At 44.1% G+C, this 69,832-nt stretch overlaps 1 protein-coding gene, 1 long non-coding RNA gene and 5 gene segments (V, D, J or C); 6 read left to right on the top strand and 1 right to left on the bottom strand.

The window, feature by feature from the left end:
* Window positions 1-73: 73 nt before the first annotated feature.
* LOC125917888 (uncharacterized) lies at window positions 74-4,011 on the bottom strand. The gene is made up of 3 exons (XR_007456327.1): window positions 3,943-4,011; window positions 3,394-3,755; window positions 74-1,364 (listed from the first exon to the last, which is right to left on the bottom strand). It is a non-coding gene; the product is annotated as an uncharacterized LOC125917888 (long non-coding RNA).
* Window positions 3,536-4,072, top strand: LOC125917886 (probable non-functional T cell receptor beta variable 23-1). The segment is given in 2 exon segments: window positions 3,536-3,618; window positions 3,718-4,072. Coding segments are annotated over 2 exon segments (372 nt in total).
* Window positions 4,073-9,919: 5,847 nt separating this feature from the next.
* LOC125917892 (T cell receptor beta variable 19-like) lies at window positions 9,920-10,477 on the top strand. The segment is given in 2 exon segments: window positions 9,920-9,968; window positions 10,110-10,477. Coding segments are annotated over 2 exon segments (417 nt in total).
* A 16,037-nt stretch (window positions 10,478-26,514) lies between these two features.
* On the top strand, window positions 26,515-27,064 carry LOC125917891 (T cell receptor beta variable 25-1-like). The segment is given in 2 exon segments: window positions 26,515-26,608; window positions 26,736-27,064. Coding segments are annotated over 2 exon segments (378 nt in total).
* A 5,335-nt stretch (window positions 27,065-32,399) lies between these two features.
* LOC125917885 (T cell receptor beta variable 28-like) lies at window positions 32,400-33,254 on the top strand. The segment is given in 2 exon segments: window positions 32,400-32,614; window positions 32,743-33,254. Coding segments are annotated over 2 exon segments (459 nt in total).
* An 8,314-nt stretch (window positions 33,255-41,568) lies between these two features.
* Window positions 41,569-43,257, top strand: LOC125917890 (uncharacterized). Its single transcript, XM_049623980.1, is given in 4 exon segments — window positions 41,569-41,688; window positions 42,160-42,406; window positions 42,409-42,435; window positions 42,554-43,257. Coding segments are annotated over 4 exon segments (813 nt in total). The 3' UTR covers window positions 42,973-43,257.
* An 8,865-nt stretch (window positions 43,258-52,122) lies between these two features.
* On the top strand, window positions 52,123-52,872 carry LOC125917889 (T cell receptor beta variable 28-like). The segment is given in 2 exon segments: window positions 52,123-52,171; window positions 52,292-52,872. Coding segments are annotated over 2 exon segments (573 nt in total).
* The last annotated feature ends 16,960 nt before the right edge of the window (window positions 52,873-69,832 follow it).

Genomic DNA, 69,832 nt, shown 5'->3' with positions numbered 1-69,832 from the left:
TGCCACCAAAACACACACACACACACACACACACACACACACACACACACAAAACAAAGGGATAAAGGGAAACTTTTGGAGCTAACACATACATCTGTTACTTTCATTGTGGTGCTGGATTCGTGGGTGTATGCCTATCTCCAAACTCATTAAACTCTATACATTTTATATGTGCAGCTCTCTGTGCATCAATGATGTCTCAATAAAGCTGTTCAAAAATAAAAGGAAAGTAAATCCGAGACAGGAGGAAAGGGCCCCTTTTCTAACCCACTAACTTAACTTATTAAAGGGAATTGGTTGCTTGCCTGGATGCCCTGATGAGCTCAGAGGATGAGAAAAGAGACAACTGACTGCAGTTTAATGAGAACAGAAACCCTAGCCCCGTGTTCCTAAGCAACAGGAGCTCATACATCTTCTTTCTGAAAGAGGCATAAAAAGCCTCAGCAACCACTACCTCCTGTCTAGGTTAAAGTTTCAAAGTCATGGGAAAAAAATATGTGTTGCGATCCGGTGTCTCTGCCCTTGTATCAGTCAGGCACGGGCAGGGTATTGTGTGGACCCAGGTGTCTCTGCCTATGACACAGGGAGACCTAACAGAGCCACAGAGCAGATTCTAGAGGACGTCGTGTTTAAGATGACATCCTAAAGATGAGCCGGAGTTAATTAAGTGGAACTGGGGATAATGAACCGACAGGCATGCCTGGAAGAGTCGGTGCAACATTTTTCAGCTAGGAAAGCAATTGGTGTAATTAATGAAAGGTGCAGTTAGTAGGGAGGCATGAGCAAAGAGGGAGGAAGAGGGTGAGTACAAGATGAGACGGGAGAGAGCTAAAACTTTGGGACATTTAGCAGAACTGGAAGAATGAAAGCATACGATCCTTGATGATGGAATGTACAAAGAGAAGAGAATCTAGGACAGAAACTGAAGGAGCACTCGCACTTAAATGGCGGCTAGAAAAGGTTGAGAAGGCAAATTATACCAATAAAGCATCAAACAATATTAGATTAATAACTGAGTAAATGTGTAGCAATTACTAGTAACAATTCTGTGCGGTATGGAGGCAGGCTACCACACCAAGGGCTGCTTGGGTCCTAGTCCCCCTCTAATACTGGAGGTGCTTGGCTGCTCCTTCACAAAGTGGAACCGGCAACCCCCCACTCACCTCCTGGCAGGTGAAGGCAGGGAGGGATCAGAGGTAGGCTGACGAATTTGCCCCTTTGACCACTAGGGGGTGATGTGGGTCTTCTTGTAAAATAACCTCCAATGCCTAAGGAGCAAGCATAGATCTTCCTCCATCTAAGAAGCTGTCGGATACTTTTGGTACCTCAGGTGAGGTACTTTCGGTGCTGGTTGGAAGAATATCCTGGTGATTTGCAGGATATTAGAAGCAGAAAATTTAAAAATCTGAAGTAAGTGGAGGTACGTACCATGAAAATAAATAAGTAAACCCAAAAGGAATAGTGTTCCAGTTTCCGCAGTATCATCATCAATGCAGCACTAATTAAAATCACAAGATTGCCCTGCCAATACTCTGGTTTCTCTTCAGATCATATAACTCTCTTGCTTTTTACAAAAGATTGCCCCACCAATCACCCAACTATTTTATAACTTAATATAATGGGAAAGGCATAAATAAATAGACAAATTGAAAATAATAGGAAGACTTGGGGTGCCTGGGTGGCTCAGTTAAGCGTTGGACTTCAGCTGAGGTTATGATCTCATGGCTTGTGGGTTCGAGCCCCATGTCAGGCTCTGTGCCAACAGTTCAGAGCCTGGAGCCTGCTTTGGATTCTGTGTCTCTGTCTCTCTCTGCCCCTCCCCCACTCATGCTCTCTCTCTCAAAAATAAACATTTAAAAAAAGAAAATAATATGAAGATTAAATGCCTATAAGGCACTTAATATATGACAGCCATCATTGTGGGAATATAAGGGAATGATGGAATAGACAGTAAGTTATTCTAGAATAAGTGGTTATCCATGGAAGGGAAGATGAATTGAAACCCTTCTTTACAACATAAGCAAAAATAAGTTCTAGATGAATTAAACACTTAAATTAAAAATTCTAAATGCTCATTGTTTTGGTACATAAAATGGGAGTGTATCTTTATGAACTTAGGTTATGGGAGCAATTTTAATAAAAAATTTAAAAATGTATGCCCCCCCAAAAAAAAAAGAATGATAGACTCTACCAAATTAAGAAATTCAACCAAAAAAAATCATAAAGAGAATGAAAACACAAGCCACAGATTGAGATATTAATGACATATATAACTGACAAAGGTTTGGTTCCCAGAATATACAAAGAACTGTTACAAATAAATAATAGCTAGTCAACCACAAAGAAATATGAGCAAAGAGCCATTTACAGAAAACACTCATGGTCTAGAAATATGAAAAATATACTCAACTTCCTTAGCAATCAGAAAGATGCCAAATGGAAGTGTAGCGGGATCCATTTTAACCTGACAACATTAAAAGGATATTAACTACTCTTTAAGTCTTGGATGTGGAGAATTTGAAAACACTCATGAACTGTTGATGGGACCATTTATGTGGCTTGACTAATGTGGAAAGCATCTTGCCACATTATGTAAGTGACATGGACACTTTAAGGCTCAGTCTTCAATTCCCAAGTGTAGAGGAAATCCTGCACCGAGATATGCAGAAAAATGTACAAAAATGGAGCACTGTTTGTAGTAGCATTAAAACATAGAACAAACGCTTATTCAAGAATGGATAATGAATTTTAGCAAATGAGTGGAATAGAGTAGAATGTTACATATTAGTAAAAACGAATTATCTAAAATCATATGCATCAACATAGATTAATATCACAGACTTAATGTTGAAGGAAAAAAGAACATGTCACAGAGAAAATATGAACAAAATGATCCCCCTGAGATAAATTTCAAAGACATACAACATTAAATAATCTGTAACGTATAGATGTTTACTTAAGTACTACAAATATGACGAAAGGCCAGAGAATAAAAATATAAACTAAAGGGCAATGGAGACCTGGACATGGTGAGAAAAACAATGACAACTGGAAGAATATAAATTCTTAATCGTAACCCATTTCCTAAGCTGATTGCCTCAGGCGAGAGTAGTCATTCTATTGTTTCCCTAGATGCATCACGCGTTTGTCATAAATATTGTTTTGTATAGTTCAACATTTTTTCATATAAAGTAACTGCTCAGCGATTGTGTAAGTGTGGCAAAACTATGATTGATATACACGACGCTATGTGATTCATTGCCTGAGATGAAAGGGAGAAGGCAAATTGACAAGTTAAAAAGCAAAGAAGTGAATAATGTGTAAGTGACTTTATAAAAAGTAGCAAAAGAACAGAGTCTGGGAAAAAGAAAATGAAAGCAGGTTGAAACTCACCCTAGTGGTTTTCAGCAGCTCTCCCTGCCCTCCCACGTCCTATGAAATATTTTGGACTCGTACACACAGTGGCTGTGAAGGCAACGGCAAGCAATCGCGTCACAAGGAGGTTCTGATGGGGACGGGGAAGCCTTAAAGCAAAGGCCGTGTGCCATTGCTTTTCCCCTGAGCCCACCATGTGCTTCAAACTTCTCTGCTGTGTGGCCCTTTTTTTCTGGGGAGCAGGTAAGCTTCTTGGATTCCGTTTCTGGACTTTCTCCCGTGGCTGTAATATCAGTCTGCCTCCTGGGCTTTTTCTCCAGTTTCTGTCTCTTTCCTCCACAGGCTCCATGGACACCCAGGTCACCCAGAGTCCTAGATACCTGGTCAGAGGGAAGAAACAGACAGCAAAGATGAATTGTATCCCTGTAAAAGGACACAGTTATGTTTATTGGTATCGACAAAAGCTGGAAGAGTTCAAGTTTTTGGTTTACTTACAGAATGAAAATATTCTTGATAAGATAGAGAAGTTTGAAGATCAGTTTTTGGCTCAATGCCCCAAAAACTCACCCTGCAGCCTGGAAATCAAGTCCACTGAGCCAGGGGATTCAGCCCTGTATTTCTGTGCGAGCAGCGAATCCACAGTGCTGAATGTCAGCTTTTCTTAGAACACAAACACATCATGGACCCAGCCCAGGAAATATGTGGTATATTAGGTAGGTAGGAACTAACAGAAACCCAGTGTGGAGGAGCATAAACCAGAAGGAAAAAACGGTAGACAGCAACTCTAGGTGAGCAGAAAGGGATGTTTAAAACAGCTGATGGGGACAGAAACCCAAGGAGAGAGAAGGAAAGTATAAAAAAAGGGCTCAGGTTCCCCACTTTGCAGGATATCTGGCAAAGAAAAGAAGGAAAGACCCAAGATACCTTTTTTCCCCATGAATCTGGTGGAGTTTTAACAATCTCTATGAAAATATGTAATTCTGTGCTTTTACCTGGCAAAGGATAATGGGTAGGTCACCCGTCTTTCATGTGAACACTGACCATTTGGGCCAACACATTTCTTTGAACCAGACCCAGAGACTTATTAGGGTTCATAACTCCTCACAGCTGTCCCTTCCCTAGAAACTTGGTAGGAAACTCAGTAACCCCCTCCTTCCAGAATACTACAATTATGCAACTTTTAAAAGCAACTTTCTTGGGGCATAACATACACACCATAAAATGTATCCATTTTAAGTATGGATTTCAAAACTTTCTGACCAATTTTGACACCCATGTGACCAGCACGACATTCAAGATATAGAACATTTCCTACTCCCCAAAACATTCCCCCAAACTCTTTCACTGAGGCCTTTGCTAATTTCTGTCAGCACCACTATGAATTTTTTTTATCAGACGCACCTTGCACATATTTTGTTGAATTTTTCCTATTCATTTTAAAGAAATGTACTGTGAATGTGCTTTTTAATATTCATAAGAACTTTATTCAAATATTTTCCACCAAGATTTCACATTAGCCCAATTCAGTTTAGTCTTTGCATTCTCAACTGATGCCTCGCCGTAAGTACATTACGTAAAATACAGACCTTCTCGAGAAGACGGTCGATCACCAGCAGGTGTATGTGAGCTCACAATGTCAACCTCACCTCCTCTGTGAACCACTTAAGTATCAGTCCGCTCTGCTGTCAGGTAAAACATACTAGTTCAAACATATTGGTAAAAGTTGCAAAACTTCTGCAGAGTGCCCTCTAAGATGAGGTTTGGTGGTGGAAATACGCCGGGAGTTAAGAATAATAGAAGGGTGTGTTGTACCTGCAGCACGTGACTTGGAGTGGAGCTGGGGCACCGCAGCCCTGCTGGTCCCGCCGGGAACCCTCTTCTTGTTCCCCTCATGGGCCATTTTGTCAGGTCCTTGGTCCTGCAGCACAGGATCACCTTTCTCCTCACCTTCCTACCCAATCAGTTCAGTGTTCCTGGCTTTCAGTATCCAGATCAGCAGTCTCTTCCTTTTGATTGGATTGTTTAGGCCACTTACTTTTAATAGAATTAATATATTTGAGTGAAAATGCCACATCTTGCTCTTGTTTCCTATGTGTTCCATTTACCCTATTTCTTCTTTCCCCTTCTAGGTAACCATTTTTATTTTTCTCCTGGCTTATTCTTTCACTGTTTTGAAAATATATAAACATCCCAATGCAAATGGGTGCAGCCACTCTGGAAAACAGTAGGGAGGTTCCTCAAAAAACTGAAAATAGAACTACCCTAGGACCCAGCAATTGCACTACTTGGTATTTATCCACGGGATACAGGTGTGCTGTTTCAAAGGGACACATTCACTCCCATGTTTATAGCAGCACTATCAACAATAGCCAAAGTACGGAAAGAGCCCAAATGTCCATCGATGGATGAATGGATAAAGAAGATGTGGTAGATAGATAGATAGATAGATGATAGATACAACACACAATGGAATATTACTCAGTGATCAAAAAAGAAGGAAATCTTGTAACAATGCGGATGGAACTAGAATGTATTATAGTTAATAATAAGTGAAATAACTCAGTTGGAGAAAGACAAATACATGATTTCACTCATATGTGGAATTTAAGAAATAAAACAGATGAATGTAGGGGAAGGGAAGGAAAAATAAGATAAAAACAGAGAGAGAGACAAACTCTAAGAGACTCTTAAATACAGAGAACAAACTGAGGGTTGCTGGAGGGGAAGTGGGTGGACAGATGGGCTAAATGGGCATGGGCATTAAGGAGGGCACTTGTCGGGATGAGCACTGGGTGTTCTATGTAAGTGATGAATTACTCAGTTCTACTCCTGAAACCATTATTACACTATATGTTAACTAACTTGTATTTAAATAAAAAATAAATCTAAAAATTTTTTTAAATTAAAAAAAATTATAAGAATAAAGAAAAAAATTTTTAAATAAGAAAATATATAAACATCCCAGATGGTGAAGTACCTCACCAAAGGCATGGAATGGGAACGGGTCATGGAATCTTTTGCAATATGGGAAAAGACGTTTAATAATACGACTTTTCATTATTTACTCCTTTGAGCTGCCTCTGAAACCTGACACAGCTTAGCAATGAATGTGACAAGGATCTTGAATGCACCAGAATGGTCTAAATTTGGTCAACAAGAAGACTATATATGTGTGTATATACACACACACACACTCACACACACACGCACATATATTACCATTCATTGGGATCTGACGTGTCTCAGAATTAGTTACGTTTGCTATTGTAAGAGGTTATTTTACAGTTTATACTGTGTAGATTTTTTGCTATTCCATTTTGGAGATATTATTTCCAGTTGCAGAGTTCCTTTGCATAAAGCCTCACTCTTCCATGCAAGAAACTATATCTCTATCACACTGTGTCACTGTCACTCTCTATTCCAGTAAGTTCCATCAAGAATTGCATAGACGTCGTGATAAAGAAGATGAGGAAGAGGAGGAGGAGGAAGGGGAGGTGGAAGGTAGCTGATATTGAAGACGGTACATAGAAAGCTAGATTATAGAAACTGTATCACATTCTCAGGACTAGAATACAACTACACTAAGTACCCATGATGGTCAAATTTAGGTCTGCAAATCAGTCTAAAGTAGTGGTTTACATTTTTTCTTCTTTTTTAAAAAAAAATCAGGACACTTTTGACAAATCTGAGACTTGTGGGCCAACTATTTCTGGGAATATATGAGCTTCCTAATGCTTCCTTCCACATATTGCAATGCGAATCATATCCTCTTTTAAAGCAATCATCCTGGGGCACCTGGATGGCTCAGTGGGTTAAGCATCTGACTTCAGCTCAGGTTATGATCTTGCTGTTCACAAGTTTGAGCCCCACATCGGGCTCTGTGCTAACAGCTCAGAGCCTGGAGCCTGCTTCGGATTCTGTGTCTCCCTCTCTCTGTGGCCCTCTCCTGCTCATGCTCGCTCTCTCTCTCAAAAATAAATGAAAAAATAAAAAAAAGCAGCAACCCTAATCTGTGACCTATGGACCTCCAAAGTGTGCATAGATGGGATTCAGGGAATCCATGAATTTGAATGGGATAAATGTTATCTTTATCTTCACTAACCTCTAACTAAACTATAGACCTTAGTTCATGATAGATACAGCTAATAAACATAGCACTGTTCACAGTACCTGGACAAAGGCAATAATAGAAATCATAGATATTTTGCATATATTACAGTTGGTATGAAAGTCATAGATATTTTTATACCTCATTACATAAAATAAATATCATTTACTCTTATTACTACTTTGAATAAGGGTAGTTTTCAATTCACCAGAATATATTTTTAATAACTTTTAAAGACGTCATATTAACATATCATAAATTTATTTTAAAATATTTTGATAACTGCATTTCAGAATAACTGGCTTCCTTCATAATACAATATATTCTATTTCGTGGGTTTAATACATTATTCTGAGAAGGGGTCCTTAGGATTCACTGGATGTCCAAAGGGGTCCATGTATGAATAAGGTTAAGAGTCTCTGCATGAGGAATGAGATCCTCAGCTTTGCAGATGTGATTGAGAACTTGAAGCCTAGACCTGGTCATTGGAGGCAATTCTTTCTCCGAGTTCTACACTCACTGCTGCACTTTCTGATGCTCCTAATTCTGTATCATTATACCACTGCCTTTCCCCTTCTCTCTCTCTCTCTCTCTCTCTCTCACACACACACACACACACGGACAAACACACAGGCCCCTTTCTTCTAGGAGCAGGCAGCAACCATTTCTAAGCTTCATCATACAAGTGTCTTTTTAAAAATTTTTTAAAGTTTATTTATTTATTTTGAGAAAGAGAGAGGGCACACATAAGGGGAGAAGGGGCAGAGAGAATGAGCAACAGAATCCAAAGCAGGCACCGAGGCATCAATGTAGAGCCACATGTGGGACTCAGACTCACAAACTGTGATATCATGAACCTTACCTGAGATCAAGAGTTGGGCGCTTAGTTGACTGAGCCACCCTGGCACCCCAAAGTGTCTTTTTTTAAGTGTATTTATTTCTATGGAGAGAGAGTGAGAGAGAGCGCGAGTGCATGAGTAGGGGAGGGGCAGAGAGAGAGAGAGAGAGAGAGAGAGAGAATCCCAAGCAAGCCCTACACTGTCAGCGCAGAGTCTGGTGAGGGCCTCGAACCCAGAACAGCGAGATCATGAGGCAAAACCAAGAGTTGGACACTTAACTGACTGAGCCACCCAGGTGCCCCATGAAATTGTCTTTTATTACAGATGACCTCAGACATAAAAATAAAGAAACCATTAATCTACCAAAATAATAGCATTTAAGAAATAATTAACCTGTTGGGGCGCCTGGGTGGCTCAGTCGGTTGGGTGGCCGACTTCAGCTCAGGTCATGATCTCGCTGTTCGTGAGTTCGAGCCCCGCGTCGGGCTCTGTGCTGACTGTGCAGAGCCTGGAGCCTGTTTCGGATTCTGTGTCTCCCTCTCTCTCTGACCCTCCCCCGTTCATGCTCTCTCTCTCTCTCAAAAATAAATAAACGTTAAAAAAAAATTAAAAAAAAAAGAAATAATTAACCTGCAATTATTTATTTTCATTTATCTAAAACTCTCAAAAAGAAACTATGTTATGCAATGAATTTACATTAATTGCATGCATTTCAACTCAATACTGGAAACTGATATTTTAGTTAGCTAGCACAATTCTGTGTCAGTAAATGTCCGATTTTCTCTGACATAGTACTAATTCCACAAATCCCATGGATTACAACACCAGGTCCAGAGAATAATAATAGCAAACGCAAATATGGTGCTTATTCTGTATGAAGAACTATCCTAAATTCCTTATTTATATAAAGTTCACAACAACTTTTGAAGTAGGTACTCATGATACCCATCTTACCAATAAGAAAATAAAATTACAGGGAAGCACGAGACTTGTCCACCTTTAGGTAACTACTAAATGTCCGGACCAGGACGCAAGCCCAGGCCCTAGTCCGGGCCCCAGGGGAGGGTGGGCTTAGGACCCTTTGCTATCACCAAAATCACTCAAGGAGTCTGTGCTCCATCTACCGTATCAATTATAATAAATACAGAGGATGGGCAGAATTGGCTTTATCTTATAACCACGAACAATTCGAACATGTTCTTGTATCTGCAACAGTATTGACAGGAACAGGGCAGTTGATAGACAAGCAATAGACTCTGAAAATTGCAGGCGTTTCTTTTCCAAGCTCTCGTCACAGCGAGCACAGAGGCACGGGGTGTATCGGGTGTGACTGACCGGGAAACGGGGAACCTGGTCCTCTCACCACTCGGGATCTTGTCCCTTTAGAAGGGATATAAAGAGCTGCGTAGGCAGAAGACGCAAGTGACTTGATCTCTGAGCCTTACTGTACCCATCTGCAAAATGAGCTTTGACAGTCATTCATCTTCTAGCGGTGATAACTTCTGCATACTAAGTCAGGGGGAGCCCTATGTTCTAGTCCCCTCCCTTGGGCTCTCTCAGTCCGTGTCTAGACCTTCACAAAGACTCTACCCCTGTCATGGGCAGCTGCGCCCTCTGCTACGTGGCCCTGTTTCTCCTGGGAAGAGGTGAGCCCAACACCCAGTCAGCAAATTCCTATCCTGGGTGTGCAGCCCCCCACTTGGCTACCTTGCTTACCTTGCTCTTACCATAGCATTGGGCCCCCCTTCTGGACATTATCCTCAGCCTTTGTAGCCTTTCCCCCACAGGACCCACGCATGCTGAAATCTACCAGACTCCAGCAGTCCTGCTCAGCAGGGCTGGACGCCATGTGACCCTGGAGCGTAAACAGAACTTGCGATACAATGCAATGGACTGGTACTGGCAGGACCCAGGCCGAGGTCTGAGGCTGATTTACCACTCAACGGTTGAAAAAGATGTTCAGAGGGGAGACGTAACTGAAGGCCACAGTGTCTCTCGAGAGGAGAAGGCGCTACTTCCTCTCACTTCCTCTCACTGTGAAGCTGGCGCACACCAAACAGGCTTGTACCTCTGTTCTGGAACCGCACCACAGTGGAGCACGGCCACTGGCCACCTGCACGCACACCTGCTGCAGCCCGTGGCCCCACTGTTGTAATCTTTCTAAACTCCCCCTCTGCCGAGTAGCCTTCCTGCACTCTCTGGATTCTTTTTTTTTTTTTTTTTTTTTTTGCAATTTTTAAAAAAATTTTTCTTAATCCTTATTTATCGTTGAGAGACAGGGAGACAGAGCACAAGTGGGGAGGGACAGAGAGAGAGGGAGACACAGAACCCGAAGCAGGATCCAGGCTCTGAGCTGTCAGCCTAGACTCAGGGCTTGAACTCACAAACCCTGAGGTCATGACCTGAGCCAAAGTCAGACACTTAACTGACTGAACCACCCAGGCACCCTCTCTCTGGATTCTTAATCAAGCACTCAAGAGAACAGACCCAGGGGATACACTTAATTCTGTGCGCCTCCCGGGTTTTAATCACTCCTTTTACATTTATCTATGTCTTTTCTTGAGATGTTACTGTGCCCGGTTCCCTTTCTGAATGCAAAGGATACAAAATTGAATAGAAACACATCCTTTCTGCCAGGAGCTAATAGTCTAGGAAGAGAGTAATTAGAATAGAATAGAATAGAATAGAATAGAGGGGTGGTATTGGGAGGTCATGAGGTCTGGGAGGGAAAACCAAGAGATTTCAAAGACGCTGGCAATATTTTATTTCCGGAGTGGGGTTATTTGTTCAAGTGCTTATTGTATTGGTATGTTATCAAATTATTGGATATATATTCAATATCAGTGTTTTAATGTGGAGAAATCAACCTCATTGAACAATTGAAGGAGAAAGGAGAAGCCTATGGAAAGGTATACATTAAGCTGTTAACATTACTTCCCTAGAATGGGGATGGGGAGGAAGGAAGGAAGAAAGTAAGCAAAAATAGATCACAAGAAAAGAAGTGTACTACTTAAATTAAAGGTTGATAGAAAAATCAGAGAAGAAAATGAGAGGTTATCTCATAATAAATGAACAAGCCAAAACATACCAAAAATATCAAGAAGGTGAAATATTCTGCAAAGCAGTGTTTAGCCTCAGAATCACAAAAACAACAGTAACGAAAGGGGCCTGTATTAAATGGAAAGATAATTAGATAATTAATCATCAAAAGCAATGCCCAGTCCTGGGTTAGAAACTGTGTTTAAATCCATGTAAAAGGGTTTTTTCAAACAGTTGCTAAACTCTGAATAAAAAGTGGGTAGTAGATAAAATTAAAATGCATCGATAGTGAAAGATGATGATTATGAAAATTATATTAAGTTAATACAATTTTTTAAAAGGTTATAAAACAGTGTTCACAGAATGACATACTTTTTATCAAAGAGAATGTACACATGCACGCAGAGTGGGGGAGGAAAGGAGAGATCTGGAAAGACCATCACTAAGGTGTTAACAGGCATCATCTTTGGCAGTCATGTGGTTTTATCTTTATTTTCTAACTTTCTAAAAAATAGTGAGAGGCTAAGAGAAAAATTACCAGGTGTACTCACAACTGCAAAGAAAAGATCTTTCTCTTCCCCCGCCTTTCCCGAAACCACCCAGGGGTGCCCGGTCGTAGTCTGACATAAAGGCGGGAACCAATCAAGTTCTGCTGAATGGTTTGAAATAAAGGCGGGAACCAATCAAGTTCTGCTGAGCATTCAAATTTAAATGTCAACCTATAAGAACTCTGCAACCTCAAAAAAATCCCTAACTTGTTTGTGCCTGTCTATAAAAGAAGCTGTAAGATCCTTGCTCGGGGCCTCTTGCGTCACCGGCAACGAGCGCGCGGAGGACCGGGTTCGAATCTGCCATAAACGACCCTTGCCGCTTGGCTTTGGCTCTGGACTCTGGTGGTTTGTTTTCGGGGGGGTCTCTCGAATCGGGGCATATCAATAGATGTTGTTTCTGTTGGCAAAACTAGATATAAAATTTTTTTTAAGTGAATATTTCTAGGGGCTCCTGGGTGGCTCAGTCAGTGGAGCGTCCAACTCTTGATTTCAGCTCAGATCATAATCCCACAGTAGTGGGATCGAGCCCCTCGTTGGGCTCTGTACTGAGCCAGAAACTGCTTGGGATTCTCTCTCTCTCTCTCTCTCTCTCTCCCCCTGTGCCCCTCTTCTCCTGCTTGCACTCTCTCTCTCTCTAAAAAAAGAAAAAAAGACAAAGAGTAAATAAAATGAATATTTCTAAATGAATAAAACACAAACTGGGTGTATTTAATGAGCTGGGATAAAAGCTTTCCTTCCAATGTCATGATGTGTTTTAGCTCATTGACACGAAGCAGTTTCATGATCATTATGAGTCTGCAAAGCAATCACGTCACAGGAAGGTTGTTGATGGAGCCTGAAAAAGCCTCATCCTTTTGCTACTCTGATGCCACCATGGGCTCAGGGCTCCTCTGCTGTGCAGCCCTTTGTCACCTGGGAGCCAGTGAGTCCTGAGCACAAAAGAAAAATCCAGTTCCCGCTTGTCGACTCCCAGCCCCAAGCTCTTCCCTCACAGGATCCCTCCTGGGCTTTGTCTACAGGTTCTGTGTCTTCTTCTTAAAGGCTGTCTTGATGCCAAAGTCACCCAGACTCCAGGACATCTGGTCAAAGGCAAAGGACAGAAAACAAGGGTGGATTGTATCCCCGAAAAAGGACATACTTTTGTTTACCGATATCAACAGACCCAGGAAAAAAAAGTTTAAGTTTTTTAATTTACTTTCAGAACAATCAAGTGCTTACTCAAATCGACTTGCTCAAGGAGCGATTCTCAGCTAAATGTCCCCCAAACTCACCCTGCAGCCTGGAAACCCGGTCCTCTGAACCAGGAGGCTCAGCGCTGTACTTCTGCGGCTATCGCAGAGCGCGGAAGTGTTAGCTCCTCTTAGTGCACAAACTCGTCGTGGACCCCACTCAGGAAGCGGCTGGCAAATTTGGTTGAAAGGAAGCAACAAGTCAACTGGAGCTAGCCTAAGCCACAGAGGCTTTAATACGAGGCTAAAAGATGTTCAGCAACCATCAAGGAGTGATGGACAATTGTGGAAAAAAATACCACTTGGGCCAGGGGCTGGAATGACTGCCTCTCGGGGCTCACTTTTCTTCTTGTTTCGTCCACTTCATGTTCTTCTCTCCCTGTGTTCTGTCTTTCTCTTTTCTTCCAGTCCTCCCGGTGGAAGGTGATGATGAGATGGTAACTGAAGGTCACGAGTTCAGTTGTCATCATTCCACTGCAATGCTACTGACCAGCTCACCTCATTCTAAACCTGGGGTCAGATCCAGGGGAAACAATAACCTGGTCATGATCCAACCATGAGCCTTCTCCTAGAGCATTCAACCTTTACCACGTGTGCATGCACGCATGTATTTAAAATCATGTAAATCTTTATTATGCATGCAATTCTGCCTTTTAGATTTTCCCCACTCAGCTTAGGTGAGTGAAACGCTTCATTCTTCTGTATGTACGTGTAGTCTGTTGCTTCTAAGTGAGTTACAGCGCTCCATGCCTGTTTCTCCGGGAAGACCCAGTTTTCCTCTGATGTCATGCCAGCTTTGAGTATGCTTGTATACAATGCTTCCTGGACCTGTAGGATCATTTTATAGGATTGTACACCCAGAATCATGACTGCTGAGACATCGAGTACCATTTGTGTACATTATTTTCTGTATCTAGGTACCATCAGAGGGCCCTGCAGGTTGGTGTATGAGTCTCAAATCTCACTTAAAAGTACATAAAGCTTCCCATATCCCCCACCCTCTTATGGTGTTATCCAGTTGTCTAGATTATTGCAGTCTAAGAAGGTAAAGAGATTCCAATCTCTCATCCACCCCCTTTCTCCTAGAACACCATCAGTGCTTACCTTAAAAATGCAGATGACAATTTAAGAAAAATAAATAAAACCAATAATTTAATAGGAAGAGAGAGAGAAGTTACTTTACACTCCTATACTATCAACTGGCAACAATCTAGAAAGCTGGATGATGGTCTCTCCCTCCCCACTTCTCCCATTTCCATTTTTTCTGACTGCTAATGAATTTGAGCCCTTCCTCATTAGATGGTGGTCCTGGATTTCTGTTCTCGAAATGGTCTATTTGTATTCTTAGGCCATTTCTCTACTGAGAGTTCTGTATTTTTCTCAAAGGTTTGTAGATATCAGTCCCTTTTTTATTTTAGAATAAAGCTGAAATATCGCCTCCCTATATGGTGCACCCCTGTCTCAAACTTCAAAGAGCCAGTAGGTATGGAGAGAAACAGGTGGGTATCCTCTGAGCAGGTGCACGTTACCTCCATTACATGAAAGACACCGCTATTTCTCCCCCATTGTTACTCCCATCATTGGGTATCACACAAACATTTCCAACCACTGCTGCCCCCCACACCGCTTACCACCCATCAACAACCTCATTTCATCCAGAAATGAAAAGAAAATGCTTCAATCCGTTCGGCTATGCTTTTTGCCCCCTGGAGTAAACCAAATGAATTTTTCTCCCTCTTTTTCTAACCGGATTCTGCTGGCTGGTTACAGCAAGGAGCAGTAAAAATTCACACATTTTTCTTAAAGACTTAACATTTGTCCTCAGATTGTCTATTTCAGGACCAAATGCCATCCAGGGCAATCACCAATTTCATTGAGCTCTTGATATGATAGCTGATTCACATTAATTTCACCATTTTAAGTCACTGAGACATAAAAAGATTGGGAATTTTTTAGTTACATTGCATGGAATTTTAGTCTCTGGGGAAGAGAGAAGAGTAAAAAGAGAGACACGATACATGTATTTCAAATAACATGTATAGTTATGGCAAATAGATTTTTTTTTTTTTTTACCAAAAACGTGAGAATGTTATATGCTCTGTGGGGAGAACTTTTTCTTTGGACAAATTAAAACAAATTCCTGAGGAATAAACTTAGGGAAACAAATTTTAAGTGATACCCGGAAAACTATCAGCATTTACTATAAAGATGGATATAATCATTTAAGAAAAGGGGACACCTGGGTGGCTCAATCGATTAAGCATCTGACTTCAGCTCATGTCATGATCTCACAGTTTGTGGCTTCAAGCCCCACACTGGGCTCTGTGCTGACAGCTCAGGGCCTGGAGCCTGCTTTGGATTCTGTGTCTCCCTCTCTCTTTCTGCCCCTACCCCACTTGTGCCCCGCCCCTCAAAAAAAAAACATTAAAAAAAATCACACAAAGGAAAATATTAAAAATAATAATAATTTAAGAAAAAGATCAAACCAACAATTTAACAAGGAATGAGAAAATATGAATATAAAAAGTCTCATGTAAATTTGGAAATAAATAATACTTATGAAAATTGTTTAAGAACCCTTAAATGATGAATTTTGTTATCCAGTTTGATCAAGAACCCTATCAGAGGGTTACTCTTACAAACTTCTTATAATAGTGTCAGCTTGACAAGAGGATCAGAACCTTAAAAGTGCAATAAACACTGTCATAATTATATGACCTTAATGAGAATAACAGGAATTTGGCTTCAAGTCAGAACAGACAGTTGTTACCATACTTGCCTACATCTAGAAGCTACTGTAAAGCTTGATGGAATTTTTTAAGGCAGCTCTCAGGCATCAGACAGCAGGCAGTGGAGGGCCATCATCACAGAGAGGAGGGAAGATGAAAGGGGGTGTCATGATTGCCCCAGGTCTGTGCATTGGAACAGCTTCTAAACTGCAGCACGAGAGCATGGAACCCAAGCAGAGCAACATCAGGGAGACAGAGAGCAGAGTTCAGGGCTGAGCTGCTGTAGGGAAGGAAAATGGCAGACAAAGGGCTCCAATATTGCCCAGGGGTCAAACACCAAATAGCAAACACTTAGAGAGCCTCAGTGAAGCCTGACAGAGAGCAGGGCTGGAGATTCTGGCTGCCACACAGTCCAGGGGTCCATGTGAATCCTGACCAGCCAGAGAGGAGCGAGCCCACTGAATCCCCTGGGAATACACTTGGCACCTCAAGTCTGGAGGTCACACTTCAAGAAGGGGGCCACCCAGGTCCAAGAGCAAGAGCCATTCTACAACTGCCCTAACAAACTTCAACAAGCCTCCCTGGGAGCTAGCTGATCTGTCAATAAATTAAATGGCTTCTAGAGAAAAATCGCATAGCACTCGCTAAGTAAAGGCAGGAAGAAAGGAAGAAAGAAAGGAGAAAGAAAAATCTAGACTCTCAACCATGCAGCATGCACAATTTCAGTCATGCAATGAAAAAGTACTAGACATGGAAAGAAATGGGAAAATATCCCCCATACATAGGGGGAAATGGGCAATGGAAACCAACCCTGAAATAACACAGAAATTTCAGACAAGAAATTTTAAATAATTATTATTATAGAAATATGTTCCAGGATTTACAGGAAACTGTGTTCATAATTTGATCAATTGATAAAAGTGATTAACCCATAGCAGTCAAGACAAAAGGGGGAAAGACACAAATTCCCATATCAATGATGAAAAAGAGAATATCTCCATAAACACAACAGACCTTAAAATAATGGGATATCATATATAAGTATTACAACTAGACGAAATTACTTGAAAAACACAATCTTACCAAACTGATTCAGGGTGGAATTAGAAATGTAAAGAAATTGAATTACTTATCAAAAACATCCCCTCAAAGGAAACTACAGACCCAGATTCATTTCTTGGTGAACTCTGGTAAACATTTAAGGGGGAAAAAAATCATGCCAACTTTACAGAAACTTTTTTTAGAAAATAAACTAAACTAGAACTACGAGTTTAGAACTACTTCACAACTCATTATGTGAAGCTAGCAAAAACCTGATGCCAAAATCTGGCAAAGATATCGCAGAACAATATTTTTATGAACGTAGATGAAAAAAATCCTTTTCAACATATTAACAAATCAAATCCAAATGCATGTACATATGGATGTGTGTGCATATGTGTATATCCATATATAGTGGTAATACATCATGACCAAGTAGGTTTATTGTAGGAGAATTATTAGCAGAATAATGAAGAATAATTATTTGATCATCTTTTTTTTATTATTTTTAATGTTTATTTTTGAGAGAGACAGAGCATGAATGAGGGAGAGGCAGAAAGAGAGGGAGACACTGAAGCTGAAACAGGATCCAGGCTCTGAGCTGTCAGCACGGAGCCTGTTGCGGGGCTCAAACTCACGAACTGTGAGATCATGACCTGAGTCAAAGTCAACGCTTAACCCACCGAGTCACCCAGGCGCCCTTCATTTGATCATCTTAATAGATGCTGAGAAAAATTTGACAAAATCCAGTACTCGTTCAAAGTAAGCACTCTTATCAAACTGGTAAACAGAATTTTCCCAGTCTGTTGGAGGTGATCAACAAAGAACACACAGCGAACGTCCTGTTTAATGGTTAATATTGAACACTTTCCTCTTGTGGTTGGATTAAGCTATGATGTTTACTCTCACCACTTTTCTTCAACATTAGATTGGAGGTCTTAACCAGACCTTGTGACAAGTGAAAAAAAAAATAAGAGAAAAAAATAAAAAGTCGTAACTATTGTAAAGGAATAAATAAAATTATGATTATTTTCTGTTCACATGGTTGTGTATATTAAAAACATTAGGAACTCAATAAACAACAGCTAGAAATAATTAGTGAATGTAGCAAGACAAGACACATGGTCAATATAAAAAAAATCAAGTGTTTTTGTGCTAATCGCAAACAATTGAAAAAGAAATGTTAGGAGACAATACCATATACGATAGTAAGGATAACAGGAATAAATTTAACAAAAGATGTTCAGTGAACAACTACAAAACATCACAAAGTGAAATTAAAGAAAATATTAAAAATGGAAAGATGTATCATGTCTATGGATTGGAAATTTCAGTGCATTAAGATAGCAGTTTTTGCAACAAATAACATTGGAACAATTGGATGATCATGTAAAATGAAATATACTTGACTGATACCTCATCCTGTAAACAAAAGTCAATTTGAGATGGGTCATAGACCTAGTATAAAAGCTGTAATTACAAACCTTCTGGAAGAAAACAGGAAAACATCTTTGTGAGTTTTCTTACAACACAGAAAGCACTAACCAGTAGTAAAAATTCTTTGTGCCCAAGGATATGTCTACAGATCAATAATTCACAAATGAGAAGAGAGCTTCCAGTGTCCCTAGGATCACACCCAGGAACACACAGCACGTTGTGAAAAGCAGGGTGTGGGCGGAGACTGAGAGATGTGTGCTCTGCCTGTGGTGAGGGATGGGTCAGAGGAGAAGTGGGTTGTAAATAAGATTTAAGAATCATAAGAGCCATCCCAGAGGAGGGGGGATACTGGTCCGTGCCATCAAGGACCATCTGGGTTGTGCAGAAATTGGAGTGTCTTTTTTAATTCTGTTCCCACCCAATTAATGATGGGTGATGGTCGTTCACTGATGATGGTCGTTCACTCCTCCTCTGGCACAGATTCTGGTCCCAGTACGATGTATGTTTCTCTTCTCCTTGTCACGCGTCTGCACACTTCGCCCGTCAGACTCCACTAGCCCTCAACAGACAGGACCCCCGAAAACAGTTTATATTCACCTCCCAAATCTCTCCCACTCCAGTCACTGCCCACAGCAGGTGGCGGGGGCAGCAAAGCAGCATGTTTATGTTAAGAATTGCAGATTCGGGTGATGATTTTCCCACTAAGGACAAACCCAAATGACAATTGTTCTTACAATTGTCCTGTTTCTTTTAATCAAGCCCCTGGATAAGCAACTTATTGGGGAGGGGGAACCCCAAGTTTCTATGGATATGATTAATGAAGAACTCTATCCAGAAAGAGAGAGAAGGGAGAGAACACTGGAATATGTCATAGAGAACGTGTACTCTGGCTGCAAAATGTGCCTGCATACTCCTGAATAAAGCAATGAGTATTCAAAATAACAGGAGAGAGAGAGAAATGGTGGCAAATGAACAAGAGAGGCCATGAGTTGGTAATTATTGAAGCCAGGTCACGTGGGGGTATGGGGAGGCTCATTGTATCATGACAGCATCTGTTTTATACATGTTATAAATTTTCGTAATCAAAAGAGAAGCTATTAAAAAGGAGACGTTCCTGTTGTGATATACAGCCGAACCGATTAGTGTAGGAGGCTCTGGTATATCCCTGGATAAGGAACAAGTTGAGGCACAGACCTGGAGGGGCAAAGAAGATTAACCGATCACATCAATATTTCACATGATCTTTGTGGTTGTGCTGTCTTTGTTTTGTTTTTATTTTTAGTATGAAATTTATTGTCAAACTGGTTTCTGTACAACACCCAGTGCTCATCCCAACAGGCGCCAACCTCAATGCCCGTGGTTGTGCTGTCTTTGTACTTTGTCGTAATGAAATACTGAAGACTTTCCTCCTAAAGTCAGGAACAATTTATGTTGAGCTAAAATTACCTCTTCACGGAACTCTTTTCAGTTCATTCAAATGTGAGGGAAGGTGCTAAGCATTCTCTAAAGCGTATACCCACATTAAGAGAATACCTTCCTACAATTAGCCTGTATTTTCCATAAAGATCTGTGCCCAGGAAACATTGACCAGAACAAGAGCATCATTGAAGAGCAATGTAAATTTGGACCCAAGTTAATAGTGCTGGTCCCCTAGGAAAAGACAAAACTCTCAAACTTTATGGTGAATATGTTCAAATTGCATAGCCTACCTAGACCTGAGTGAGAAAAAAAATGAATAAATGCAGAAAAGAAAGAAAGAAAGAAAGAAAGAAAGAAAGAAAGAAAGGTAGGTTACAGTGTCACAACCTCCACAGGAACTAGTTTCTCTTTATGTGAAAGGAATCTGGATTTACTCCATAGCCTATTCAACAGGGATGAGGGCACACCCTTGAGCTACTGAAATAGCTAAGGCGTGGGAAGAGGAAGAGACTAGTCTCTGGTCGGTGGCAGAGAAGAAGGAGGAAGAGAAGAGGGGGGAGTTGAAGAGTTTCAACATCCTCTGGGAGGACCCCCAGTAAGTAAACCAAGGCACCACCTGCCTGAGTAATAAGGGAGCGAAGGTAAGGCCTGGTGGGGAAAGGGGTGTGGCTGCATCTTTTTCCAAGGCCAGATAAGCTGTGAGGGGCAAGGACATCACTGACCGAATTTTTCCCATTTCCTATCTCAGTGCCCTGTTTCCCCAACACTCCAAGTTGGAAACGCCTCCATCTTGCCTCTCCCCACCATGGACCTCTTCTTGCTCCTGTGCTGTGTGGCCTTTTGTCTCTTGGGAACAGGTGAGTTTGGGAAACATAGGGAAGTCCTTACATCTCCCAGGTCCTGGCTGAAGCTTTTCCCTTGAGCCTGTGGCAAGAGGACCCTTCCTGAGCTCTGGCTCCATTTTCTGTCTTGTTTTCTCATAGGCTCCGTGGATGCTGGCATTACCCAGACCCCAAGGAATGGGATTATAGAGACAGGAAAGAGCATTGTACTGGAGTGTTCTCAGACTATGGATCATGCCTATATGTACTGGTATCGACAAGACCCAGAACTGAGGTTACAGCTGGTCTACTTATCCTATGGTACCGACAATATTAACAAAGGAGAGGTCTCCAATGGGTACAGTGCCTCTCGAAAGGAGCGAGAGAAATTCTCCCTGTTCCTAGAGACTGCCATTCCCAAACAGACAGCTCTTTACTTCTGTGCCACCAGAGACTTTCACAGTGCTGCTTGGCCACCTGCTTTCTATACAGAAAGACAGGCACATTTGCTCAGAGGGGCACAGAAGGCTTCCCCCATGTGAGATGTGGGGATCTTTAGAGGTCTCAGTAGTTCTATGCTCCATGTGCCTCAATCTGAGCTTGAGGCCACATTAGATCAATGTCCCTAGGCCATGGGGTGACTGAAACCACAGGCTGGACTGAACCTATCTCCCTGCCCACTGACCCTCTTTATGTATTCTAGTGGGGCTAGCCCAATAGTGTCATTCTAGAATAAACCTGACATTTGTCAATACCACCATGATTTTCTGTTTTTCTTTTTCTTTTACTTTGGGGTGTGGTGGGGAGAGGAAGAGGGAGAGGGAGAAGAAGAGGGAGAGGGGGAGGGAGGAAGGGAGAGAGAGAGAGACAGAGAGAGAGAGAGAGAGAGAGAGAGAACCCTAGGCAAGCTCCATGCTTAGCAAGGAGCCTGATGCAGGGTTCAATCCCACGACGCTGGGATCATAACCTGAGCTGAAATCAAGAGTTGTACGCTCAACCAACTGAGCCACCCAGGTGCCCCCACCATGATTTTCAATAAGAACATCTCTTATTAGCTCAAACACAATGTGGTTTTTCATGGTTCTTTTGCCTTTGTCTCTGCCCACTTTGCACCGTGCCCCTCTCCACTCTGCTTCTACCGACTGCCCCTTCATCCTGCTGTCCCCTTCTCTGTCCTGGTTCCTCCAAGAGCCAGCCATTCTTCAGCTCTGTATTTGAGTGCCTTTAGACCAGGAACAAACCGACTACCTTGTTTTCTAAAACTTCATCCTAAATAAATTCCATTACTATTTAAATCTGACTCAGAAGGTGAAGTTTGTCAAGTACCAGGACTGGGATCTAGAAAAGTTATCTTTCATCCACTGCCCCGCATGTGGCTCTCTGCTGAGAATAATCTTAACCTGCAGGAGCAGGTAGACTGTGTCATTATCTGGATGTAGTGGATCTCCCAAAAAGGTGCCTTCTCCCCAGCATGGAGCCAAAGCTCGGAGCTTGGAGATTCCTCTTTCTCTCAAAGGCCCTGGAATAAGCCCCCAGCCCCCTGCATAGGGGACCCTCCTGGGAGCCAGCGAACTCCCGGCACAAAAACACTCAATCAAGGGCTCCATAGCATAAAGCCTGCTTAAGAATCAAATTGAGGACTTTCTTGTGTGCTTTGTCTCTGTACTCCATGAGCCTCAATTATTTTGGCAAAAGAATCCATGACTCAGTGACAGTTCACTCAAAGAACCCAAATTATTTCATTTTCTACACGTTCTGATCTGAGAAGAATGTCATACCTTTTTAAAAAAAAAAATCTCCTGGGGGCGCCTGGGTGGCTTGATCGGTTAAACGTCTGACTTCAGCTCAGGTCATGATCTCACGGTCCGTGAGTTCGAGCCCCGCGTCGGGCTCTGTGCTGACAGCTCAGAGCCTGGAGCCTGTTTCAGATTCTGTGTCTCCCTCTCTCTCTGCCCCTAACCACTTGCATTCTGTCTCTGTCTCTCTCAAAAATAAATAAACGTTAAAAAAAAAAATTAAAAAAAAAATCTCCTGTGTGAGTTCTAGCTCATCTGCTTTCCCTTTAAAAGGTCGGTTTGCTAGAATTTTGTTCTCTGCTTTCTATGCACACTTCATCAAAGCCTCATTCTGTAATAATAATTCTTCTCTCATAAACTATTAACTGTACCCTTTAATTATTTACTAGATATGTCTAGTAGATTTTCCCAGGACTTTTTCTTCTGCCTTCTTTTCCTCTTAGTATAGATATCCATCCTCAACCTTCCCACTCATGATCATGACAATTTCTTCACAAGTTCCAAACTGGTGGATTCAACTGTCTCCCGGACCTGCTCTACAGTTCAAACTCAAGTGATTTACTGCTGAATTTATCATGCCCTCTCCCCTACATGCACCCATTCTGGCCCAAACCCTGTGTTTCTTCTCAGTCTTAAACCACCATTCTAGATTCCTCCTTCCATAAGCCCTCATTAAATCCATTTGCAAATCTATTATTTCTGTATTTCATATTGTCATAGGTTTGGTTTTCTAGAAAGCAGACTTCGTTAGGGGAGATCAGTGTTCGGTGGGTTATTAGAAAATGCCGTTGATTGATGGGGGGGTGGGAGGGAGGGGAGGGTGGGTGATGGGTATTGAGGAGGGCACCTTTTGGGATGAGCACTGGGTGTTGTATGGAAACCAATTTGACAATAAATTTCATATATTGAAAAAAAATGCCGCTGTGATCAACATAAGTAGAAGGGAAAGAAGGAAGGATGGACTGAGGAAGAAGCCGGGCTGTTCTGCAACTTAGCAAAAGCCTTAGCTGAGCCATAGGGTGGCCCTGAGAACCACCCGAGGTGAAGGTGAGGGGGCCAGGTCTTATACCCCACTCTCCTTGCAACGATGTCAGTGTGAATGTGTTGCCCTGAGAAAGGGTGTGCCCGCAGGTGGTGGGGACAGCTGAGACAATTCATAAAGAGGGCCGTCAGCCCACAGCACTCCTAATGGATGGGGAAACTGTCCTTCACGCCCGAAGGGAGATACAGGGGACACATCAGTCTTCAATACACATGTTTATCTGATTCAGCTGCTCCTTTCCTTCCTTGGCGCTTCCAGTGCAGACTTTCATCATCCACTCCCCAGAAAAAAACCTCGGTGCCCTTCTTGACGGTCTATCAGCCTCTTACTTCCTCTGCTTTACTCAGTCTTAGATGCTGCCACCAGCCTGATTGCATGTGGCATTCTTCACACGGTACACAAAGCCTTTCATGAAAAGATCTGTGTCCGAAAATGCAGCCAAATCATCCACATTCCCTTCAGCCCTTTAGACTCTAGCTCAGCTGAAACGCCTTACATTTCCCTGACGAGGCCAAGGCCAGTTGGACAACTGTACCTTTGCAAAGGTTCCCTCTCATCCGAGATGGACTTACTTCTTCACTGCTGGCTCACTCCTGCACAGCCTTTAATTCTTAGCTCAGAGATGAGCTTATCTGTAACGGCTATTGTGACTCCCGTGGACAGAGAAGATTCAGCTCTTATCCCTTCCAGATACTATACTTATTGTATCTAGACTGACTCTCACCGAGTCTATACATTCTCTAGTTTAAGAGTGATGTCCCTCCAGGAGTGCCTGCGTACTCAGTTGGTTTCAGAGTCTCTCATTTTTGGCTCAGGTCATCATCTCACGGTTTGTGAGTTCGAGCCCCTCATTGGCCTCTGTGCTGACAGCACAGGACCTGCTTGGGATTCTCTCTCTCTCCCCTCTCTCTGCCCCTCCCCTATTCACACTCTTATCTCCCTCAAAAATACATAAATCAACTAAATTTTTTTTTGAAAGAAGACTGATGTCCCTCCAATTTTATATCCCTAGAACTGTGTATAATGTCTGACTTAGCAAAGGAAAGATGGAAGAAAAGAAGGGAGGGAGGGAGGAAAGAAAAATAGACTCAAATACGTCTTTTTTCAAATACTCCTTCATCCGAGTGGGACCCGAGCCTCTCATATCTGCCCCAGCCCAAGACCTGCCCCAAGTTCTTCTTTCTTTAATTCCTTCCACTGTGAGAATCAGATTTTACACCCAGTTACTGCTGGCGTCTTCATCCGTTCATCACTCATTCTTAAATGTTCACACTTAGAACAACTTGGGGCCTCCCCTCTTCCTATTTCTTTAAAATTCATCAGAAAACCCTTCCCAAATCTTTAAGTGTTTATTCATCCTTTTCACATTTTTTTTCAGCAGGGGGCAGTAAAATTTCATTATTATTTTGTTCTTCCTAGATGCTACCTATTAAGGCAAGACCAGCTTTCAAAGTAAAAGCAAAGACAGAATGTTGTTCAATTTTTTTTATTTTTTTTAACGTTTATTTATTTTTGAGACAGAGAGAGACAGAGCATGAATGGGGGAGGGGCAGAGAGAGAGGGAGACACAGAATCGGAAGCAGGCTCCAGGCTCTGAGCCATCAGCCCAGAGCCCGACGTGGGGCTCGAACTCACGGACCGTGAGATCGTGACCTGAGCCAAAGTCGGACGCTTAACCGACTGAGCCACCCAGGCGCCCCAGAATGTTATTCAATTTTAATGATCACCCTTGTCTAAAGGAAGGCTTTCGCGGACAAGAAGATGTCAGGGTTTGGTAAGTCAAAATTGGTATATTCTTTTGGGATGTATGAGAGACCAAGAATGAACACGAGTGTGCAGTTGTCATACGTAAAATGCATAAAGACCAGGGGCACCTGGGGGGGCTCAGTTGGTTAAGCATCTGACTCTTGATTTCAGCTCAGGTCATGATCTCACGATATCACAGTTCGTGAGTTCAAGCCCCACATCAGGCTCTCGCTGACAGTGTGGAGCCTGCTTGGGATTTGCCTTCTCTTCCTTTCTCCCTGCCCCTCCCCTGTTCATGCTCAAGCTCTCTCTCTCTCTCTCTCTCTCTCTCTCTCTGTCTCTGTCTCTCAAAATAAATATATAAACTCAAAAAAATGCATAAAGTCTGAAGAGGTCATCCGTCAGCTCCAAATCCCGGGTCAGCAGCAGCTAAGCAAGATTTTGAGTGACTGTCACCTGTGAATCCCAGTGAACCAGGGCAAAAAGAGGCAGAGGAAGGGGGAAGGGGTCCTGGGATTAATCTTTGTGACTCATGACTGAAGCTACAGACTTTTCTGTTGAAAACAAATGGGGGAAAGAGGACAGTACTTGGTGTGGATGCTGTTTACTGCGACAGCACCCAAAATATTTTAGCCAGTGTTACCAAAGCATGTATTAGAAAGAACTGCAGGTCTGAATTTTCTATTCTATCATGATTGACGGTGCAGTGAAGAGAAAGATGAACTTGATAAAATGGAGCCTAAGTTGATAAAGTCGGCAAAATCTGAACCCCAAGTCCATGAGAAACAAGACCAAGAAAGCAATGTAATTAGCACCTGACAATGACCATACGTTTTTCGGAAAACTCAGCACATGTCGCTTGCCGCCCTAAGCCCTTCCCACGTGTGACCTAAATGTGTTCCCTCATGTAATCCTCCCAACACGGTCTCTTGTGCCCTGTCTGATCCAGCCGCCCTGTTCTCTGGGCCCTGGTTTTGAGCTCTTCTCTCAGCTTTGCAAAATCCATTCCAGCTCATCCTTCAGCTCACCCCAAACAGCCCTTCCTTTCCCGACCTTCCCAACTAGATCACATCTTCCTGTTGTGGCCTTTCAAAGCTCTGCAGTCCTCCCTTTCATAGCTTGTGATAGGGTTGCAATCTAATATTTTGCAAAAAGAGTAGAGACTTAAGATAAACCAGCAAAGCATTGAGCCTACTTGGCGTGAGAAAAGTAAACAGAAATATCAGTCTTTTGATAGGTAAAGGGAGATAGATGATACCGCTATGTCAACAGGATGGCTGTCGGGCCCAGATGATCTGCAGGGACTGTGTTGTCACGTGGTGACTTCATCAAGAGCCCACCCCTCTTCCCCAGAACTGGGAGACACCCTTCCTGCTCTAACTGTGCCATGGCTGTCATGCTCTTCTATTACGTGGCCCTTTACCTTCTGGGTGCAGGTAAGTCACTGACACAGATTTCTTTAAAATCAGAAAGAAACATTTTCCCCTGTTCTGGCTTTGAACCTGGTTCCAGCATCAAGGTCCACCCGGGACCCTGTCGTCAATTTGTGTCTCCTTTTCTCAGGTCTCGTGGATGCTAGTGTCTCCCAGACCCCAAGACACTATGTTTCAGGAACAGGAAAGAAGATTACTCTGGAATGTTCTCAAACTATGGGCCATGAGAACATGTACTGGTATCGTCAAGACCCAGGAAAGGCACTACAGCTGATCCATTATTCATATGGTATTAATACCACGGAGGAAGTAGAGGCCTCCTCTGGATCAACCGTCTCTAGAATAAGGAAGGAGCATTTTCCCCTAACACTAGAGTCCACCAGCCCCTCACAGACATCTCTGTACTTCTGTGCCAGCAGTGAATCCACAGTGCTACACAGGCACCTACAGCCTGCATAAAAAAGTGAGGAAGCCCCACCTTAACCTCATCTGAAACTACAAAAGCCACCGAAGATTTTCCCAGACTCCTCGGCCCTGAGAAGACAGTGCGGTCTGAATGACGGTGTGGGTAGAAAACTAACCCTGGGTCAGTCTCTACGAAGATGGGGAATGGCCAATTCCACATTCGAGGACTGACTTGTCCCCTGCGTTTTTATTCAGTCTAACTAGAGGTTCATTACTTCTGTGGATTGTTTCAAGAAACAAACTTTTAGTTCCATGGATTTCCTCATTGTTTTTCTGTTTTCTGTTTATTTGACCCCAAATTGGATCTTTATTATTCCTTCCCTATTCTTACTTTTGGTATACTTTTTGCTTCTCTTTACAGTTTCTGAAGGAAGAAATTTAGCTTAGAATGCAGACCTTTGTTTTTTTTTATTCTCTAATGTAGCCATTTAACGCTATAAATATTCTTTTAATCACTACTTCATTCCATGTGATTTCATATTTTATATTTCTTTCTTCAGTTAAAAAATATAATTTTCTTTGAAATTTCTTCTGTAATCCGTGATTCATTTAAGAGTATGTTGTTAAATTTCCAAGTATTTGGGAATTTTCCAAATTTCTTTCTGTTGTTTATTTCTAAGTAATTTGATCTGAGAAGATACTTTGCATTCTCTCGATCCTTTTATATATGCTGAGATTATTTTATGGCATAATATGTGGTCTATATTGGAAAACATTCTATACATTCTTGAAAAGAATGCATATTCTTTGGCCGTTGAGTAGAGTGTTCTAAAACCATCAGTTAGATCAACTTGGTTGATAGTGTTGTTCAGTCTCTTTACCCTGACTTGTTCTCTGTCTAGTTGGTGCAATCAATTTTTGAAGGTAGAGGGGCACCTGGGTGGCTCAGTCAGTTGAGCCCCCGACTTCGGCTCAGGTCACGATCTCTCAGTACGTGAGTTCGAGCCCCACATCGGGCTCTGTGCCAACGGCTCAAAGCCTGGAGCCTGCTTTGGATTCTGTGTTTCCCTCTCTCTATGCCCCTTCCCCACTCATGCTCCATCTCTCTCTGTCTCTCAAAAATGAATAAACATTAAAAAAAAATTTTTTTTTAATTTTTTGAAGGTAGAGCATTGAAACCACCAACTATAGTTTTGATATGTTCATGTCTTCTGTCATTTCTGTCAGTTTTTACTTCATGCATTTTGGAACTCTGTTGCTATGTGTCAGGAGACACCCCAGTGTTGCCCATGCAAATGCTCTTTACACAAAAATGGACTAAATTTAGAAATTTATCGGATGCCACCAACTTTACCAATATATGCAAAGTGGGAATCTCAGAAAGAGAGGAGCAAGAGAAAGAGGAGCAAAGAATTCATAGCCAAAAATTTCTCTAGTCATTGAAAACATTAATCAAGAGAATCTAGAAACTTAATGACTCTTAAGTACAATAAACACAGAGATACTCATCTAGACATTATAGTCAAACTTCAGAAAGCCAAAATACACAGAGAAAATATTGAAATAAATCAGAGAAAAATGACTCATCATGTGTAGGAGACCAGCAATATGGCTGAAATGATGGAGGTCAGAAGATATGTGACATGTAAGAAGAAACAAACAAAAGTCGCCAAGAATTCTATACCCAACAAAGATACCCTTTGGAAACAAAGGTGAAATAAAGACATTCCCAGATAAGCAAAAAATAGGAGATTACTAGTTAGCAGGCTTGCCTTACAGAAAAATCTTAGGGCCATCAGGCTGAAAGAAAATGACACTGACAGTACCTTGAATCCACAGGAAGAAATAAAAAGCACCTGAAAAAGTCAATATAAAGGGAATGATAGGTAGGTAGGTAGGTAGGTAGTTAGATAGATAGATATAGATTGATAGATAAACACAAAAGCAGAAGCTAATGAGGTAGAAAATTTTGAAACAGTAGAACTAAGAAATACATAATAAGTTCTTGGGAAAAATAGAAAATTGCTTGTCAACTAAAAGACAGGGAGAACAAATATACTAAATAAGGAATGACAAGGGAAAATTATCAAAATAGAGTACATTTTTAAAAACAGTATTTTGTACAATTCTCCACAAATAACTTCAAGTCCTAAATGAAATGGATCACATTTTAGGAAAATGCAGTCTAACAAAACTGACTCTAATGCAGATAGAAAGTCTAAGCAGAACAGTGGCTAATGGCCCTAAGAGAAATACGTGCACCATCACCATCCCAGCAACAAAGCAGCCCCAATAAAAATGAAAGGTGGGAAGAGAGTTTATGGGGCATTTAGCGGCATGCACATTCCCAGAATCATATTCCCTGCAACTTTCTCCTTTACTGGAAGCAAACTGGTAGCCAAAGGAACAGAAATCACTACAACAGAAATATCAGTTGGATGAAGTATTTACTATAAACAGAAATGTTTACATGAAGACAAAATTCTTCAGAATTCTATCCTAATTCTCATAATAAGAGCCCAACCTGGTTAACAAGGATGCTTCGGCATGATAAGAAAGTACTTGGAATCACTTCAGACTCACTAAAGGCTGAAGATATTTGTTTACAAATAAGAAATAGGAGGCACATGGGTGGATCAATCAGTTAAGCAACCAACTTCGGCTCAGGTCACGACCTCGCAGGTTCATGAGTTCAAGCCCCACGTTGGGCTCCGTTGCTGACAGCTCAGAGCCTGGAGCCTGCTTCAGATGCTGTGTCTCCCTCTCTCTCTGCCCCTCCCCTGCTCACATGCTGTCTCTCTCTCTCAAAAATAGATTAAAAAATATATTTAGAAAGAAAGAAAGAAAGAAAGAAAGAGAAAGAAAAAAAGGAAGAAAAGAGACCCACCAAGAATTTAGAAAAAAAAAAATTGGGCTTGAGCAAGCCATCTGCCGAGTATGCTCAAGGTTTGCAGCAAGAATAGACAGAGTTAGCCTAGGACACCAGAGAGTAAAGAATATTTTGCATTTCAGGCAGATGGAGATAGCATACTAAGTGTGCTTTTACTTTTAGAAGTTAGAGTAAATTGAAAAATAATTCCTGAAGGCATAAGACTCCAGTCAAACTCTTAAGAGAGAGAGAGAAGGAGAGAGAAAGAGAGAGAGAGAGAGAAAAACCTTGAGAAATTCATTATTAATAGTTGAAAATGCAGGTTTTGGAATTCGACTTACCTGGCCACTTCCTAGTTTTACCAAGGTGCTGAGCCTCTCTAAAGACATTTCCTAGTCTGTAGAATGGAGTCAGTAATATGTATCTCCCAGAGTTTTTATTTAGTCGAGAAAACGTGTATGGACTGCCTAACGCAACCCCCAGCACAAAAATTTGACTCAATAATAAATGATGATGTTAGTAGCGGTAACATCATTAGCAGCGCTTCTAGTTCACCATTTTGCGAGCTCGATCTTAACGAGTGGGTACTTTATACGGGGCTTTGTTACAACCTCTTAACGTTTGAATTTTAACCCATTCGATCTTCACAGCATCTCCGCGAGGCACACGCTTTCATTGGCACGAATTAGTGACAGTAAAATTAAGGCACGAAACGGTTCGTTTGCTCACCTACGATGAAAGGAAGCGGCGGAACCAGTATTCGAATCCAGGCAGTTTCCCTCTAGAGCCTTCCATAGTAACCGCTAACCTAGAGGCAGTAGTGGTCGTCAAAGAATGCCGGCGATGAAAAGCTATGTCTGAGGCAGAAAGAACGCAAAGGAATAGCATGTATAAACCCAAAAGAACAACCACGTCTCCCAATCTGAATTGCCCAGAGGAGTGGAGCCTAGCCGGGTGATGCTCTGTGATGGGAAGGAAGGACTCCATTTCTGCAGGATCTGGGACCATGGGCGCGGGTGGGACAGTGACATCACAGGCAAACCACCTACAGGCTGACGAGAGCTGGAAGATGACGCGTCCCTTCTTTTATCATGCCTTGGGGAGCAGGCTCCTCTGAGGAACCAGCTTTTTGTCTCCTGGGAGCGGGTGAGATCATGCAGCGCAAGGAAAACTCACACACTGGGATTTCTAGGCTGTGGCATAAACCTTATTTTTTTTTTCATGGACCAAACGACCTTCCTGGTGGACCCTGCCTATCACTTCTGCCTCCTTCTCTCCCAGATCACTTGAATATTCAGGAAATCCAGAATGGGGCGGGGGGGGGGGGGGGGGGAGGGGAAGCTTTTGTTTGAATGTCTTTAGGACTTTGCTCCTAACAGAATGTTCTGGCGTGACCAAGTCCCAGGGTTGGGGCTACAGCTGATCCACAGCTCACTTGCTGCTGGCCACACCAAAGAAGATTCCCTGATGCGTGCAGTGCCTCCTGGAAGAAGGAGGAGGTTTCTTCAGGCCCTGGACCCATCTTTGCGCTCTGTGCTAGCATTCTATGACGATCCACAGCCACCTCCTCAGGTGGCCCAGAATTTGAGAAAAAAAAAAAATCATCCTAGAAATAGCGTTAAACGGCGGAAAGCCACATCTATGACATTGGAACTTCAGTTCATCTGTGGTGACTCACATCCCACAATTTCCCTGAAATGTTTTTTTCCCCAGGCAAGCAGTTTTGAGAGCAGTTACGAGGTCACCCAAAGGGATCAACAACTACCAGTGCCTGCAAAGTGTTTGTCCCCACTGGTAAACCTCCGGTAAAACGAGTTCCTACAACAGATCCAGACCACCTCTGAGCATGTTCCAGGCACCTACCAGATTTTCCTTTGTTTGTGCACCTTTTCCTGTTCCATTCCCTCCACCACAACCTGCTCACAGCCCAGGAAACACAGGCATTATGGGGAAAGCATGCCGAGATTCTATGGTGGAAATTCATGGAAATGAAGACATTAAGCCTGGCTAAAATCAGAGTACTTTTACAGTAAAATTTCAAGCTGCGGAGAGAGGTACCATGGTTTCCCATGAGGAAGTGAGTTTCCAGAGAAGTGTCTGGAGAAAATCTCAAGGGTTCATGCAACACTGCTCAACTCACAATAAGGGTCTGGTAAAAATTCTAATGCTTTTATTTGATTTTATTTTTTATTTTCGAGAGAGAGAGAGATAGAGAGAGAGAGCGAGAGCATACGACTGGGGGAGGTGCAGAGAGACAGGGGGACACCAGCCAGCCTGATGTGGGGCTTGAACTCATGAACCATGAGATCACAACCTGAGCCGAAGTTGGACACTCAACTGACTGAGCCACCCAGGTGCCCCGGGTCTGGTAAAAATTCTAAAAACACGAACCCACCATATCAGAAAGGATATATCGTATAAGGGAAATTAGAATTCATAGAGGTAAAAAAACCAAAAAACCCAAAAAACCTGCCACGCTAATGCTTTAAGAGAACATCATACGTGATTGTGTGACCTAAATGAAGGAAACCAACCACATTCTATTAAGCCTAAGAGGCTTTTGATTCTTCTCTGAAGCAGTGAGGGAGGCGGGTGTGGTCTCCAGCCAGGAAGCAGCTGAAAAAGTGTGGGCCTCGGAGACTAAGTTCATCACAGCACCAGATGGCACCATTCATCAGGTCCTGCTATGGGCACCAGGTTCCTCTGCTGTGTTGTCCTTTGTCTCGTCAGAGTAGGTGAGTCCTGGGCACCTGTCACCGTCTTCCCAGGATCCACCCAGAGAACGTGTTTTCAGGACAGTAGCATCAGTCTCCCCTCCCCAGGCTCTGCCTTTATTTGACCACTTTTTTTTTTTCTGCCACAGGCCTCAAGGATGCTGTAGTCACACAGTTCCCAAGACATAAGATCTTGGGGACAGGAAAGAAATTAATCCTCCATTGCACACAGGATATGAATCACTTTTCAATGTACTGGTATCGCCAAGACCCTGGATCTGGCCTGCAGCTGATCTACTACTCAACTGGTACTGAAGCCTTTGAAAAAGGAGACGTCCCTGAGGGGTATCACGTCTCTCGAAACGAGTTGCCGAATTTTCCCCTGACCCTGGACTCTGCCAGCACCAATCAGACATCTGTGTATTTCTGTGCGAGCAGTTTATCCACAGCGCTGCACAGCCACATCCTCTCTGCACAAGAAAGAGGCGAACCAAGGAGGGAGGGGACACTGCCTTCAAGATTCCCAAACCGTGGGGCACCTGGGTGGCTAAGCCCGTGAAGCCTCCGACTTTGGCTCAGGTCGTGATCTTGTGGTTCGTGAATTCCAGCCCTGCGTCCAACCTGCTTCTGATTCTCTCTCTCTCTCTCTCTCTCTCTCTGCCCCTCCCCCACTTGTTCTCTCCCTCTCTCTCTCTGTCAAAAATGAATAAAAATTTTAAAATTAAAAAAACAGATTCCTAACCCAAATTAGGGAAAGTTATCACATGAGATTGTATGGAATCCCTGCCTTGACTTTAATATTCCTTGCTTCCTTTTTTTTCCCCATTCTTGTCCCTCTAAGACATCTTTCCTGTCATAATCAAAATCTTTACCCCTGGTTGATATTACACTAGACCAGAGGGCATTAACCCAAAGTGAATATTTCCTAATGCGAACTTCAATTTTCAGATACAGATGTAGGGGAATTTTGATAAAACTGAAGCCTGATCAAGTAAAGAAAAAGACCCTCAGATTTGCAAAGATCCTTCAAAGATTCTACAATGGCGTCTCTCAATAATTGAGTCATACAGGAAAATAAGTCGGGAGGGGGGCTTCCTCCGATGTGAACTCCTGAGCGTGAGTAACGTAGATACAGAGGGTGATGACAAGTTCTCAGACAACTCGTGAACTCAGGATTACCGAGAAGGAGAAAAAGTTCGTGGAAGGGAGAGCGGTAGGTAATAAGAGACACAAAATGTGTTTGTTCACAGGGATCGTTAGGGAGCAGAACCTCACTTGGGTAGATGCATGTGTCATGTTGAAAACGAAAACGTGTGGTGCTGAGTAGGTAGATCAGAGACGCAGCAGGCTCATTGCGCAGTTCCCCAAAGGCAAATGTTGGGTGATAACCAACTGTATTTGTTTTCTGTTGCGGTGTAACAAATCACTGCAAATTAGATGGGTTGCAACAGTACCAATTCATCATCCTGCACCTCGGCATGTGGGAAGGTGAGGGTGGTGGGGCTGGGCTCTCTGCTCAAGGTCTGCTGAAACCACCATGTCATCTGGCTGCACTCCCTTCTGGAGCCCACTCCTCCTCCCTGCTCATTCTTATTATTGGCAGAATTCACTTACTTGCGGTGGTAGGAATAAGATCCTGTTTCCTTGTTGGTGGTCACTGGGGGGTCGCCCTCAGTTCCTTGCATTCTCTCTCTGGTCCCCTTCATCTTCAAGGACGGAAATGCACATCAAATCCTACTTATGCCCCAGAAAGCTCTTTGACCCCCTCGTTCTGCTACCAGCTGGAGAAAACTGTGCCTTGAAAGGTCTCATGTGATTAGAGTAAGATGGGGTCATCTGGATAATATCCCTTTTGCCAAATACTGTCACACAATCATAGGAGCGACAAGTTGTCATATCCGTAGGTACCACCTATGCCCAAAGAGGAGGGGCTAATACGTGGGCAAGGGTCCCTGGGCGTTGTTCTGAGCATTCCGTCTGCCACACCAAAGGAGAACACATACCAAAAGTATCGGGACAGGAAATTCAGAGAGCATGCAACCAAATACACTAAATTAGAATTCAGAACTACTTGAAAGATGTTTCTGAGTCTTGGACACACAATAGATCAATTTTTCTTCCTATTGTTTTATCAAGGACACAGAATAAAAGTAGAACGGAGTGGCCCTTGGTAAAGGGAGCAAAGAGAAGTTACAGGAAGGAAAGGGGAAGAAGAAAGATCTAGTTCCTACTGGAAGGACACCAAAGCCTCAGGCTAAAGAACCATATCGTTTTAGTCTCTGGGTTGAGAAAAGAGACAAGAGATGAGACCAGAACAGCTGCCCATGAAAAGGATGGAGTGAGAGTTGAGAGAACTTTTTTGAAGAGAATAAACTCGGTGGGCAGAGGGAAAGCGATCTGTAATAAGCTTCGTTACTAGGAATTTTGAGGTAACCTGACATGGAAATAACTTAACAGTTCATTGATTATTTGGGGGAGGTAGTATAATCTCTTGAAACTCCAATGAGTCAGAAAGTGAACAACCTTGATGTGGGGCCTCGGGGAAACAACAGATATCAGGATCCAGTTAGCAGGACATTATCGGATGTGATTTTAGTTTCGTTATCAGCCACTTTGCGAAAGTTTCCTGGAGAAGAAATTGGAGCATCATCTGGATACTGATCAGTGTCTCGGGCAGCAAATTGTTTTTCTCCTGAATTGACCTACTCTTCCATGATCAGACAACAGAGCTCTTGTCAGGGTAACCCAAGTACTAATGAGTCAAGCAGGACTGAATTCCACCTGCTGCCATAGATGGAGAGTGATCATTGGAAGAGGAGAGAAAAGTTACTTTCTTAGACAGAAAAGCTACTTTCTGAGAAGTTATCAGTCTTTTGTCTTTCTCTACAAGGTGGCTGCCTTCCACCATCCCAAGATGGGGGCTGGGAGCATAAAGAATCCCACTCTGTAATTAATGAGTTCTAGATCCGTCCCCTCCACCCCAATTACTAATTTCAACTCAAGTCCATTCAGGACACCAGCTGACTACTCCCTCCTGGAGTTTAAACACAACGTGTCACCTTTGACCCACAGCCACCCTTCTGGTTTGCCAATTTGGTGAATTGACGCGTGAGGCATTTGCTTGCATGAGATTGAAGTTGTCCTACATTTCTCGTTCTCCTTTACCCTGGACACTCAATCCGTCTCCAAGTGCTTTGATTTCTAACTCCTACATAACCTTTCTCTTCATCCATTCTCTCAGTGCAACCACTGCCATGTTCATGCTCTTCTAATCAGCTCCACAGGTAAATTTAGTAGCCTCTTTAGCTATTTCTCCAGCTCCAGCCTCCCCCATCTAATGCGGTATAAGCCTCCCAGTACCAAGTGCCATCATCCTGACTGCAAGAACCTGGCCATGTCACTCCCTTCCGCTGCATCCGTCCATGGCTCTCTGTGGTCTATCAGACATAAAAGCTAAATATATTAGATGGGGAAAAAAACTTATGACAATCCTTTTAAACAATTTGAAAGGAAGGAAACTAAATACCTTACAAGAAAGACATCCTTGCATTAGAATGTCAAGTTCTCATTAGAGTCCAGAATAATGATAAAAAGCTCTTTATTTTCCCTCTTGAGTTACGGATCTCTTTTTCCATTAGGTCCATCACAGTTGGGCATTAGGGAAGACCTACCCATGTGCTGTATGTACCTGGAAGAGGTCCGTGCTTCAGAATCTTCAGGTCTTCTCACAGGAGGAGAAAACCAAATGACCTGACCAGATCCGGCCTCCAATTGACACTCGAGATATTTCCCGCCCCTCTGTCTTCCTAGGTTTACCAGTTCTTAAAGCACATGTGTACTATGCTGACAAGTGCTCTTTTTCCTTCCATCTACTAAACCTTTTTCTAGTTCTCAAGCTTGATAAGGGTCAAGAGAGTCCTGGGTATGGTGGTGGGTTTCGGAAGACACAGAAGTGAATCCCCAGGACAGAGATGTGTGGCGGTGGACAAAACTTCCTGCATATATAAGGTGTGATCACAGCCCTTCTAGAAAATCCACCCACACCTCCCGGCAGTCATGTTCTCACACACTTGACTCTAGCAACATCGAACTCCAGCTATTTCCAAACATGCAGCACATAGCATTTCCCTTGAATGACCTCAACTCATTTTGCTCTTCAAAATCTCACTTACAATAGCACTATCTAAAATGTGCTTTGTTTTCCCAAGATCGTGAGCTCCTTCCTCTGTACTCTCACTACACCTTACACAATTCTTCCTTCCTGCAGATGCCAAGTTAAAATGATTAGTGGTATGGCTAACTTCCCATTGGACTACAAAATCTTCAATGTAAGAAGACACGTGTTGCCATCAGTCCTTCCCCAGAATTTTCCTCTGTGCTTGGGATACAAGTACCGTGAACAATCAATATTAAATATTATCAGCCTAGAGACAGAAACATTGTCCTTTTTGTTCGTGCCTGGATTCCCATAGTCTAAAACATAGTCTAAAACCTGCCACCCAATTGGTATTCATTATATGTCCATTAAAGGAAAGGATAAATGGTTCAGCAGTGTCCACAGTGACTGGGTCCTGGGCTTGCTTCCTCTTCTCCCCCTAAAAATTACATTCCTTAAGTTTAATCAGTTCCCAACCTTACCTTCCTTTTCTGGTTAAGGGTTCCTAGTGGGCCCAATAATGCCCCCCCCACCAAAGTATTCATTTCCCTATGCTCAGAATCTGAATATATTGCCTTCCATGACAAAAGAGAATTACATCTGTAGATGCAGTTAAATTTACACACCAATTGACCTTGAGATAGATGGTGAGATTATTCTGGATTATCCAGGTGGGTGCAGTTCCATGGGTCCTTACAGAGTGATGTGGGAAGGACTCCACCTTCTGTGACTGGGTTTGAAGATGGAGGGGGCGCCAGAGTGGCTCAGTGGGTTGAGCATCTGACTTCGGCTCAGATCATGATCTCATGGTTTGTGGGTTTGAGCCCCACATCAGGCTCTGTGCTGACAGCTCGGAGCCTGGAGCCTGCTTTGGATTCTGTGTCTCCCTCTCTCTCTGCCCCTTCCCTGCTCATGCTCTCTCTCTCTCTCTCTCTCTCTCTCTCTCAAAAATAAATAAACATTAAATAATTTGTTTTTAATGAAGAGGAAGGAAGGGGCCATGGAGCTCAGGTAGCCTCCAGAAGCCAGAAAAGACAAAGAAACGGATTCTCACCTAGAGGCTCCAGAAGACCATAGGGTCCTGCTACACCTTGATTTCAACCCATTGAGAACCCAAACTACTAAATATACGTTGTTTCAAGCCACTGAGTTTGTGATACTTTGGTATAGCAGCGACAGGAAACTAACACAGAGAGAGCCCCACTCCTGAGCCCCTGAAAGAAGGCTGCTGTTGAAGAAAGTCACTCCAGGAGAAGCCTAAGAAGAGGCAGAGGGATAATAAGGACAGGACGTTGAATCAGATGATGCCATTTTTAAAGGCAGATGCTGCCAGTTCCTGCTTTTGGCGCGCTCCATGTTTGCAAATGCCTCCTCTGCACAGGCTTTGGACCAGAATGTTCCAGAAGAGAGTCACTGCCAGCCTCAGGGGGCCTATTCTCTTGGAAAGAATTCTGCCTTTGGTCTGACAGTCAGCGGCCAGCACTGAGTAGCTCAGAGCCACCAACGTGCTGCTGCCCAGAAGGCAGGGAGGTTGTGACATGGGACACAGGAAGTCACATTCCAAACAGCAGGAGATTAGAATGTGCTGTTATTGTGAATCTCAGCAGAAGTTCCTTGGCTTTGAAGCTTCCACCCCCTTGCAAGGTGACCACACAAACACACTCAAGCATGCAGATGGAAAGAGGGAGGGAAAAGGAGACAGAGAGAGGAGAGAGAGGGAAAGGAGGAAAAGAATGAGCTCCCCCGTCCCTGGAATGTTCCAGCAGTAACTGAGACACCCAAGTCCCTCTGCACCAGCAGTTTATCAATGCGGCCACATCCTCTGAACAAAAAATGGCAAACCCAAGGTACACGGTGACTCTGCTCTCGTGAGCCCCACCCCCACCCACAAGGTGGCCCAGCAGCCCTGCTTAGAATTCTCTCTGCCTCTCCCCTGCTCACACTCACTCTCTCTCTCTCTCTTTCTCTCTCTCTCTCTCAAAATAAATAAGTAAATATATTTTTTAATACACACACACAAATTTGTTATCTTACAGTTCTGGAGGTTAGAAATCCAGTACCTGGGGTGCCTGGGTGGCTCAGTCAGTTAAGTGTCCGACTCCAGCTTGGGTCATGATCTCATGGTCTGTGAGTTCGAGCCCCACGTCGGGCTCTGTGCTGACAGCTCAGAGCCTGGAGCCTGCTTCGGATTGTGTCTCCCTCTCTCTCTACACCTTACCTGCTTGTGCTCTGTCTCTTTCTCTGTCTCTCAAAAATAAATTTAAAAAAATTAAAAAAAAAAAAAAAGAAGTCCAATACCTGTCTCATTCAGCTAAAATCAATGTATTGGTAGGGCTACATTTCTTTCTGAAGGCTCTAGGAGAAAATCAAGCACCCTTGCCTTGTGACTCCCCGCTTCTACCTTTACTCCCCACCTTTATCTTTATCTATCTCCCTGACCTTTCTTACACATTCACGTCTCCCTCTAAACACAGCTGCAAAAGATTCCCTGCTTTTAAAGTTTATTTGTTTATTTATCTTGAGAGAAAGAGGGAGAGGGAGGGGCAGAGAGAGAGAGAGGGAGAGAGAGAATCCCAAGCAGGCTCTGCACCATCAGCTCAGAACCCCACATGGGGCTTGATCTCAGAACCACGAGATCATGACCTAAGCCAAAATCAAAAGTCAGATGCCACCCAGGCGCCCCAAGTTTCCCTGTTTTTAAAGACCCATGTGATTAGACTGAGCTTCCCAGATAACCCAGGATAGTCTCCTCGATCAAGGCCTGCTGATTAGTAACCTTCATTGTATCTACAACCTTAATTCCCTGTTGTAATCTACTCTGAACATTTTCATTTTATGGGGTGTGAACTTCTGAGCCTATTTTTCTGCCAATTGCAGTAAGATTCCACTAGAGGGCACTAGCGTATTCCTTATTATGAACACTACATTTCAAATAATGATAAATGAGAAAATCTGATAAAACTGAACACTGTATCACCAGTTAAAGAGAACCAGTATACAAATATCTCTCATGAGGTCTTTCAAAGGTTAATCATATAATAGGGAAATATATAGGGCAGAGCAAATTCCTCAGAACTAAAATGGCTGCAGCATAAGTAAAATAGGATTTGAAGTGTGGTAACCATTCTACAGCCTATATCTGGGCTCGGGATCACCCATAGAAAAAATATTGCCATGCACTTAAAGGGATAAATGTGTTCCCTTACAGGGTTTTTTAAGAAATGGCTCCTCAGTGGCAGAGGCAGGCATAAGCATTATTGTCCCAAGACTGTTACCCCAGAAGGAATGCATGGGAAATGCAGATTTCCTAAGTAGTGCGCCCAAGGAGGGGGCTGAGAGCAGACACTGAAGAAGTCCATGGACAGATGGACAGCACAGAGCAAGATGCATTACATTAAAGTACAAAAGACGAGGGAGATATTTCAGGGCTCCTGGCCATCTACAGGATTCTCTTTTCTTCCAGTCTCTTTGTTAGGGACATAGAAGTTTGCCCCACACTGGGAGAAAGCTCCAAAACTCTTGAAAGTGGTGGCCTTTGGGAAGGAAATGTCACAAGGAAGCCTCAAGAAGGAAAGGTGGGAAGGTATAGGAACTGGCTCGTGATCTAAGGGTATCAGGAACTCAGGTTAGTGGCATTGCTTTAGAGTCTTGGGTTGATGTAGAGAAAGAAAAGAGAGACCAGATCACTGGCCATGGGGTGTGGTGGAGGGGAGTGGCTTGTGTCTGAGGAGAGTGAATTAGCTACTGGGGGAAAGGACAACAGAATCAGAGGCCTCCTGGGGGTGCCTGGGTGGCTCAGTTGGTTAAGCATCTAACTTTAGCTCAAGTTGTGATTTCATGGCTCATGAGTTAGAGCCCCACATCGGGCTCTCTACTATCCGTGCAGATCCTCTGTCTCCCTCTCTCTCTGCCCCTCCCCTGCTCTTTCTCTCTCTCTCATAAATAAACATTTTTAAGAAAATTAATCAGATACCTCCTGAATCTTGGGTTAATCTAACATGGAGAATGCTTGGGATGAACTATAAATCTTTAAATTGTAATTATCCACCTCTATGATGTGGGAAGCACCATGGAACCTGGGAAAACCCACTGGATGGGAGGTAAATAGTGGGTTTAGTTTTGTGGAGGTAGGTAAACTGTGAAAGATTTCTAAAGGTGAAATTCAGGACGACAAGGTTTACTAAGTAACAAGGAAATTGTTGACTTGAGGAGGGCTCCTGAGAATGAAAACTGCTTCCCTTCCTGGAGAACACCTGTCTCCCAGCTAGGATATTGAGTACTCTCAGGACAATGGAAAACACCAAGGGCTGAAGTGGAGCCAAACCTGCTCCCCGCCATGCTTTTCCTGGAAGGAACAGAACTGGTAGCGACATACGAAGAGAGAACACGCCTCCTTAGAGCAGAGTTACCATCCTGAGAGCAAGCGCGTCTCTCTCACTGGCCTAGAATGGTGACAGTTCGGAGCCCCAGCTTGAAGGCGACTTCAGGCAAGAAAGCCATCTCTGAGTTGCCGGCACTGCCCCCAAACAGGGATGAGGGCCCACTTCTTGACTGGGGATGACAATGATTTGGCAAAATCTCTGGGAAGCCCTAGCCGTGGATGGAAGCATTTCGGGGAGATGAGGCAGTCTCTTCCCGCTCCTCCTCCCCTGGGCCCCTCAAGAATACTCTGGCTCCAACAAAGCACAAACAAACTCAAAGGTGTCCAAGAGGGGAAATTTTCGGGGCAACCCCAGGCAAGTCACCTCAATGCAGGAAGGACACAGTGACCCAGAAAAGGGAGCAGTATGTGTGGCAGGAACTCAGAAGAGACGCCACGATGGCCCCAGCCACAGACAGAACTTCCCATGACTCGGATAGACAGCCAGTTGCAGCCAGGATCCGGGACATATCCATGCTTCCGTGCGGAGCGGCACGAGGAGACCGCAAGAAAGAGGTTGTAAGTCTATAGCAGACAAAGAAACCATGTGGGCTGGTAAATATGTGAGGTCACTGAAGCCAGCAGATGTCGCCCCTGCCTTTAGGGAGAGAGAGAAGAGGGAAAGGAAGAAAGGTATGCCTAACACCAACGTTGAGGAAAGCAGCCACTCGTGCCCACAACTACGCATACTGTGCTAACGGGGAAAGGGTCCTGCATCTAACATGTTGAACTGGATACAGACCGGTGAAATAATCCGCCCTGGGGACCTGACGGGATTTTTACGCATGAGCCTCTTGTAAGCGGTGGACACTAGTCGGTGGGTACACAAGGATAGGAAAACACTTGGAATTTTCTCTGCAGAGTAGAAGTGAAGACTTCTAAAGTGCAATTTTGATGACAGTGTAAGTTTCACGCTCTCGCATATCTGAGTGACCAACATGTTATACCAGTTTTCATCATAAAGATTTAAAATACACCAATATTTGCAAGCTGGGCAAGAGGATACTGATGAGACGTTGTCCAGTGCGCAGAAATACGCAGCCTCAAAGGAGAGCGACCGCAGCAGCCGGTACTGACTGCCTGGGTTTCACTCCAGCCCTAGGAGGAAAGGGGAGTGGTTTCACCCCTGAAAATGAGGGCCAAGAAGCTGCAGAGATGGAGACATTACAGAGACCGACTAGAGCCCCGGGGGCTAGGAGACACCTGTGTGAAGCCACCATGGGTTTCCGGCCCCTGGGCTGGTCGTGCTTTGTCTCCTGGGAGCAGGTGAGTTTCGGGACACGTGGACAACCTGGCCGTAGCTTGCAGGTCTCAGCTCAAGTCCTTTTCTAGAGCCGCAGATGCCCTCCTCGGCTGTCTCTAGCTCTGTTTCCTTCCCTCACAGGCCCCATGGTAGCCAGGGTGACCCAAACCCCAAGACACGTCATCACCGGGACTGGAAAGCAGTTGACAGTGCGTTGTTCTCAGGACATGAACCATGATGCTATGTACTGGTATCGACAAGACCCAGGGCTGGGTCTGAAGCTGATCTACTATTCGAGGAATGTTGACTTTATTGAAAAGGGAGACGTCCCGGATGGGTACGCTGTCTCCCAGAAGGAGGAGAGGAATTTCCCCCTGACCCTGGAGTCCACCAGCACCAGCCAGACACCTCTGTATCTCTGTGCCAGCAGTAAATCCTCTCTGCACAAAAAGAGGACCACAAGAGCAAGGAGGCTCCTTCCTGGGGAGCCCTCCCACACACACACACAAGCAGGAGGAAAATTCCCTCCACCATCAGTGTGGGCAGAAGTCCTTCCCTGACTCCCCACATCTGGGGACCCTGAACAAGCTCCTCCCAAGCTCAGGCTGCAGCCCTTTCTCCTCACCGGGCTTCAGGGGTGCCCAACCCGAGCCCTCCATCTTCACTCCAGTCGCTCTGCAAACTTTTGTCCCACATTCCAGGTCCTGTTCCCGGATGTTGGCCACTGGGAGGAAGAGCACGTTCTGGGTTGTTTACAAAATCTGCCATCTCCCATTTTCCTCATCTCAGCACATGGTCCCGCCATCCACCCAGACGGCCAAGCCAGAAATGCAGGAGTCAGCCTCACCCCCCTCACATCCCATCCTTCCATCCCCCCATCCGTCGCACGCCCCGCAGATTTCTAGATGTTCCATCCCTCGCCAATTCTACCAATGTTTCTGACCTCACCGATGATAGTGTGGCCCACCAAATGTCTCTCACCTGGATTCCTCAACCACCTTCCAAGTAGTCACCCCTCACTTCCCGTTTGCCACCTGCCCCCATCCAGAAGCCACTGTCTCCAGTTTGAAACCCATCAGTGTCTTTTCTTAACCTGGCCAAAGTCTCCGGTATAAACTGGAGACTTCCAAGCCTCTCCATGATGTGGTCTTTGCATACCTGTCTCTACCTTCCTAATGTGAAAGTCCTCTTTCACTCACAATTACGGGGCATTTCCATCTCTTACAGGTCCCCACATATGCCCTTTGCTGCTTCACTGCTGGGTCTTTACCAGTAACGTTCACTCTACCTAGAGCCCCCTTCCTCTCCCCACCTACCCGGAGAGCTGACCGATCATTCCTCTGCATGCTAATTCAGAAGTCATTTCCTCCACAAAGATTTCCTTGAAGCCCTGGCTGGGTGAGGCCTCTGCCCCCTGCTCTTATGATAGCCTGACATGCTAGCCTCAAGGCAATCAACGTGCTCAACTGTTTACTGTTTAAAGTTTACACAATTGGGGCACCGGGGTGGGTCAGTCGGTTGAGCGTCTAACTCTTGATTTTGACTCAGGTCATGATCTCGTATTTCATGGGATCGAGCCCCATGTCAAGCTCTGCACTGACAGCGGAGGAGCCTGCTTGGGATTCTCTCTCTCTCCCCCTCTCACTGCCCCTCCCCAGTTCGCTCATGCGTGCTCTCTCTCAAAATAAACTTTTTTTTTAAGTTTATGCTAATAAATATTAAGGTTAATGAGAACAAGGATCATGCCTATATTGTTTACCTTTTTTATCTCCATACTTGCCATTGACTTGTTAAGTAAATGAGTGACTCCATCTTCTCTCAGACCCTCTTTCTAAAGCCTCTCTGACTAGTTCAGTATCTAGACCCCTTGCAAATTTCTCTCCTACACATAGTTTGGGGAGATTCCAGGGTTTTTCACATCTGTAGACAAGCCAGACAACTCATGTGCTCTAATAGAGTTTTTTATTATATTCCGGCCCCTTGTTGACTCTGTGCTATATGTCAGCCTGACAAGGATGTTGCCTCTCCGGGTACCACTGTGTCCACAGGATCCTTTTCTTCTTCTGATGGGCCCTAAAACACCTGCCCACCACTGCTGCTGCTTCTGCTCTGAACCATTACATTTGCCAAGCGGTACGATGTGCCAGACGGGGCCAGCAGGCTCCGTCATCCCTCCCAGGTAGTTTCCTGCAGAGTGACACCTCTATTAATGAAGCACAAGAGGAAACATTTTGCCTGGGCTTTTCCCTTTCCTTCTCTGTGTTGGAAGGGCAAAATTACAATTCTGTATCTTGATCCCCAATCTCTTACACAGACTTTAGCACAAAGGCTCGTTCAATGACATACATTCCTCACCAACCAGCAAAATAGTAGTTATGCCCCAGAACAATGGAACGCAGAGAACCTCATCCAGGATGCAGAATCTGGCAAGACAAAACAAAACAAAATACAACAGCTGAGCTCAGAATCCACTCATCCCTCCAAGAACTACGGCTGCATTGCTAGGTTGGTCCACCCTGCCAATCCCCCACCCCTTACAGAAGGATGAGCTCTCTCAAGGAGGCATCTTACGCTGTTATTCACATAGGCTTCCAGTGGACCAATCCCTCCTTTTTGAAAGACTTGCCCAGACATTTCTAAACTACAAAACTTGTTCTTTCTCTAGTCTAAGCTGAGTTTCCATTATACCTTTGATCACATCCTCAGTATAAATACAATTATATTAATTAAATCGGAGATGTAAATGGAGATTATAAGACGAGAGACTGTTTCCTGTAAATGGTTCTGCCATCTAATGATCTCTTTCCTGGAAGTCATCTCAAGTCATGCAAACCCATGGGACAAGGATGTAGACAGACCCCTTCATACTTATACAGAGTCCCGCACACCTAGCCCTCTATTATAGGACCTAGGGATCTGAGCTAGGATGCCCTTATTCTTAACTTGGACCTGCCTTAGGCACCAGGTTACTCTGTTACCCTTGATTCTAGGACCAGGAGATTTCTGGTTCTAAACCATTCCTTAGAGGATGCACCCACAGCCTGCTTTATGGAATCTATTTCTGATGCGTAAATCACACCTCAATCAATCTCACTCATGCTAAAGAAATATCTACAAGAGTTCGAGAATTTTCAGATTTAGAATCCTAGTCACGTTTTTTTTTTTACATTAATTTTTGCTCACTAATTGTCAATGTCCTTGGTGGACTACTATTTCTATGTTCTTCCCTTAAAAGTGGGGTACCCAGGTATTACTACACTAACAGCAGAGCCAACACAGACACCCTACCATGAATTCACCTGCCATGATATCCTCCTTGGGATAGATGGTTCATGGGCACAGTAGGTGTCTTTGAACTTGGTTGGCCAGACCACTACATTAAGCCTTTCTCTGGTGGTCATACATTGGCGTCCTTCCTAAGCTCTCTCTCTTCAGGTACCCTCTCTTTCAATCCACAGTGCCCATGAATGTCAGCGCCACTGAAATCCCAGGGTCAGAAACAAAGGGTGACTCTGTGATGTGACCAAAATACATACCATGACCCGTATATGCTGATTCAGACAAGAGCCGGGAGTGAGGCTACAATTAATCTTTTACTCAGTGCCAGGGGTACCAACAAATGGGAAGTCTAAGAGACAGGGTGCCTTATAAATAAGACCGAGCATTCTCCCCAACCTTCAGACATCTAGCCCTTCTCAGACACACCTGCCAGTGGTTAACCCACAGCACTGCCCAGCCACTTCCATTCTGCTCCAGAAGGGTTGTCACAGCAGGGAGGTGGCACCCACATGGGAGACAGTGAGGGGGGACAGCACCTGGGAATGAGCTGTCACAGTCCTCTCTCCCTCGTTCCTCCTCGGGGTTTGTACATAGCTTCCGCAGCCCAGGCAACCTGAGAAGATCCCCCTGCGGTCAGTTTTCCCTCCAAGGAGGGAGGGTCAGGCTTCCCTCCAAGCACCTGCTAGAGGGAGCTTCTTTCCACCCAGACACCCAGGGCTTCAGGGACTCCTTCCAGGACCCCCGGCTGTCTGGCCCTTTGCACTGCCCTGTTCCCTCCCCCATTGCCCACATTTCGTTTTCCAGCTCCACTCCATCTCTAGACAAACTGCCTTTCTAATTTCAGGTGTCGGCCTCTAGACTTCATTTCTCCAAGTCTCAACATTGTATTCAGCGTTATTTTATAACTGCATTTCAGCTGTCGCCGCCACCTCTCTGCCAGGATAACATCCAATTGCACACGACGTTTCCTCTGCCAGGCCTGCCTGGCAAGCTCCCTCTTGCTCTCCTGATCTCCTGATTGCTTCCCACGCTCTCCCAAATGTCCCTGGTCACTTCCTGGACACACACACCTTCTACACATCTCAGTTCTGCAATCGTCTTACCGTGTTGTTACTGTTTGCTCTAAATCTTTCCTTAGGGCCATCTGTTCTTTGATTTAAGGTAATGTACCTTTCCAGTTTGTGCCTGAAGCACTGCACGGTGGATCCATGGATCCAATCGAAGCTCCGTGAGGCATGGAGCATGCCTCTGTGGTCCATGAGGGCCTTCCCGGGGCCAGGCACATAGCAAGTGTTCGAGAAATATCAATACAAGGATTCTAAGAGGCCTTTGAGAATTCTAATCAGGATCTGTCTTCCTGATCTCTCTTTCCAGCTAAGCACCCTTTTAATAAGCAGCTTAGATGACAAATCTTATGGATAAATTCTCTGAGACAAGCTTTTCTTATTAAGCATAGATGCTGCTGATCTCTGAGCTAGCCAGGCCCCATTTCTGCAACAGCTTCACCATTAAAGATTCAGGGACAGAATTTTCTAGTCACAGACTCCATAATCACCTCCAGCCTCAGAGAGGAGCTATGGTGACATGGGGGGGGGGGGGGGGGGGGGGTGGAGGCAAGCTTTCCCAAGGAAAGACCCTTCATGGGAACTATGGGGTCACTGAGCTCAGAGCCGACGTGTTGACCCTCTGCCCCAAATTGCTATTGTGAGTTCAGGAAGAAGACTGTGACAAAGAGGCACTGTGGAAGTAAGCTTTACTGGGGTATGTCTCAGTTTGGGATTTCTCTTCTTCATAATAAGTAACAGAAATGTCCTATAATCCTTTGCCTCCTGTCCACGGCGTATCAAGCCTATTCAACTGCCAGAGCAAATAATATTTTAGCATTCCCTCCTCTACACAATATTTTTTTTGTTAACAGTCATGTAATAATTACAAATCTTAACATGCCCCAAAATCACCTGTTGAGGATTTGTTTTGTTCTGTAGGGTTATTTTTTTAAATTGTGTGTGTGTGTGTGTGTGTGTGTGTGTGCATATCTGTGATAAGGGCACTTAACACGAATCCCTTTCAACAAGTATTTAAGTGTACAATCCAGTCTGGGGGCGCCTGAATGGCTCAGTCATTTAGGTCATGATCTTGCAGTTTGTGGGTTCGAGCCCCGCATCAGGCTCTGTGCTGATAGCCCTGGATTTGCCCAAAGCCCTGCTTCAGATTCTGTGTCTCCCTCTCTCTCCGCCCCTCCCTTGCTCTCTCTCTCTCTCTCAAAAATAAATAAACATTAAAAAATGTACAATCCAGTCTTGTTAACTACAGGCACAATGTTGTAGACAGATCTCTAGAAGGTAACCATCTTGCAAGACTGGAATTTTGTACCTGCTGAACAGCGACTCCCCACTTCCCCTCCCCCAGGCCCCGGCAACTGCTTGTTTTCTGTTTCTAGGTATTTGACACTGGGCTGAGTGAAATAAGGCAGTCACCGAAGGGCAGATATTACACAAAAGGAGTCTTTTATCACCAAAGTTGTTTAGAATTTCTGGCACATGGTGGGAACACAAGCAGAACAACTTTTAATTGGATTTTATTATTGTCTTTTTTTTTTTACATCAGTATCTGCTACATTATTCATATTTGGCAATTGTCCAAATGATTCCTTTATAACAAACAGGAAAACAGATTCTGGCCCATGTAATTCCAATCCAGAATTACATTCTGTATTTAGCTGTTATTTCCCTGTACTCTTTTACTCTGGACCTCTCCTCAGGCTGTCCTTTGTAACCCAATACTTTGGAGGAGTATACACAGTTACTTTACAGAAAACGGTACTTAATTTAGTACTGTGGTAAAGCATGTTGGAGGTGAAGCGCTAGATGAAAATAATTTGTACTTTCCATGTTTCCCCTCGTATTACATTTTCAAGCTTTTTATGATGAAAAATTTTAATCACAAGCAAAATTAACATTTTGCTACTCCCCTCCCCCCCCATCATCCATTTCCCCAGCATTTTGGGCTGATACATTTTGAAGCAATTTCCCAGACATCACAGTATTTTATTCCAGATTTTAGTAAGCTCTAAAAAAGAATAACACTTTGTTATATCATATTACCTACCTAACAAAATTATTTGTAATTCCTTACTATTATATACTGCCAGAATTATATTCACATTTCTCCTATTACCTTGAAAATGACCTTTTAAATGCCTGCTTATCCATTGCTTGTGATGTCTCTGAAGTTCTTCTTCCTTCCCTTTTCCCTCCCTCCCACTCCCCTTCTTCTTTGTCCTCTTCTACTTCTCTGCAGACAGTGCACTCCTAGTGAATAGGGAAGGGTGACACTAGGCAGGGAGAGAGAAGGGGGGCTCGGGGAGGCAGGTTGCAGCGACAAGTGGGAGGCTGAAGAAACAGAGGGGTTTGGAGAGAAAAAAGATGAAGGTATTCCAGACCCGCCTGGGCTAGGTGCCATGCGTGGAGTCTCACGAACTTTCTGACAAGGTCCCAATAAAAAGTCGGGGACAAAAATCCTTGGTGGCTACCCAGTCGGGACCCTGTCACTCTTGAGAGCTTTATACTCTGTCTCAATACACTCTACCGCTTTGCTTACTCTCTGTTGTCTGCAAGAGTCATCCTTTGACTCCGTGAGACAGGGGCCAGCGTCTCTCCCACCCTCCGGTAACACTAGTGCTTGCACCTGGAACCAGCCACACCTGGACTCCACCATTGGTCGCCCATGGTTCCACTACACTGCCAGGTGGACCTGCATGTGTGGGCACTGGCACCACTGTGTCTCCACCACCAACACAGAGGACAGAAAAGGCAAGTGTTTTATGAAGGAATTAGCCTATTACTCATGGGAAGAATCACATCTCTCTATGTCCCTACATCTATGGAAGCAAATCATAACAATTAGAACAGAAATATCTACAACTAGGGGCTCCTGGGTGGCTCAGTCAGGTAAGCATCCAACTTCAGCTCAGGTCATGATCCGCAATTTGTAAGTTCCAGCCCCGCGTTGGGCTCTGTGCTGATTGCTCAGAGCCTGGAGCCTGCTTTGGACTCTGGGTCTCCCTCTCTCTCTGCCCGTCTCCCACGCACGCTCTGTGTCTCTCTCAAAAATAAAAAATGAATAAACATTAAAAAGATAAAAGAAATATCTACAACTAAATACTTTCAGCGTACTACATGTGTACTTAAGGACGGACATGTAGAAATGAGGACTCGGGGACTGGTGATCCTTTGCAATTCGAGATGCCACCTGGATATAAGGATGTGCCCAGGATGGCAAGGAGCTACTAGGGATCTGATAAAATCCCCTAAACACTAAAGCTAATCATTTCAAAAGCAGAGAACAGCACAACAGGAAGATGGAATTTGAACCAGAACACGAAGTCAGACATATTGCTTCTGGCCGTTTCTGGTTATGAGATTCCCGGGGAATTCAGGGGAAAGATATTGACGGTTGAGTCAGAATTACTCTGCAGTTTGAAGCTTTTCCTTCCTAGCGGATAAGCAGGATCAGACACTGCCTGGGTGAAGTCCCTATTACAGAAGTATCATGAAGCTTAAAGAAGAAACAGCAGGGCTGGTGTAGGATAGTTGGTAATGAACCAGAGTATAATATCAAGAGTTTAACAGCAAGTGCGGTTTTGGTTTTTTGTCGATTTGAATTCATGGGAAAACAATTCCTGGAGAAATATTTTGGAAAGCAAGTCTTTTTAGACAAAGATTTATCCCAAAAGGGGAACATAAGGATGAGTCCAAGAAATCATGTGGGTGAAGAATTTTAATATGCTGTCTGACACAGAATCAGTATTCAGTAAACAACGGTGTGGTGATGAGTCAGTGCTTTGACCAGCCACACTTACGGAGCCCTGCCCGTTTATAATCGGTCCATAGGTACCAACTTGTTCCTTCCTACATTCACCCTGTGTGGTTGGTACTGTTATTAGTCGCATTTGGCATATAAGGACACTGAGGCCCAGAATTTGCCCGTGGTCACAGCCAGTAACATGAACGACAAAGCGGATTTCAAACCCAGACAGTCAGCCTGCCTTTGTAACCAGTGCGCTAATTGTGGTAACTATTGTTACTCAGTAAGATCATATGAAAAACTAAAATTGCTGTGAAGGAAATGTATGTTGAGAGATGGAGAGGAGAGAAAGAGGGGTTGGGGGAGAGAGGGAGGGAGAACATAATGTTTTCCCCATCAGAGTTAGTCAGGGAAAAAAAGTCCCCATCTTGGAGACTCACTTCCTGAGACTCTCTAGAAGGACCCGCACATCAGGACCCCTGGCTGAGCTCTACCATACAGACCGAGTTAGGATACACAGGCAGGCGGTGGCGGAAAGAGACAAGGTGGAGTCTGGACAAATCCATGCAGACATCCTCATGCTCTCTCCCTCCCAGGAAGATGCATACCTTCCCCTGAAAGGAAAACACAGAGCCTACGAGCAAGGGTTCTGCCCAGGGAGGCCCGTTAGAGACACAGCATCCCAACTGTGTGGGGCAGCTGGTGTTATGGGCTGAACTGTGTCCCCTCAAAATTCCTGTGTTGACGTCCTAGCCCTCAGGACCTCCGAATGTGACTATATTTGCAGATGAGCTCTTTAGAGAGGTAATTAATGTAATTAATTGAGATGATTAAATGAGGTCACTGGTGCGGCCCCTTCTCGATCTGACTGGTGTCCTCGTAAGAAGAGGGAATTAGGACACAGACACGCACAGAGGAAAGACTGTGTGAAGACAGAGGGAGAAGAAGGCCACCTGCCGGTCGAGGAGTGAGGCCTCTGAGGAAACCAGCCCGGCCACACCTTGATCTTGGACTTCTGGCTTCCAGAACATCAAGAAAACCCATTTCCATAAGGAGAGTCACCCAGTCTGTGGAACACCCTGGCAGTCCAGGAAAGTTAATCCAGCTGACCATACAGGCACTCTCTACCTAATACGTACCCAAATTCCACACCCAAAGAAACAAAGCAGGTGTTCAGCACACATTACATTGTTTGTGCAAGCAGTCCAGGCAAAACAATCTACACTTACCAGTTACTAGGTGGTGGGAACGCTCCTGAAGTCCCAGTGCCCAGATGCCTGCCTTGCAAGCTGGTCCTTCTAAGGATGGCCATCTCAGGCCTACCTTGCCAGCTGTTTTCTACACACGCACATGTGCACACACACATGTGCATGCACACACACACGCATGCACACACATGCACGCACACACATACACATGCATGCACACACAAGCACCCACAAGCACATGCACACGTGCACACACACACACTCACTGCAGAACAGAGATGGCTTTCACTCTGGCACCTCTAAAGTCTCCAGCATCTAGAAGATGACTAAGGGATCGTGAGCGTGGGCAGGGACAGCAACATCACAGACAACCAACCTGGAGCCTGAGAGAAGAGCCACTCCTGCCTCGAGCCTGCCATGGGGCCCAGGCTCCTCTGTGCTGTGGCCTTTTGTTTCCTGGGAGTCAGTGAGTCTGGGGAGTTGGCAGCAGACCCCTGTGCCATTATTCCTAGGCCCTGAATACAAGATTTATCCCTCAGCAGGCTTCCTGGCCTCTTTTCTTGCCTCAACTGTCCTTCCTTCTTAGGCTTTGTGGACACACAAGGAACCCAAACTCCAAGATATCTCATCAAGAAAGTGGGAACGAAAGTTTTGATGGAATGTTTGCAGAATATGGACCACGAAAGAACGTACTGGTATCGACAAGACCCAGGTCTGGGGCTGCAGCTCCTCCATCGGTCGTATAATATTGACAGTACTGAGAAAGGAGATGCCCCTGACGGGTACAGGTTCTCCAGGAAGAAGAAGAACGCCTTCTTCCTGACCCTGGAGTCTGCCAGCACCAACCAGACGTCTGTGTACCTCTGTGCCAGCAGTAAATCCACAGTGCCTCACAGCCACATCCTCTCTGCTCAGAAAGGGCAGATATCAGGGGGAAGTGACCCCAACTCAGGGCTGAGCTGCACTGGTTCCCATGGCACATTCGTGCCAATTAGAAGTAAGGCAGCCTCTAAGGGGAAGCAAGGCCATAGACACGCATCTTGGCTAGGAGAGCGTGGATGTTTTTCAGGCCCCACTCATCACCGCTTCCCAAGTCAGGGGCCCTTCTGAACTTACTTAACCCGCCCCACCGTATGTGTCATCCCCAACCTAAATTCATGAGACCCCCACCCCAACCAGGAGGAGAAGTCTCTCACTTATTCACACTGGAGCGGCCCTGCCCTATGACCATTTATCAATCTTCCCTCCCTGCTCCTTTCCTCCTCCCTCATACTGTTTGCTACTTGGATCACTGTATGCTCTTAATTGACATTTCGCTAGAGGGCGCTCACACAGTCTAAACTTTTTAGCTAAATGTTCTTGTCTTTGTGCTGATTCAAGAGAAAGCTTGTGGAGTTTGACTTCTGTTTATTCAGTTGAGAAAGAGAAAAACCGACAAAAATGGATCTTTTTAAGTTTCTCTAAACGCGCGATGATGTTTGATTGGAAATTTCTGATCAGGGAAGGAATACACTTTGATGCAGAAGGTGGTAAGAATTAGGCTAAGGGCACCCTGGTGCCTCAGTTGGTTAAATGTCCAGACTGTTGGTTTTGGCTGAGGTCATGATTTCATGGTTTGTAAGTTTGAGCCCCGTATTGGGCTCTGTGTGGACAGCACAGAGCCTGCTTGGGATTCTCTCTCTCCCTCTCTCTCCACCCCTCCCTTTCTTGCTCTCTAGATCTCTCTCAAAATAAAAATTAAAAAACTTAAAAGAAAAAGAATTAGTCGTGCTATATCTGTACTCACAATCCTCTGGAGAAAATATCTGTTTGTTTTAGGAATGAAACATACACTATCCTGTCAGTAAATATTAATTGAGCCTATTCTGCTTTGGGAATACAAAAGAAATGTAAAGGATATTGGAAATCCAAATGTCAGTGCAAAAGTATTAATGAGACAAAACAGGCATATTAGATGCTTCGATTCAGTGCTAAGTTTTTATGGTGTGGAACTCAGAGAAAAAAGTAAATCGATCACATTACAATATTCAGTATTAAGTTCACATGAGAGCTAAGACTTGAGCTGATTTTTTTTTTCTCTTCGGAGTTTCTATTTAAAGTCAAGTTAGTTAACATATAGTGTAGTATTGGTTTCAGGAGTAGAATTTAGTGATTCATCACTTACATATAGCACCCAGTTTGAGCTGATTTTAGATAAAAAGTAAAGGCAAGAGAAAGTATTAAAAGTAAGAAATATCCTGCAACATTCTTGTGAGAGATCCTGCTGGAATGAAAAGGTGGCATTCTTTCTCTAAAAAAAGTTAGGGATCATAGGTCTCCCAATGGAGGTCGACATCTAGAACAGAGAAAGCACCTCTTCGCAGAATAGTGTGAAACGACAGAACACATCTGCAAACATCTATTTTCGGTGGGCCTTCAGGGTGTCTGGGAGTCCTATAATTTCTCATAAATTATTAACTTCCCACAGCAAGCATTGCACCAACCCAGAAGATCAACCTCAAGAGAGGGGAACAGATATGAGCATTCCCAGTGCCTTCTGGGACCATCCCCAACTAAACTGAGACCCTGGTGGAAAGAGCACCACCCCGGACCAGGTTTCAGTCCTTACACGCTGCCACTTGCTCCTTCAAAGGCATCTTACCTTGCTAAGGAGCTGTCGCCCAAGCAGAGAGGTAGAACACATGACTTAAATGGAAAATATGCAGAGATTGAATATCATACACCAAATGAATTATACAAGACATCTAAAGAGGTTGAAAGGATTGTAGATTCGGATAAGAGGCTTGAGTTTAGAAATAAATTGAAAAAAAAAAAAAGTGTCCCAAAGAGAGTTCACAGAATACACTCTTAAAAGCACATAAAATATTACTAATGTTTACCATAAGAGTACAAGGAAGCATTCGGAAAATGTAAACCATGATTTTGGATAAAGGTACATTATATTAAGATACTGAGAAATTCATAGAAGGAATGATGCTATCCTTAATCTCCAAGAGAGAGAGGTTTAAAATTCTGTGACTTGGGTAAATACAGCAAATTGTTCTGTGTTAAATGAAAATACAAACAGGCTTTGCTAGGACATGATGGAAAAGTGGGGATAGCCTCTTAATAAACAGGGGCAATGAAAGAGAAGAGAACATCCCCCCTTTTTCCTAGACAAGTGTGAGATACCCCAAGCAGTTTTTTGTAACATACAGCTGTGAAATACAAATATTATTGCCTACTAATTTTAAATGAAAAACCTAAATCTAAATAGCTTGCCCAAAGCCACACAGCTGGAAAGTTAATGGCAGAGATAAGTGTTCCTATATTGCTTTTGAAACGATCAGATAATTGAGTCCAATGTGGGTAAATTTCCAAGCTCAGTTCAATGGGTCTCAAATCCAACCATTAGTAGAAAGATTTCACACAGCCAAATATCTGGGTCTCCTACCTCTGTGCCAGCAGCAGAGCCAGCACCAAAGACGTCTTCCATGATGTAGCCTATACTTTCAACACTTCCATCTTGAAGTAGAACGATGAAGTGTTAACAGAAGAAACGGTATCACCTTAGTGATGGACAAGTAAAGATGGCCATTAAAAAAGGCCAGTGATGTGTTTGATGAATATAAACAACTGAAACTAAGGTATATCTTCATTCAGTTTCAGAACAGTGCGGACAAAATGATCTAAAGTGATGCAAGACAAAGAAAAATGTTAAAAGTCAAAACAAGTTATAAATAAAGAAATGAGAAACAGAATGATTCACATTTCTCAGTAGCGACACTGAATGCTAGAACACGGTGGTGTAAAAAATAATTCCAAAACTCTGATAGAAAACAATTTTCAGCCTATGTTTCTCAACCAACCCAAGCTACCAGTCAAATGCAATTTTCATTTCTGCCAGGATCTAAACCCTTTATTTCCATTTCACTCTTCCTAAGGAAGTTCCTGGATAATGTGTATCAGCAAACGACAGGAGAAAGTCGAAAAGGGAAGGAACGGCAGGATTCAGAAAATAGGGAATCTGACTCAGAATAACAACAACCAAAAAAAGCATCAGGATAACGACTGTATGGAGCAACGAGTTAGCAACCAGGCCAGACTGAAGCAGGAAGACTCCAAGGTTAATTTTCAGCTACTGCCAAAACACAGACTGTGGCTACACTAAATGAGAAACTCATCCAGAACATCATCTAGCATCAGTTCACATGATCAGAAACCCAGATCCAGCCTGGAGAAGATGACCTCCTTAAAAATAATCTAGATGACTCAGAGGCTTCAGATATAGGTACCAACCAAACGATAAAAGTCTGCTGATTACCTAACAGCCATTCAAAAGAATGAGGCAGTTCTTGTAATGCCATGATAACTCCTGTAAGACTCCTCCTTCACAAATCACAAATATGAACTCTGGACCAAAAAAAAAAAAAACAAGTTTAAAGTTTATCTTAATGGGCTGAAAAGCAACCAAAAGAAGGCAGAATCTACGGGGAAGTAAACACTTGGATGAAAGGTAAGTTTTCTGTTTCTATAGATTTTTGCCAAAAAATAGATCGCAGTCAAGTAGAAACCCATGAAGAATTGACTAAAAAGTTAGCGAGGATATCTCAGAAAAAGGATATCCACAAAATGGCAATCCAAAATTCTGCATGCAAATCCGTCCCAGTCTCTGGTTAATGCCTGAACTATGCATGAGAGAAGCACTCCAATCAGCCACGCTAAGGGTGAAAGAACTGAACAGAAATTTCCATTTTTGTCAAACAGAAGAGAACAGAATTCAGAGGTTGAATTTAGCAAGTTAAATGCCAGTGAAAACAAAAACCCAATCACCCCTCAGAAAGATAACCAAAATCCAGACATACCCTTGACAGTGTCTAAGACACAATGAAAAAATTACTAGCTATATGAAGAAAATAAATAACATGACCTATAGTCAAAAGAACATCAGTATGGCAGCTGCCTGGCTCCAAGCTCTGAACTCCTGATGTGAAGACATATTTTGAGCTTACCTGGATGATAGAATTCATGAACAGGGATTTAAAGCATGTTCAAGGACATAAAAGAAAATATTACTGTAATGAAGAAAACAAATGGGAATTCACAACACAGTAATGGAAACTATAAGAAATAAATAGAAATTTGAGAATTAAAATGGCAATATTTGAAATTAAAAAAAAAACCTCACTGAATGAGCTTGGAGCAGATCAGAGATAACAGAAGAAAAATTCAGTAAACTTGAATTTATGGCAATAGAAATTTTAGTGTCTAGCGAACGGGGCGGGGGGGGGGTGTGCAAAACGAATAACAGATTCCAGTGGTCTATAGATAAATATCAAAAGACAATAGCTGTTGGAAACTCGGATTTTGAGGTAGAAATGTAGAGCACAAGAAATAGTGAAGTGCAGATACATATTAGAGATTTTTCTTAATTCCTTGTAGTACACACAACCGGTGAAAGCAAAAATTTCAGCACTGCATTGCCGGGCATGTGGCAGATAGACACAATAAAGATACAACAATACCACAAAAGACGAGGTTGGAGAGAACAGGCCCACGTAGTCGCAAAGTTTTATATTTTCAATGAATCTTTACGATATTAATCATAAGTATACTGTAAAAAGTTTAAAATGAGTATGATAATTTTCAGCCAATCACTAAAAGAAAAAAATAGAGAGATACCTGAAATGTCAATAGTTAACAAGTCAAAATAGATTTTTTTCAAATAATTAAATAGGGTCTATCCCAGGAACAAGCTTGCTCAATACTCAAAAATCAGTCACTGCAGAGGCGCCTGGGTGCCTCCGTTGGTTAAGCGTCTGACTCTTGATTTCAGCTCAGGTCATGATCCCACGGTCGTGGGGTCCATCCCCGGGTTTGGCTCTGCACTGAGCATGGGATGCCCTGCTTGAGATGATCTCTCTCCCTCTGCCCCTCCCCCACTTGGACACGCACTCTCAGTCTCTCTCTCTAAAATAGAAATTAAAGGGGCGCCTGGGTGGCTCAGTCGGTTGAGTCTCCGACTTCGGCTCAGGTCATGGTCTCACGGTTCATGAGTTCGAGGCCTGCATCGGGCTCTGTGCTGACAGCTCAGAGCCTGGAGCCTGCTTCTGATTCTGTGTCTCCCTCTCTCTGACCCTCCCCCGTTCATGCTCTGTCTCTGTCTCAAAAATAAATAAACATTAAAAAAAATAAAATAAAAATAAAATAGAAATTAAAAAATTAGGGGCGTCTGGGTTTCTCAGTCGGTTAAGCATCCGACTTCGGCTCAGGTCATGATCGTGCGGTTTGCAGGTTCGAGTCCCATGTCAGGCTCTGTGCTGACATTCCAGAGCCTGGAACCTGCTTCAGATTCTGTGTCTCTCCCTCTTTCTACCCGTCTCCTGCTCATGCTCTGTCTCTCTCTGTCTCTCAATAATAAATAAACGTTAAAAAACATTTTTTAATAAATTAAAAAATTAAAAAAATAAGTCATTATCATTTACCTTATTAGCACATGTATAAAAAGTACAACAGTTATCACTAGAGATAAAAAAAACACTTAATAAAATTCCATATCCATTGTTGATAGGAACACTCAGAGAAGTGGGAACAGGACGAACTTCCTCAGTCTAACGAAGGACATCTGCAAGCAGCCAACAATTAACAGCATAATGAACGGCAGAAATATTCAACACTTTAGCTCCAACATGATAGACGAGTCAATAACGTTCATGCACAGCACTTCTGTCCCACATTACTGGAGGTGCTAGGCAGCACATCCAGGCAAGAAAAAGACGAAAAGGCTGAAGAGTAAATGATAAGGTAAAACCTTTTAAGAGATGAAATCACCATTTATATTAAAATATCAAAAGAAACTACAAAATTATGAAATTAATAAGTGAATTTATTAAGGGCATAGGCTATAATATTAACATGCAAAAATCAACTGCAGTTTATATGCTATGGCAAACAATGGGATAAATGAGTTTTAAAATTTGAATTTAAAAGAATATAAACAAGCCCAAAGTATTTAAGAACAAATTTAACAAAAGACATGCAAGACACGTATACTGAGAAGCAAAAAGCGTTACTCAGAGAAATGGGAGATAACTTTATTATTATTTTTTTTAGGTTTTCTTCATTTATCTTGAGAGTGAGAGAGCACATGAGTGGGGGAGGTGCAGAGAGAGGGACAGGGAGAGAGAGAGAGAGAGAGAGAGAGAGAGAGAGAATCCCAAGCAGGCTCCACGATGTCATCCAGAGCCTGATGTGGGGCTCGAACTCACAAACTGTGAGATGATGACCTGAGCTGAAATCAAGGGTTGGAGGCTCAACCGACTGAACCACCCAGGTGCCCCGAAAGACAACTTTGCAACGTGGGATAGATCATGTTCACAAATTGGAAGTCTGGATGTTGTTAAAATGAGCGTTCTCTTCAAATTCATCCATGGATTCAACAAAATCCTAATTCTTGAACCAACTGAATTTTGGTGGGGTTTGTTTGTTTGTTTAACTAGAAAGCTTATTCTAAAATGTATATGGAAATGCAAAGGTTCTGTGAGGAGGTGAGAAATGGTTGAAAGCCTATGTGTGATCTTTCAGGCTTCACCAGTGGCAATTACCCAAAGGGTAGCACCTATGTGGTGCTCCATAATGACAGGTGGGGAAGTGATGGATACGTGGCAGATGGATGGCAGGTGAATGTTACGCCTTGGGAGTGAAGATCCATCCTAAGTGAAGAGCCACACAGCTCCACTAGGGGGCAGATGGATTTTCTGCACATTCTGCAGATGCTCCTCCTCCTACTACAGAAGGGAAACAGACGCAGTAGGAAAGGAAGACCACGCTGGGGAGGAGGGATGAACTTGAGTTTGCCTTCTCAGTGCCTTTTCTCAGGGAAGGTGAGAGGCTATCACCTAAAGATGCTGACTTGCCTGCTACTTCTCCTGGGACAAAGTATGAGTCTGATCCCACTGGGAAGTTTGGGGTTAATGTTGATGCCCAGTGGAGGAGCAGAGGGTCTGAGGCCACCCATCAGAGGATGAGGGAACTGGATTAGTGGATTAGTGGATTCTGATGGTATAACAGTTGGAAGAACAAAATGGAGGCCGTGCCAGGGATCCAAAGTGACATTAAAGCAAATAGTGAAAAGACCTTCCTGCCTGGGGACGAGCTTGTCAGCTTTCTCTCTCTCTCTCTCACTGAAACTAGACACTGTGTTCAGCGCTCTCCTCTCTCAGAAGCCACACAGAGACATCTGTCAACGCGGGACCTCCGTGACAATCCACTGTGAGGTCGATATCCAGTTCACCTTAATGTTCTGGTACCATCAGCTCCCAGGACAGAGCTTGGTGCTGATGGCAACCACAAACCAGGGTCTGGAGGCCACTTACGAACATGGATTTACCAAGGACAAGTTTCCCATCAGCCGCCCAACCCTAGTGTTCTCAACTATGACCATAAGCAACGTGAGCCTTGAAGATAGCAGCTTTTACTTCTGTAGTGCCGGAGACACAGTACTCAGCACGGATCAGAGGTCTGAGCAAGAACCTCAGCCAGCTCCCTCCTGTCTGGCTCCCACCGGATGAACCCAAGGCCCCAGCCAAGGCAGGTGGGAGGGGGAAACCACAGCTCTGGCTGTTCCTGTGCTTGTGGGCAGGTCTGGGTGTGAAGGGGAAGACTGGCCACAGGGAGAGAATCTGCAGGACGAACTGGGGGTGGTGTGGGGGAGGGGGACTCCAGCCAGACACAGAAAGTATAGCTGTCAGGAGGCTACGGATAAAATTTCCTTCGTAAGAGTATTTAGAAGTACTCGGGAAAGACCATTGGACACAGTTTGCCTTCAAGGGGCAGGGTCAGAAATCCCCTTCAACTATTTTATTTCAAAGCTCTATTTGGCTCGTTTTCTATTGATATACTTCAGAAGGCTCTTAGCCATCTTGCTATCATACTGGTCCATTAGACTGATGGCATTTTGCTGGTTGTTCTTGGTGACCTGGAATCATAAAGCACTCGAGATGCCTCAGTATGCCATATGCATGCCGGACCAACGTAAAATCTGCAAAAGTTCAGGGACCTGCCACATTGATGAGCTTTTGAGTGGTCCAAGGTCTGGGACGTGTTTGATTATACCCTCTTAGCTGCTAAACCTTATACTGTCTGCCAAGGAGAGAGGTGTGATGCTGAGAGGGCCTCTCTAGACTTGGGAGTTACCATATACCACAGTTGGGTGTGCCAGTCTGGTCCATTTGCTGTGTAATCTGTAAGGTGAGGGAAGTGCGAGAGGGGGTTCCACAGAACAAGGCGGTGATTAAAGCTGCCTCGGGCCATACACCAGGCAGGTCCATTGTTCTCCAAGTCCCTGTGGCGGGACGGGAGTGCCCCCAGCCTTCCCCAGTAAGAGACGCACTGAGCAGACGCAAGGAGTTTTAGCGCAAAGCCACATTCTTCTATCCGCCAACAGCTGTTTTTCCTTTGGAAAGCACCCTAGATCTTTGTCTCACGTCGCATCATGGCAGTCAGAACTGTGTGTTAGCTGCCCCTCGGATCTGTAAAGCTAGACGTGCACAGAGTAGATACACAAGCCCAGTCTCAATTCACTCTCAAGAGCAAGTGTGAGTCTCAGGGTTGCTCCGACCCCACCTGTCTTTACCATCAATCCACACCCAAGGCTGCATGGGAGTGTCCTAGTTCCAGCTGAAAAACCCTGGGCCCGTATTCTGGCCTGGGTGACATGTTTCCCTGGAATCATCAGTACAGTGCCACACAAATGTGGTCGGAAAGGGAGTGGTGACGATGATCATCTCAAGGGGCCAGAACTTCAGCCTCTAAATCTAGGTGTTCCCATTTTATGGGAGGAAAGATGGCCTGAGGTGTAGTTCTAACCTGTGTTCACATTTCTTTCACACTGTCATTTAGACCTTTTAACTGTTCACTCACATTTTCCTTCTTTTTGCTTCCCTGTGGTGCATTCTGGGTCATTTCTTTGGAAACAGCATCCAGTTTACTAATTCACTCCTCAGTTCCAATAAGCCATTTAACTCTTCAGTTGACCTTGTCTAGTTAAATTATATTTTTGTTTCTAGAAATTCTACTTGGATCTTTTACAAATATGAGCGGTCATTTTTGAAAGCATCTTGCCCTTGTATATTTTTATTTTTATTTATGTTTTCTTTAATTTTAGAGATAGAGAGCATGCAAGGGGGGAGAGGGGCAGAGAGAGAGAGAGAGAGAGAGAGAGAGAGAATCTTAAGCAGGCCCCACTCAGTGCAGAGCCGGACACACGGCTTGATCCCACGACCCTGGGCTTATGATTGTAGAAATTGAGAATGAGATGAAATCATCCACATAAAACACAGAACACTATGTCTGATAGAGACAAAACAGACAATTAATTTAGTCCTGCCTAAATTTCTTTCTCACTATAATATATGAAATTTTACCACTAGTAATTCTTTCCTCAAGGTTAGGTATCGCCCTCACTGGGAACATTTTATTTATTACTGCCATTGTTTCTCTTTCTTTTAGCTGTTTGAATCACAAAATCCATGCATATTTTTGCAAAACGTAAACTCACTCATTTAAATAAAGTTAGATCATACAACACATACTGCTTTATAACTTACTCTCTTAATATTCCACAAATACCATTTCATGTCAAAAAATCTACATTAAGTTTTGTAAGACCATTTCAATATGTTGATGGTCAATTTTTACAATTAAAACCAATGGCAAGGTAAATATCATATGCTAGATGACAGGGTTGTTTAATTTAAAAAGCAATGGTGTGTGTGTTGATTTATTTCTGTTATAGACTCAGCAGGGAATAATGAAAGCCCTCCCTACTCTTCCTTTACATGATTGGCCCCTTCTTTTTTATTTTTCTAAAGTTGATTTATTTATTTTGAGAGAGAGAGTGCGAGCGCACAATCAGGGAAGGTTCAGAGAGAAGAAGAGACAGAATCCCAAGCAGACTCTGCACCTTTAGCACAGAGCCCGATGCGGGGCTGAAACTCATGAAACATGAGATCGTGACCCAAGCCAAGATCTAGAGTCAGACTGTGTCACCCAGGCACCCCATGACTGGCTCCTTCTTATGTGAGGTCTCAAGTTCAAATCTCATCTCCCCCAAAGAGGTCTTTCCTGACCCCCTTACCTAATACAGCACTTGTGAACCCAGAAGTCGCTCACATTTATTACCACTCTATCCTATTTTAACAATACCTAAGCACCATAATCTGATATAAATATACCTCCTCACATATGTGTAGCCACACCCAGAAATACACATAAATGCCATGAAAGGACATTTCCTATCTTCTTCATTGCTATTTCCTTACAGCTTAGAAAAACTGCAGGAATGCTACAGGAATTCAGCCAATATTTACTGAGTGTTACAGACTGAAATGCGCTCCAAAATTCGTACAAGTACAGCCCTAAGCCCCGGTATTTTAGAATGTGATTATATTTGGAGATTCGGTCTTTAAAGATCTAATTAACTTAAAAATGGGGCCATGAGGATGGCCCTAATCCAATCTGGCTGGTATCCCTATCAGAAGAGATTAGGACATCCTAGAAGAGACACGAGGATTGTACCCACAGAGGAAAGGCCACATGAGGACACAGTGAGGAGAAGGCCATCTACAAGCCAAGGAGAGAGGCCTCAGGAGAAACCAATCCTTCTGATACCTTGATCTTAGACTTTTAGTTCCCAGAACTGTGAGAAAGTAGGTTTCTGTTGTTTAAGACACCTAGTCTGTGTTATTTTGCTTTGGTGGCCCTAGAAAACGAATATATTGAGTAAATAAATATGATTCAAAAGAAAAGAGGAAATTTTGCCAGGCAGTATGGATTTCCCAGGAGAAAAAGAGTTTAGACAATGTAATCCCATAAGCAAATGAACTGAATTGTTCTAACAGGGACAAACTGATGTTTTGACTTTTATGTTTGAAGAGAAAGGTGGCCCCACAACGTGCCAGTCCCCTCTGCTGCATTCCCAAGGCTGGGAAAGGGAACAGATGTGATGGGTTCTAGAGATCTAAGCCCAGAACCTGCTCAAACACAGTGGCTCTGAAGTGGATTGTCCTCAAATTGGAACTGTACAGGTGCCTGTGTGAAGTGAGCACTCCGTGCTGAGCCTTGGAGATCCTCTGGGCAGGTTGGCCAATAAGAAGTGGACAAATTAGCGGCTGCCTTCCAAATGCACAACACATTCCAGAGTTTTTATAATCCAAATGAGTGGACAGAGCCCAACTGACTGATTGGGCTTATCATTGAACTTTGCTTGTGGAGCTCAATCTGGATCTAATCTGATTTAGAAAGATAAATACACATGCCATTAATTAAATCTGAGTATCATGGGACAAGTCATGACTGCTACAATAATAACAGCCCACATGCCTATTCCTTTTGGACTCTCTCCTGCCTTTCTTCTGCTTACTACCCTCCAATAGATGCTAGAGCCACTTAAGCAGCTCTAATAGGCTCAGGGACAAGACAAGGAGGGGTGGGAATGTGAACAGGAAGGCCGTAACATTACAGGAACCAGTCTTTCATTAACTAGTGTTAAAGCCTTAATTGCCAGAGACTTCCCACTTACCCCTATAAAGAAGCCTGAAGAATAGGTAAAATATGCAAATGGAACCTTGCTCTGGGCACAAAACTTGATCTTCCTTGGCTTCAAGGTGGGGAGCAGGACAAGGGGGAGAGAAAGGGTGGATACCTCCATTTAGCCAATCAGCTATGGCCAGCCTACGCCTCGACACCTCGGTCTCAGCCTTCATGTTTTTCTGGGCCACACAAAGTGGCCCCCTTCACTATCAAGAGTCAGTGATTCCCAGGCTCAGATATTCAAGAAAGCAGTTCTTATCGGATGAGAAATTGTACCATGGTGAAAATATGTGGTTTAGAAAAAAATAATGGAGGAAGAAAAAAGCTGGAAGTTTAAAGAGAAGACAGCTCAGAATTGGACAATGTGGTTGGAGATCAGTAAAGGACACTGGGCCGAAGGGGGAGTTGACTACAAGCGAAGGAGAAATACCTGAGCCTGGTGGGGGGTAGGGGTGGGCTTGGGAGAAAAGTGTTAAAAAAAAAAAAAAACACAACTAGTGACTTGGAATCTGACCAAAATCTACTTTTCAGACCACTGAGATGTCCCAAAGACCCCAGTGTGTAGCAACACAATGGGAAATAACTTAGCTTGTGTAGGGAAAGCCTCTGGTGTCAACTCCACATTCATCAGCCAGGTGACCCTGGAGAAGTCACTTACCTCTGAGCTTTAGATTCTTTATGATAAAACGGAGAAAACGGTGTCTGTTGCCTAACTCATGAGGCTGCACTGCAGATCAAATAAAGAAGAAGGGAAGCGAATATTCTATGATAGAGCAGGCGGGTTCTAGAGTCAACTATTGTGCTTAAATTCCATCTCTACAACTTACTGGCTGTGTGACCTTGAGCAAGTTACTCCACCTCTACATGGCTCATTTTATCATCTACAAAATGGGCAACCTCATGGGTGGTTGTTATAATAAAGTGAAGCAAAAAGGTCCATGAAAGACTGAGACAATGTTTGATATAGTAAGCACGAGGAAACTATTCACTGTTACTGTAATTAAAAGCCGGTGGTTTGATACCCTAATCGTGAAATACGAACTAGGAGAATGTCTTAGAGAAATGCTCAGAATAAAGAGTATAAGAGCTGCACAGACTTATCCATATTGAATTTGGGCAAAGGGGCACCTCAATCCATCCTACATGCTTGAGCCTAAAGCATGAGGTAATAGTGTCACTTACAGCTATTTTCTCTGCCTAGAAGGTGATTCCTGCTACGTTCAAGAAAACTGACTTCGTGCTGTGTTGTGGGTGTAACAGTTTATTCTGAGGAAGAGCACAAAATATCAGGAAAAAGCTAGTCTTGAGGCTTTAAACACAGAAAGTCCTCAAGCTCTTGGGTGTTCCCTTTCAGAGTCAAAGCCACAAGCACCTATCCAGAAATGTTCTCCCTGCTCCCCAGTTTCCTACCAAGGATCCCCTTTTCATAGTGCACCTCTCCAGGGAACACTGGACGTGTTCCTCTCTTTATCCACTACAGCAGGGCTTCCTACGAACACCCCACAACAAAGGGATAAAATAGCATATTTGGTGACGTTACGGGGAAAGCCCCTACTGTCAAGGTTCCACAACCGGGAGCAGCCACCCAGGAGCACAGAGAGATATGCCATCCATGCCTTGGACGTGGCAAGGTAAGGCTCTGAGACCGGGTGCCAGGTAGAGGACTAATTAATCTTCTATTTCTGCCAGGGAGCCAAGCATCAGGAGGGATCAGGAGGTACGTTTTGTCCTCTGGGAGCCTCTGGCTCGATCCCAAATCGACATTCCCTTAGATGGCACCTGCAGCAATTCCCAGACTTCCAACGCTTTCCACGTCTTCCAATAGCCTTGAGGCCAGCTCTGCCATTTTTAGATGTACGTTCTTGGGCAACACTGAACCTTGCTGATTCTCAGTCTCTTCCTCTAGAAATGGAAATAATTTCTTTCTGCACATTTCACAATTAAAACATTTGTGAAAAGCCAAATTTGAAACTCAACACAAACGAAGCTCAGAATGCCACTGCTGTTTGTGTGTGAAAGCTCGTTAAAAGCTGTCAGGCACTGTACAAATATAGCACCTTCCCCCAGAGGTGTGAGCCCATCAGGATGAGAGAGGGTGCCATAGGCAAGGCCAGAGCTCTGAGCAGTGGCTCCCCTGTTGTGGGGAATCTGGTCTCCAGCCATGCCAGGCACCGGACCGGAAGACATCCTATGGGCCACTCCCAACACCACGAGTCCCACGATAGTGTTTTCCCCAACTTCTGCCAGTTTCCATTTACTCCATTCCCCCAGCCTACTTCCTGTCTCACCACCAGACTTCTAGGCCTTTTTCACCTTGCTCACCAATGCCAGAAACTTTCCTCACTTCCACCTTTCAGAGAATTTGAACATGGACTATGCCCGCTCCAGCTTTTCACCACCCTGGAGCTCAGAGGAGCTGAGAAGGAGAAGTGTCTTCACCAGACGGCTTCTCCACCTGGTTCACATAATTACACTTGAGCACAGATACTGGCTCCACCTCTAGTCCCCTCTGGTCAGGTTATGCCTCAATAGGTTACAAGGTTGTGTCTTGGTGGGTGGTGGCAGGTCCTAAACTGAAGTCATTCCTGGGAAAAAGAACTCTGGGCTGAGGCCAGTACAATAGTCTCACTGCATCTAAAATAGAAAATTCCAGAATTCCCCCATTCCTTTGTTGTTCCCGATGATCAAATACTCGACCCCTTCACTATGTGCTAATCTCTCTACCTACTGCTGGTTCTCTGATCAGAACCCACGTTTACCACTTTCAAACCCTTTTTAGTATCTGATCTGGAGCACACAATTGGACCTCAGGCTGCCAGCCCCCAGCAGGTGGGGGAAGTTTTCATCACACGGGAGCAGCTTCCCAGGGCAACCAAGAGGTTGCTTAGAGAAAACCCAAGACAGTGTGAGCGATGAGAAAGATCGGCATCGTGATAGGGACGAGGAGGAGGGATATGGTGTTGGCCTTCTGTCCTCCAAATACATCAGGCAAATGCCTACTTCATTTCTCCTTCCAAACGCTCCTGTCCACAAGCCTAGGTAGGAAGGAAAACCAGCTGAAAGCCCAGATTCCCAAGAAACTCTGCCTCTCCCTTCTCATCAGCTCTTGACATTGGGATGCTGGTTCCCTTGAGTGTGGCCTTCCTACCCAGTGGTTTAGACTTGGGAGAAGGGTGTTCGTGCTTACAGATACAAGACTTAGACAAGACTTCTCTCTCCTTGTGGGGGCTTCAGGTTACCAGCAGCCAAGTTTGCTTCCAATATCAGATCCTGCTTAGAGTAAGTTCAATAAATCTCCATGAGGTCAGAGGGCCCAGGCCATTCTTCCTCCTCCTCTCATCTCAGCTTAAGAAGGTCCAGCTGTGACATATGGGGGTTTGGCTTCTTCCCCTCACCCCAGAACCCTCCCAGGAGTCACCTGCTCTTCCTCTCTGCCCTCACAAGGTAAGTTTTCTTATCACCGGTGGGTCACGAATCCACAGATGGCCAAACACAGAGCTGAGGCAAGGCCCCGGGAAGGGAAAGTTACAGGTGTGTTTGTCCCGGGAGGAGCGGTGACCCTCCACCCTCACACACACCCCTCGCCCTCATTTCGGGAGGTATAAAAGCATCCCCACTACTCACTCAGTTCTACTTCTGCCACCATGACTCCACTCCTGATCCTTGCTTTTGTGGGAGCTGCTGGTGAGTCCCATGCGTGGCTTCGGGCCCCACTCGCCCCTCTCCTGGCAGAGACACCTGCTCTACCTTTGCCGCTCTTCTGTGTTTACCTGGGTTCTGATAGTCTCTCTCCCCTGCCAGGGAGCCCTCCTCCTCATTCTTGGGCTCTCTGTAAGACTCTCCCACCTTGTGCTGACCTCATTCCCAACCCCATCATCGACCCATTTAGGACTTTGTTGGGAGGGGCTGGAAAGGGAGACCAGGTGCCAGTCATCCATGAAATGAACCGGGGGTCTTGAGGCTTAATTCTGGCAACTCTGGGATAGCTCCCCTATAGCTGTCCTCAACCTCAGGTATGCCTAGAGAAGTTGAAAGAATACTCATGCCAGAGTCCTATCCTTAGAAATTCTGGTTTAGTTGGCCTGGTGTGTGGCCTGTGCATTGAATTTTTTTATTTTTTATTTTTTTAAGTTTATGTATTTATCTTTGAGAGCGAGCAAGAGAGCAAGAGTGAGCAGGGAAGGGGCAGGGACAGAGGGAGAGAGAGAACCCCAAGCAGGCTCTGCGCTGTGAGCACAGAGCCCTCTGCGGGGCTTGATCCCACAACTGTGAGATCACGACCTGAGCCGAGATCAAGAATCAGACACTTACGTGACTGAGTCACCCAGTAGCCCCTGTGTATTGAATTTTTTAATTTCCTAAAAGACTTTAGGATTCCCAAGTGTGTAGCCAAGGTTGGGAATCACTGTTCTATTAGGCAATAACAGCTGGTCTACCTTTGTCCTGCCTAATGGGCCTGGGGGCTCCTGTAGATTTTTAGCTATGGGAAAAGCTGGGTACAGCCAGGGCTACTTAGCCAGATTTTCCTCTCTAGGCCAATCCATCCTGACAATCTGGGGCTCAAACAGCCATGAGGAGTAGAGCAATGATGGATGAGAAGCATTCAGTGGATGAGAAAACCACATTCAGACCTGTGTCACACCGAGTGCAGTGTGAGGCATGTCCTGTGTTCTTGCCCGGTGCCCCCGGCAGAGGTCTGGGCCTGAGCCCCAGCAGGCACCGGGCTATGTGCCCTGCAGACACACGGAGAGGCTCAGGAGAGAGCTATGCGCTCAGGCACCTACTGGGGATGTAACACTCCCTGCCTGCCAGTCTGTCATCTCTGTGCCTGTTGAGGACTCCTGATTAGCATGATCCAACCACAGGGCTCCAGGCTCCCCCTGCCCACATCCGCTGAATTGGCTTTTCCCTTCCTTTCTCCGTTCAAGTTGCTTTCCCCACTGACGACGATGACAAGATCGTTGGGGGCTATACCTGTGAGGAGAACTCCATCCCCTACCAGGTGTCCCTGAACTCGGGCTACCACTTCTGCGGTGGCTCCCTCATCAGTGACCAGTGGGTGGTGTCTGCGGCTCACTGCTACAAGTCGTAAGTGCTGGGTCCCCCACACCCAGAGCCCTCTCAGGTGTTGGGTCAGCCCGGGAGTGCAGAAGTTGGGGAAGATGGGTGGATGGAGAGGCAAGGTTGTCACCAGCCACCCACTCACAGAAGTGAGGGGGCAAAGAGGAGCACTGGATAGAAAACCTCTCCCATCCAAAGCAAATGGATGACACAGCAAAGGCTATGGGTCAGAAAAGTAGGGAGGGACTCTTTTGGGGGTGGTGAGGTCCAATGGGAAAGCAGCAAGGACCTTGCACGAGTCTCCTCTGCCAGTTGACTACCCATTGAAACCACCTAAGATCTGTTCAAAAAATAGTGACGCCTGGGTCCCATCCCAGGGCACTTAACTCAGAATTTTCAGGAAGAGGGGTTTGAACACTGGTGAGTTTTTAATGCTCTCCACCTCTGGCGACTCTACCCTGTGTCAGAGCTGAGGATCATTGCCCGGACCAAGGGT

Source organism: Panthera uncia, unplaced genomic scaffold (genome assembly GCF_023721935.1).
Source record: "Panthera uncia isolate 11264 unplaced genomic scaffold, Puncia_PCG_1.0 HiC_scaffold_278, whole genome shotgun sequence".
Taxonomy (NCBI): domain Eukaryota; kingdom Metazoa; phylum Chordata; class Mammalia; order Carnivora; family Felidae; genus Panthera; species Panthera uncia.
The sequence above is the reverse complement of the archived record's forward strand: the minus strand, read 5'-3'. Positions and strand labels throughout refer to the sequence as shown.